We start from the raw sequence: 71,213 nt of genomic DNA on the forward strand, positions 1-71,213 counted from the left end.
GAAGTTGCCAGCTCCCACCTCATTCCATCTCCATTCGTCTGGTTACGTGAAGCCTGTGTGAGCAGCGTGAGGACTGGAATCAGTACCGGCCCTGCCCTAAATCAGGAGTGCGGATCTGGACACGGCAGCCGCACCTGCTCTCAATCTCCCCCCAGGCTCCCTTTCTCCGCTGCCAGGAAGCAGGCCGATGGTCCTACGCCCGTTTGTGGCTTTACCTTGAAGGTCTGCTCTGTTTAAAGAGCCTCTAGGCGGGCCTGGCTTCCACTGTCATCTCAAGCCTGGCACGGCTCCCTGCTCAGCACTTAAAAGTGTTGTGTTTTTAGGGCCTCAAACCACCATCAGAACCTTACGTGAAATATTCTACCACATGTGATGTTTGCAAAGCACACAGAGACCGGTAGCCCTCTGCTTGTGCTCTGAGAGGGGAAGATGGCCTCTGGCCTCCATTGGTCACCTGCACACAGAGAGCCGCTAGACAAGGCATTTCATCAGCACGCGCCGGGACTCCCCACGAGGAGCGGCCCACGTGGAGAGACCCGGCTCTCAGACCTGAGACGCTTGACACTTGTCCTCGGGTAGGGACAGATATTACCAGCCGAGTCTCACAGGTGTCCTTGGAAAACTCTATATTCTGGTGTTTGAATACATGTGACGTAATGAATCAAAGGGCAGGTAAGGAAGTCCCTTCCTTTAATTAATTGCGTGACATGCATGCATTAATTAAGCATTTAGCCTCTCTCTGAAGAAGGCTGAATGCAAAGGCACACACTCTTGAAGGAGCCTAACTCCCTTCCAAAGCTACTTGGATTAGATCGCCCCGCAGTCCTTTATACCGAGGGAAACTGACGGTTTGCGGCGATAAATCACCCTTGCGGCGGGTCCCCCGGGGACGCTTCCTGGAGAAAGAATTCTGTTGGGAAGGACCGCTTGCTGGGGGCCCTTCGCTTTGAGAGCCCGGCTGGAATGAGGAGCTGCGGATCACACGTCACGAGCGCATCCCCGCTCCTGCTGGTCCGGACGCCATTGGAGAGGCTCCGAGGGGTGAGCTAGCCCCCCGCCCCCCGCACGCCTCCTCCCAGGACCCAAGGTTGTTCCGGAACATCTTCCCAGCCTGCCTCCACGGCGTCTCCCTTCCTCTTGGGCGGGCTGGGCCCTGCGCAGTGCACTCGTGTCCACACGGGGGCGCTCCTCGTGGGAGCTGCTGTCCAGCATGGGCGTGGGGGACCCTGTCCCCAGGTCCCCAGCGGTGACACCCAGGGTCTCTGGAGGACCCTGGCCGGGTGCACCCTGCCTGAGAAGCCAAGATCCACACTAAACCCACGGAACAGAGAAGAAAACACTGACGCGGGAAACTCGAGGCGTCACCCAGTTCACCCGTGACCCCCAAGCCCACACTGCGACCGCCAAGAGCCGCCGAGAAACCCCGCCACCGAGCTCGCTCCACGCCACGGCTCCGGTGCTGCGTCGGTGTGATGACATCACAGTGCGGTGACATCACGGCGCGATGACGTCAGCAGGGCTAGGCCCATTCCCCGGCCCGGCCGTCCATCCCTCCCCCGCTGTCCGTCCATCCCTCCCCTGGCCATGGCTTTCCGGGTGTGGGGAACGGTCGGCCGGCAGCTCCTCCCGGGGTAACGCAGACCCAAGTCTGCAGCAGCCCCTGCCCTCGGGTTTCATCCTTCGTGTTTCTGCGGAGGAAAATGGCTTTGTTTGCTCAACATGTGAGTAAATGCTTGCATCACTGAAAAGTCATTTCGCCTGGAATGGTGTGCTGGGGATGCATGCAAAGACTGCAATCTTTCTGACTGGCAGAGATAACAATGAAAGTCTTATCATGAATTGTTTTTATCCTCGCATTCCCAAACAACTGGAACTCCGAGCCGACAACAGCCTCTAACCCGAATAGACTCCTTCCTCGCCTACTGCTCCAATGAAGGCGAGTATGTCATTAAAGACGGAGGTTTCATCAAAGTAAATTAGCTTCACAAAGCGGCCTTAAGGAGTGGTCAGAGGTTCTCTGCTTCTGTTAATGAGACCCCTGTTTTTCTGTTTACATTCGGCATCCATGTCAGCATCACTGAGAAGCTCCCATCCGACCGCCTGCTCGCCCTGCCCCGGGACCCGTATCGGCCCAAGGTCAGAGCGTCCTGCGGACTCCAGCAGCATCCGCCCCGCAGTGAGCGCTCCGTGAGCACCGCGCGATAAAATGACTGGAACAACAAGGAGTGCTACTTACTCTGCCAAAGAGAGATTCCTCTTTCAACGTACCATTTGCTAAGGCACCATCTACTTACCTATTTCCTTTATTTACTTCATCTTTCTTCGGGAAAAAAAAAATCCAAGCAAACTTAATCTGCTTTATCCTTAGAAACTTGTTGGTATTGCTAAGAAAAGAGAACTCATAATAGCACCCAGAAGAACCTACTTAATCTATGGGATACAAAGTAAGACACAAGCACAATTCATACCAAGACCTGGATATTCTCCATGTACTAGGGTGATTTTCCCAGTCCAAATCTTTGTCTTAAAAGTAGGAGTTTGGGAATGTCTTCTTTTAGTGTCTTGCAGATCATTTCTCTCTCTCTGGTAGTTTAACTTCATTTATCGTATCACTTGTTGTCACCAGTCACACACCAGACAGCCACGAAAGGGTGTCAGCCCAGACAATGAGGGTGTCAGTCACCAATCCTTCCCACGCTTTCCTTTACCGTGCTCAGCGGGGACCTTCTACAGATCCTAGAGACAGTCTAGACGGGCCCAGACGAACAGTCGACTTCCCCCGATGGCAAAAAGGCCACCGCCTCCTAGGCGGGTGGAGGTTTATTTTATTCTGTGTCTGACTTGCTCGGTCTCTTGGTGTGACCTCGTGGGAACCTGTGTGCGCAGAGGTTTCCCCCACAGTGCTCACTGCGCACTTACACAGAGAACTATTGGAGCGCTGTGATCACGAACCCCAACTATGTTGTACCCGGCTTGGAAGTGCCAGTAGGGGTAGCCAGGGAAAGCATGGCTCCGCCAAGAAGCAAACGGCTGAGCTCTCCATTCTTCCTTGTCACCCATGGGTGTGGGGCCTGGGAACGCGCCCTCTGTGGGGGGCTTGCCGGGGCCTGGGCAGCGCTGTCTGTGGGGGGCTGGCTGCTCCCTACACTTCAGGGGTCCCGAAGCTCAGGGGCCTCGCAATCTGCAAACCTTCGTGGCCGTAGTTCTCTACTCCCAGCCTCAGAGTTGCACAGTGGAGTCTCTGGCCCACAGTCTCAGCAGAACCCGGGTCTTTCCTCTCTTCTGCTTGTCTCTGAGCATCCACCGCACGGTGCTTATCGCCCACGGTGGGTTGTTTTCACGAGTGCTGCCCTGGTTTCTTTTCATTCTTGGCGGGCAGGACTTATTTGCTGCCATCCCCTCCACACGGTGCCTGGCACTGGAAGCCATTTGGATCAGCCTCGGGATTCGCCTGTCACCTACTCCTCCACGCCCACGTGAGATCTTCTATGTTGTCCCAAAGAGGCGATCTTTCCCAAGTCCCAGCCCCCACCGTGATTGGAGGACCCGACTGCTGCGTCCTTCAGGCTCCCCCGCATCATCAGAACGTGCTGGCCGCCTCCCTTCACACCTCATCTCACCAAGGACATTCGCTGACCTCCCAGGCCACGGCCGAGCCCAGGGTGGCCTTGCCAGCCCTTCTGACCAACCACTGCCAGCTCACCTGCTCTGCACCCTCGGCAAACGCCTACTGGGCTGCACCTCAATTCCTGCTGACGACAGGGGCCTGGTGCCTAACCCTCATCCTCTCGAGGAGCAGATGAAGCAGCCCAGGGAATCCCATCATCAACCTGTCCACGCATCTCCTTTATTCCAGTCTTAAAGAGCCCAGAGACATTTTGCAAGAGGTCGCCTAATTTGGGGGAAGATGGATTAATAGAAATCTTTGAGGTAGCTTGAAGCATATAATGTAAATCATTAATTTAAAGTTAATATTTCACTTTGATTACAGAGCTTTCCTATAAAACATGCAGCGATTTGGAGGAATTATGGCATTTTCCTACCTTGAAGTTTTGAAATAATTGTATCTTATTAACTCATTATTGCAAGGGAAGAGTTTAGGCTAGAATGTTATACTATTGGTGTTTTAATCATGAGAAAGGCCAGTATCCATGGCAACATGAAATTCCTCTTTTCATCTTGTAAGTGACCGAAGATAATTATGTCTCTCTTTATAGTACTACATGCAGTTTTTCACAGAGGTGAAGAGCATGGGCTGACTTTGAAGTGAAGGGCAAGTAATTAAGGCTGAAGGAGACACGACAATCGCCGAATTCCCACAGGAGACAGGAGACACACACGGGGACGTGCCGCTGTAGCTGCTCCGCAGGGGAGGGCCATGAACCGGAATGCAAGAATGACTTCCGAGCTGACATGTCCAGCCACAGGTGCACCCTCGATTCTGGAAAGGCTGCCCGAAAACCTTGGGACAGTGGAATGGGAACCGGTGGGTGTACATCCGACCCTAAGATGTTTACTTCTACGGAAGTAAGTTCTTTGGGCAGCAGGAGAAGGAGAGGAGAGGTGGAGGAGAAGGAAATGCATGAGCACAACAGAGATTGAGAAAGACCAACCGACGGTACAATACAATAGCCAATATACTAACGTTGGGTGGGAAATAAATGTTAAAATGAGAGATATTATAAAATAGATTTAAGGAAATGAGTAAATTTATAATTAAAATGAGTACTAACTTTATGATATGTCTTATGTCTCATTTTGTTAATAAACAAATGACTAGGAATGAGGAGTTCGTCAAATAAGCTGACTTCAAAATCCTTTTTTTTTGGAGGGGGGCATTCCTAGGGCTGAACCTCTGTCTCTGAGCTTCTTTGGTTCAAGGCTAGCATTCTACCATTTGAGCCACAGCACCACTTTTGGCGTTTTCCGAGTCTCACGGACTTTCCTGCCTGGACGGGCTTCCAACTGCGATCCTCAGATCTCCGCCTCCTGAGTAGCTGGGATTGCAGGTGTGACCCACCTTTTTTATTTACAAGTTATTTGTGTCTCCTTTTGTGTGTGAATCATTTTCCCTTATCCATGACCCTTGATGTTGTTGGATGTCTTAGATTGTGGGCGTCTGATTTTCTGGGAGCCAGCACTAGATTGGCTTTATTCCTGAAAGGATTTACCACACCTGCCAGCTTCCCCACCTGCTCGGACTCTGCTTCTCCTTTTCTTCATCTTCATAGCTCTCCCCTGGCCATCTTGTCCGCATTCCCTGAGCTCACGAATGTGAAACCGGCACTCTATGGAAACTTACAAAGAAATGGGAAAAAAAAAAAAAGAAACTAGGCAATTACTTTCTAACAAAAAAAGGAGGATCAAGAAATTGAGGGCTGGGGATATAGCCTAGTGGCAAAGAGTGCCTGCCTCGGATACACGAGGCCCTAGGTTCGATTCCCCAGCACCACATATACAGAAAACGGCCAGAAGCGGCGCTGTGGCTCAAGTGGCAGAGTGCTAGCCTTGAGCGGGAAGAAGCCAGGGATAGTGCTCAGGCCCTGAGTCCAAGGCCCAGGACTGGCCAAAAAAAAAAAAAAAAAAAAAAGAAGAAGAAATTGAGAACATGTTGAATATATTGATTCTTTTTTTTAATTTTTTTAAAATTTTTTGCCATCTTCAGGGCCTGAGCACTGTCCCTGGCTTCTTTTTGCTCAAGGCTAGCACTCTGCCACTTGAGCCACAGCGCCACCTCTGGCTATTTTCTATATATGTGGTGCTGGGGAATCGAACCCAGTGCTTCATTGTATACAAGGCAAGCACTCTTGCCACTAGGCCATGTTCCCAGCCCGAATATAGTGAATTCTTTATGGGATAAGAGAAAACTGGAAAAACTTCCCCAGGTGTGTTTCTCATTTGTCCAGTTCCTTTCTGAATGCAAACACACTTACAACCACACTTCTACTTTCAGGAGGTGGGGGTTTTCCCACTTCCTCTCAATCACCCAAAAATCACATAGAAAATGAGGGGAAATGCTAACTACGTGATATTAATGTCAGTGTCCTTAAGTTACTGTAGTTTAGCATTTCAAGACTTTACCGCTGAGGAATGCTAAGTGATTGGCAAATGGAATTTCTTGGTATTAGAATGAGACATGGATTAGCTACATGTGAATCAACAACTCTGTATCCAAATGCTCACAAAGAAATAATCTGTTGCCTTTGTAGCTTGTGTTTGAGTGGCTGAAAATGGGCAGAAAATAATGAACACAGTAATGGAATTATATAGTGAGCAAGAAAGTGACTCACTGTAATAAAAATAAGGCGGGGGGGGGGGGAGGGGAGGACTGACGTTTGCCTGGGGAAGTGCAAAGCCTGTAAGACAGAATCCTGATGGAGTTGGTGAAGGGTTGGGGCCTGGGGCGTTGAGCAGGTGGGGTGGGGGGTAGCGGGGGGGGGAGGGGGGAAGGAGGCTCATACACAGCTAGTGATGTCAGTGCTGCTCTAAGACTTTCTGTACGTAGGAAGCCATGGGAAGGATTTCGAATAGTGCGGCCCCTGCGTTGAAGAACAGCGCTGGGGGCACCCTGATGGGAGGCCCAGCGCCCCAATCGGACGGAGGCTGGGAGCCACCCACCTTCGACCCGCTGCCCCCGGGGCCTGGAAGCTCTCCTGGATGCTCACGAGTGCTTCGTCCGGGTTCCTTGGGAATCACTCACACAGGGACGCTTGCTGGCTGACGTCCATAACGGAATTCTGCTCCGCCACCCAGGTGGAGGAGTTGTAATACAAATAAATATGACGAATGCGGAAGCGGAAGAATACGTTGGTTGGATAAAACAGATGAACCTTCTCCTTCTAAGTAACATAAAAGAAACCACACACGAAATGACTGAAAATCTCTTCGGCGCCCTTTGTAGTCATAATTAAAATGTGTATTCACCAGACCCCAGCTATAAGAAGAACCATTTTCCAGCCAGGTCCCATTCTGGGCCCCCCAGCAGGGAGCCTGAGCTCTGGGAAGAAAGGGGGGTCACTCCTGCTGTTACAGGTGTGATAAACCTTAGCAAGACGCACTCAATGAAGAGTTCCAGTTTTCTCCCTTTCATGCTTACAAAGCAACCTATAAGAATAGAGTCTAAATCTGATTTTTAAAATACATACTAGGGAGTGATGAACATTTACGTTCACAGACGCAGACTCTATCATACCTGTGTCATCTACATTAAAAAGTGACTTTAAGCCAGGTGTGGTGGCTCATGTGTGTAATTCCAGCTACTCAGGGGGCTGAGATCGGAGGACCACGGTTCACCAAGTGAGTGAGAGCAGAAAATCCATGAGACTCTTATTGCCAATTAACCACCAAAAAGCCAGAAGTGGAGCTGCGACTCGAGTGGTCTCAAGTAAAAATGACAGCTGAGAACACCCAGGCCCTGAGTGGACACTTCAGTTCCAGGGGTGGAAAAAAGGATACATATTTCTTGTTTATTTGCGCACCAGCTTTGTAAATTATTTGGCAATTTAAAACTCCATTTGCATGTTACATCACCATTAAGATTGATAGAGGCTGAGGCTCTAAATGTATAGCAGTAAAACGTTGCATCCTTTAAGCAGATCCATTATAGTATTAGTAAATCTTCAAAACCTTTGAATATTATGAAAATATTGCTGGGTGGGGGCAGGGCGCCAAGCCTGGATCTTAAGCCTTAAACTCAGGCCTGGGTGCCGTCTCTTGCCCTTCTGTGCTCAAGGCTAGCACTCTACCACTTGAGCCACAGCGCCACTTCTCCGCTTGTAGCTTTGGGTTGGTTAATTGGAGATAAAAGCATCACAGACTTTTCTGTCCAGGCTGGCTTTGGACCGTGATCCTCAGATCTCAGCCTCCCGAGTAGCCAGGATTACAGGCAGAAGCCATCAGCACCCAGCGGTGGTGTTCACTAAATGATATAGAAAAGTCTTACTCTGCACCTTATATTTATAGCAGAATGCAGCCTTTCTTTTCAACTTTTAAGCTGCCAAAAAGAAAACACGTGTGTTGCTAATGTCGTTCTCCATAGTGTGTGCATTTTCCCAGAATGCCAGAGGCTTACCTTACTATGTCTGCATCTGATCGGATCTCTTAGGTCCTCTGATTTAAAGATGCTGCTTCTGAGAAGGCCCAAGTGTACAGGCACTAGGCATTTTAGGGGGAGGTGTCATGATTTTATTTTAAAACAAAAATTGGGAAGCAGTATCTATCACAAAACACAACTTCACAGTGACCTCGCAGACAAGAAACCAACGGTCTGCTGCTTGTTCTGAGCCCTGGCCTTACACCTGTGCATCCACACGCCAGCGCCTGTCACTGTTCAGGTCACTGAGTGAGAATGTCACCCAGATTGAGACCCGCGGGTAATAGGAACCCAGGCATATTTATCACAGCTGGTACCGGCATTTGACTCCTTGCATGCACAAGGCCTTGGTTCAAGCCCCAGCACCACTCAGTGAAGAAGTAGGTAAACATATAAATAAGATACAAGTAGGAGATTTCTACCCGAAGCCCAGCACGGTGGCGAGCGCTCTGAGAATGCGCCCTGGTGTCTTTCCGTCCAGAGCTCTGACCCTGTCTGTGCGCCCTCGGCCCGGCGTGGGGCGTGGGGCTCGGCCACGCCGGCATCTGCCAGGCCTCGGTCTCCCTAGCGGTCAGGATTGCAGGCGTGAGTCACCGCACCTGCCAGTTCCTTTTCAATTTGCTCCAGTGTACTCCGCAATATAAAGTTCACGGGATGTATTTTCAGTTATCTGCCTATTTGACCCTAACAGCCTGAAGGAGAAGCAGGAATTCAGGATGTGAAATGACACAGCTAATCGTTGACATTCATAACACAGATTCCCAGCACGCTCCTGGCTCTGGGTTCGGTGCTCCTCTCTCTTCAAAGGTCTGCATGTTCCTACCCTACTAGAGTCTTTGCCAGACAGAACTTCCTCCCAGCCTGCCTCAGCCCCCATCCCTCTAGCTAGCCTTATGGCGAATGTTCATCTTCTGATCCTATTCTTCCTCATTTCCTGCTCATGACCACTTCCTGCTCAGGACCAGCACTAGGAAGCTCAGTGGAGAAAACACGGCCCCAATGGGGCCACCAGTAATGACTGCAGGGAGCAAGTCCCTTCACTCGGCTCTTCTTCTCCTCGCTGAGAAACGGAGCCATTCAGAGTAGACCTATCTCAGAGGGGTGTTGGGGAAAACAATTCACAGAAGTAAAGCACCTAGAGTAGCCCTTTCCTATGATTCAGGATTGATCAATAGTCAGGGGAAAATTAGAAATGAAGCCCCAGAATGCTCTCTCTCTCTCTCCCTGGTCTCGGCAGCGGTCTTGCCCCCTCCCCAGTATAGCAGGTTTAAGGGAGAATCGTCTATAGGAGGCGCTCGCTTCCACCTGAAAATTCTGTGGAATCCCCAGTGTTTGTTACGAGGAGCCAGCTGCTGACTTCGCGTGCAAGCAGCCAGCCCTGCTGCCCAGTTAAGTCACTGGCAGGAACACACATTGGCAGTGAGCTTGCATTGAACGTAGGTTCAGGACAAACCTCATTCTCATAAGTGTGAGCTGAAGTCCTATCACAACTTGTCTGCAGTGACCTAAGTGCAGGGGTTGCCAAGTTGAATATCTGTGATGAGCTAAGTGTTCCCATCGTGTGTATTAAAACATGATGTGTGTTCATTCGTATCTTAACGCAGCAGTAGTGGCAAAATAGCATAAGGTCTTGTCATTTTGAGTTCTTTTCCGTGAAGAAAACACATTCCCATGTGATGATGACATGCAGATTTACCTTTATTATCAATTTTATAGAAACTGACTTTGCTCAGACACATCCTGACAAACTATTGTTTCTCCGAATTACAATTCAGAAGAATGAAAACATAGGCGCTCATTAGTTATATAAATGAAGCTTTGCCCATCATGCAAGTGTGGAATAAGACTGCTCCTGAGGAAAAGAGCCGGTGCATCAATGCATCTGTATTTTTAGAGACGAGATCTGTTGCGTTTTACAATGCTCCTAATATAGTCACTTAAAAATGGCAACCGAAAATGAGTTTACCATTCCAAACTGCACACCAAGTTCCAGCGGAGAGCAGCCACCCTAACTAAAATACAGACCTGAAAGAGAAAAGAAAACAGTGAGCAAAAGATCTTCTTCCTTGTCCGAAAGGACGAGCCTCTCATTCTCCCTCACGGGCTTCCAACCCCGAGCAGTCAGCCCGGCGTGGCTCGGAGCGGGTCTGGTGGAGAGAGACAAACCCACGCAGGTAACCCGTGCGCTTGGGACAGCGGCTCTGACAAGCCTCTTCATCTGAATGCCTGCCTTTCTTCCGGGGCCAGCGCCTCCCGTGCCCTGGGCAGCTGACAGGAGAGAAGCCCGGTGCCGGTGTTCTTTCAACCTCGTTGAAGAAAACCGGGGTGTGTGTGTGTGTGTGTGTGTGTGTGTGTGTGTGTGTGTGTGTGTGTGTGTGTGTGTGTGTAGAAAAGCTTTGAGTGTGTAGCTTGGGTGGGAGATGCTTATCGCAGGATCCTTGCCAGAGATTGAAAAAGTGGGCCATGGCAGCCCGTGCTGGGCGCCGCCCTCTCTGCTTGTGTTTGTTTCACAAAGGAAAGGAAAGCCAGCGTCCGTGCCCCGCGCTCTCTGTGGGTGCGCACGTGACACCAAGGGCAGCCGGCGGGCCACGCTGGGGCCCCGCGTGAGACCCCCGTGCCGGGACCTCGCTGTCCCCACCGGGGGCCCAGGGCTGCGGCCGCACACTCTCAAGAGGAGGCGCTGTGCCCCTTCGGGGGAACGGTCACACAGGCATGGAAAGCGCTTTCCCCGGGGACTCTGCGCGGCGTAACCCCCAGGCTTCGGCATGGTGGAATCTTCATTCCGGTTGGGAAGCCGAGGTGCAGTGACTTCACGGAGCACCGAAGCGAGTGCCACGGCAGGCAGCCGGTAGACACTTCCTGGCTCCATGCTGATGGAGTCCAGTGACTGTGGGGAAATGGGGGGCGGGGGGCAGGCGGGATGTGACTCCAGAGGTTAAGCCGATGAGTTGGAATTTATAAGGGACAACCAGTGGTGTCTGGAAGAAAGGATATTTGGGGGCTGGGTGTGGTAGCACATGCCTGTAATCCCAGGGGTCAGGGAATTGGCAGTCAGATTTGGGAGGAAGAAAGGAAGGGAGGGAGGGAGGGAGGGAGGGAGGGAGGAAGGAAGGAAGGAAGGAAGGAAGGAAGGAAGGAAGGAAGGAAGGAAGGAAGGAAGGAAGGAAGGAAGGAAGGAAAGAGAAAGAGAAAGAGAAAGAAGGAAAGGCAGAGAGAAGGAAAAAGAAGAAAGGAAGGAAGAATAGTGTAGGGAAGGGAGAAGGGAGGAAAGAAAGGAAGGAAAGAGGAAGGAAAGAAGGAAGGAAGGAAGAAAGGAAGGAAGGAAAGAAGAAAAGAAGGAAAGAAGGATGAGGATTGAAAAGCTTAGTTTGATAGGAATAAGATTATTTCATAGGACTTAAGCTAAAACATATTAATAAAATTCATACAGAAACATTGCAAAAAAGCATTCATCATTTTCAATATTAAGCCATCATATTAAATTATTTACGGGGCTTGTTAAACCCATTACAGACATATTTATGTAGTTCTTGCAAGGTTCCTGACTCCACGCCAATTTCCAGAGACACAAAAATAGAAGGCGTGGTTCCTTTCCTCCAATAGTTTACGCTTTCAGAGGAAACAAATAAAAACAAAAGGCAATGGGGAATTCACGGAGAAAACAAAGCCCTTTCTGCGCACCTCAGGACCGGTGCCCGAGGACCGACAGGCATCTGGGCCTCGGACCGGACCCGGTGGCGATGAGCACGCGCTCTTCTCGTGTTCATTGTGGTTGTGGCCGAGAGCACAGACGGAGCGGGTGCACCGCGTCATCGTCCGAGAGCTGCGGGGAATCCTCACCAGGGCTGAGCTGCGGTCGTCGGCATGCAGGACTCGCTTCCCAGACCCGAGGCCGCACTGCTGCTGGGCGAATCTGCGTTGCCGCTGTGTGTGGAAATTGCAGCCCATCCCTTAAAGTGAAGGCATTTGGACCCCATGGAGACAGTGGGTGACTGCCCCACGGAGCCGGCCGAGGACTGAAGTTCCTCCCCGACCTGACACTTCCCGGAGTGGGGAAGCCCCTCCCGCCAGCTCGAGCGCACCCTGCAGTTTGGGAGTCACTGCCCGGGGCAGGAGGTTGAGCCACTCTCTCGGGACTGCGAGGCCCACCGTGGCCCAGGCCTGGGACCCTGTAGCCCCCTCCCGTGACAGCCTCAACCACCCATTTATGGACGAAAGAGAGGATCTGGAGCCGAGGACTTCTGTGAGTAATGAGTAACACCAAAGCAAACGCCCTTGGTGCTCCTTGAGCGTGGTTCATGCGAAGGTCTTACCATCCGCTCCCCCAAAGCGAGGCCCCCTCAGGCTTCGCCCAGAGCCTTGCTCCAGCCCCAACCTCACTCGTGTGTGAACAGAGCCTTTCACACACACCCAGACATCAACCGCCCTGTGTGCCCCTCAAAGCATAACAGCCAAGGTGAGTGCGTCATCAGGTGTCAGGCGCCCAATTTATCAAAGATTTTCCTTGTGTTATTTTTCCTTTATTTCTTCAGATTACCTTCTACTTACCACCAATAATTAGAGCCACCATGACAGCTGATAAAGTACAGCAAGTCAGAACATCCTTGGGAATTGCTAGGAAATAAAATGGAGAAAGACCTTGTCATTGAAAGGTTGCTTGTATTTAAGAGTGTTTATTTTAGTTTTTGAGTCCTTTCTTGGCAAGGTAGACTTTACTTTTTGTTGTATAGATAGGATTAGAAATCCAGAGCTGGGCCTGGGAATGTGGCTTCGTGGTACAGTGCTTGCCTAGCATGCCTGAAGCCTTGGGTTCGATTCCTCAGCACCACATACACAGAAAAGGCCAGAAGTGGCGCTGTAGTTCAAGAGGCAGAGTGCTAGCCTTGAGCAAAAAAAAGAAGCCAGGGACAGTGCTCAGGCCCTGAGTTCAAGCTTCAGGACTGGGAAAGAAAGGAAGGAAAGGAAAGGGAAGGGAAGGAAAGGGAAGGGAAGGGAAGGGAAGGGAGGGAAGGGAAGGGAAGGGAAGGGAAGGGAAGGGAAGGGAAGGGAAGGGAAGGGAAGGGAAGGGAAGGGAAGGGAAAAGAAAAAAAGGAAAGAAGGCAGGCAGGCAGAAATGCAGAGCTTTAGCTTTTCAAATTGGCAGGGAAGACGGCGGCTTGCTCTCGTTGGCGTGCTGGTAGCCTGTCCATTGCTGGGAAGCTTCAGGCCGGTGCCAGGTGTGTTAAAGGCACTGAGGAACGCAAGCTCACACAGCGTCCCTGGAAAGCAGACGGGCCCCGCCCGCCCCGTGCTGGGGGTGGCACTGAGAGCCGGCCTGGAGCCGGGGCCTCTGTTCAGCCCTCCCTTCCCACGTAGAGGAGGAGGCCGGGGAAAACAGCCATTCGCTGAACAGAATCGTTCATTACCACCGTGAGAGCTGCTCAGCTGCCGCCGACGAGAGGAGAGTCTCATTGTGCGAGCGAGATAAAAATATTGAGAGAATACCTAATTTTCTAAGGTATCATCACACCATGGCCATTTTACAGCTAATCTCTCTCCTCTAACGAACACGAGGTGGGAGGAGCCAAGTCCCAAGGTGGCCGGTTCCTGGCGAAACACAACTGACAGCATTGCCGTCTTGCTGCCAAAGCCCCACGGGCATAGATGTTCACGTTGCTGCGATCAGCGTCGCACGAGAGAATGTGCGGTCGAACGTCAATGCTCTTCCATTGCAACTGTACTGAGCGACCGTCTGCCTACTCAGCCTGCTTCTGGATACGCTACTTTCAGAAACCTTTGTTCCTCAATAGTTCCCTAGTCACTCTAGACAATGAGCTACTAAACATGACTCTGGGGCCCCGTGGTTCTAGTCTGCTGTTCCTAGAGAAAACCGAGACCAACCTGCCACTTGGCAGTCGTGACAGTGGCGGCAATCCTAGCTACTCCCCAGAGGGGAGAACGATGGATGACATGATAGGAAATGTTCTCAAGGGCGACATCTACTTCAGGAAGAACACAGGAGACGGATTCAGCCGGGACTGGGTTCCAATGATTAATTTTTCTCCCCCGCTCGCTCTGTCAGTGGAACGCATGTTCTTATTGTGCCCGTGGCAAGAATTAAGTTCATAAGAAATTTCAAATAACCTGCAGGAATGCAAACAAGGAATCGTGGTCTAAATGCCGCAACCCACGATGCTGGGTGGTGTGTCAGAGACGGAACCCAGAAGCCATGTGGCAGGACCCTTTGACATTCTCTTCCTCGTGGGCCTGCAAGGGCCGCGTGGCGACATAAGTAACAATATTCACCTTATTATACCGATGCGCACTTTCGCTTTGAAGGCTTAAATCGATTTGTTAGAGCGACCGTTGCTTGCAATGAAGACTCTGAGAATGAAACCATTTGGGATACCAGACTTCTGACGCAGAGGAACCAAGAAAGGCATTCATATCTAAGGATGCGAGGGCAATTAGAGTTCAAAATCCTTTCCTTTCCCAGCGAGGCACTTAGCCATCGCTAGCGAACAGTCCGAAGCGGCTGAGTTCTTGAAGAAAAGAGGTTTAAGGTCCGGCGCCAGTGATCCCGCCGGTGACCGGGGCATCTCTGCACAGGATGTGTTTCCAGGCCAGCATGCGCAAAAACCCCCTCTCCCAGGCCTCATTTCCACCCCTGCGGAGCTGGGCGCGTGGCTCAGGCGGTAAAGGGCCCGCCTAGCCAGCTCAGGGCCCCGAGTTCAAAGACCAGGAGCAGCAAGAGAGCGAGAGAAGCCGAGGGGGTTTGTTGCGCTTACCGGGTGGGAGGGCAAAGGCCCCGAGGCGGATGGCGGGCGGGGCGGGGAGTTATTCCACAGAGCAGACCTGGGGTCGGGCTTCTCCGCCGTCCCTCGCTGAGTCCCCGCGGGCGGGCAGGCGGAGTCGGGGCGCGGCGTTGCTTTGGTGAGCGCGCGTGCGTTGTGAGGCGTTTTCTCGTGCTTCCGCTGTGCACTTGCTTTGATAGTCTCTCTCGTCGAGATCCCCACTGCCTGCTGGGTCCTCCTGCTTTGCCATGGATGTGGCGGTGGGCGTCTTCCAGAGCCCTGCTTCCCGCTCACCTCTGTCCCCGTGCCGTGCCACGGGGACGATGGCCGGCCTTCCGCCTCCTCGCCGGCACTCGGCCCTGTGAGTGAGGTTTGGCTTTATTCCTGGCCTCACCCTTCGGCGATCCACTAACAATCCCCACCCCCACCCCTGACCCGTCCTCCCTTCCTCCTGCCCACCCCACCCACCCACCCACACACACACACACACACATAAATAGCCACATACACACAGGCACAAACAACCCGGGACTGTCCTCAGCTTTCAATCTCTTTCTTCGGAACCAGGGTCTCTTGCTAGGTCGCCGAGGCTGGTCCTGAACTCCAGGTCTCCCTGTCTCTGCCTCCCAGCGCCGGGATTAGGGGCGTGCAGAGCCACACAGGGCCCAAACACTCTTAAAGGGGAGCGAAGGAAAAGTACGGGGGCCCGGGGCCCGGTTCCTTAGAGCGATGTCCACACACCTCCAAGGCGACCCAGCCCTCAGGAAGAGGCTCACTTAATCTTCAAAATCATTGCTTAAGGGGGCTGGGAATATGGCCTAGTGGTAGAGTGCTCGCCTCACATAGGTGAAGCCCTGGGTTCGATTCCCCAGCACCACATATACAGAAAACGGCCAGAAGGGGCGCTGTGGCTCAAGTGGCAGAATGCTAGCCTTGAGCAAAAGGAAGCCAGGGACGGTGCTCAGGCCCTGAGTTCAAGACCCAGGACTGGCAAAAAAAAAAGAAAAGAAAAATTGTTTAATAAGTACTACTGTCTACTACTACTATAACTATAGAGAAGCCACTAGATGTTATAAACATCTAATTTTTAATGTAAGATTTTTAAAACTCTTTAAGATGAGTGTTTGTAAACTGCTCAGTATTCAAGCTGCTCCATTCATTCTGAACTTTGCGTTGAACGTCCTTTGTTCTCACTAGCCTTAAAACCTGAACCAATTTAATGAAGCTGGCTTTCCAGTATTTACCCTAAAGGCAGCTACTAAGTTATTAAATGTCAGATGCGATTTCAGTTGGACAAAACCTATAGTATTTTTAAGCAGTATCTTTTAAAAATAAGACCTCAAGAGAAAATGAGGCTCTCATGAAAAGTAAAGTCAAATGTAATATAAAGTAAGTTCAGGCCTGTGATGACTGGGACCCGTGTCCTCTAAAGACCTACGAGTGAGCTGGACATGGTGGCTCACGCCTGCGATCTCAGCTACTCAGGGGGCTGGGATCTGAGGAGCACGGTTCAACACCAGCCTGGCAGGAAAGTCCGTGAGACTCTTACCCCAACTAACCACAGAAGGCCAGGTGCGGAGGTGTGGCTCAAGTGGTAGAGTGCTAGACTGGAGCATAAGACTCTCAGAAACAGCACCCAGGTCCTGAGTTCAAGCCCCAGGACCAGCGCCACAAGACAAATTATTTTTAAAAAGCACAAAGGGTTGAAACCATGGCTTGAATGGTAGGGCACGTGTATGCCGAGTGTAAAGCCCCGGGTTAAACCCCAGCACCACCACAAACGAAAGGAAGGAAGGAGGGAGGGAGGGAGGCCTCACAGAGCAGAAGTGACTTCCTGCCAGTCTTCCTGTGGCCTAGAACGTCAGCGATGCTGGTGTGCAGTGTGGACTGAGCCCGAGTCTGCCTTCCTGCAGCCGCTGTGGGTGACAGCTCGTCCTGAATGCCACTCCTCCATGACACAGCCTCCAAGCAGCCACGCCTGCCACACTGGGGGTGCTGGAACGTTCGTGGCGGGTGAGACCGCTCCATCCGTTGAACCCGACGACACTGGGAATTAGATACTTTTACGTGATGATCGCGTAATGAATGATCAACACCCGCTGGGCGTTCTGGGCTCACATTTGTAACTCTAGAGACGCAGGAGGCTGAGGTCTGGAAGATGGTGGTTCAAAGCCACCCGTGGGAAGGAGAGTCCGCGAGGCTCCATCTATAAATTAACCGGCAAGGCTGACATGAGGGGGCTCTGGAAACCCCACCAGCCAGGCACTCATGGATGGTCTGGGGCCATCTCTCTCTCACTGAACCACGGAGTTTCTGGGTCCCCACCGCCTGTGGCCTGGGGGTTACAGGACAGGCCGGAAGCCAGCAGTTCCGGAAGCAGGGCTCAGCCTCCTTATCTAACTCGGGGGCGGGGTGGGGGGGTGGTTACTGGTCCGGGGCTGGTCTCCTTTCCACGACAGGCAGCTCTTCCTTTCCCTCTTCTTACTCCACTTACTGCCCTGTGCTTTAGGCCCGACCAGGTCTTGTGGTAGCACTCAGCACGGGGGAGACTGGACTCCTGCCCTGGAGACTTTCCCCTCTTCCCAGTCTCCCCCGGGGAGGTGGACCAAAGCCCCAGGACTTCGAGGAGCCAACCCCACCCCCGAGCTAACCCACGTGTCATTTCAGATTGAAAATGTGAAAGTCAGTGCTCTTTCTCCAGCATGTGCACTGCTGAGTGTTAGGCTCAGAAGGACCTGGGGCTGGCCGTTAAGACCGTGGCTCTGCTCACGCCCAGTACCTTTTTAGGACAGATGTAGTGGGGGCAGGTCCTCAAAGGGAAACGCTTTGGACAGCGACCCCAAATCTGCGATCCATCTACAGAGAGGGGGGCAGTGACCTGGCCCTAACCCTCCTCTCAAAGGTGCCGCTTAGGAAGGAGACTCAGCTGCTCCCTCAACAACGTTTGCAGACAGGAAGTGAGGCTGGAGAGGAAACTTCCACAAAAGCCCTTGCCTTGCTCACAGCTATGTCTGCATGGAGGTAGAGGCCCGCATCTTTAGCGGGAAAGCCAGTCTTCTCAGTACGCAGCAGCAAGCTAGAGCATTAGACACACAATCGTGTGAATCAAGTTTGGAGGCCCCTTTTGGGGGGAAGCAGAATAATCTACCACCCCACCACATGTGTGACTGCGCAAGTTTCCACCGCAGATTCTCAACCCCCTGTGCGTGTCTAACGTCTGGTTTAAACAGTTCGAGACCCCGTTATTGTTTTAAAACGCATGTGTGTTATGATGAATCTCCAACCTGAGGAAAAAGCAAAACTCCATGGTGGAGGTGTGGCTTAAGTGGTAGATCGCCATCTGAGCAAATGGGAGACCTGGAGTTCAAACCCAAGTACAGTGTGTGTGTGGGGGGGGGGGGGGCGATCTACCACTCAAGCCACACCTCCACCATGGATTTTTGCTTTTTCCTCAGGTTGGAGATTCATCATAAGACACATTTGATGATACTAAGGACACTATGTATGTAAGGTTTGCGTTTAGTTTCAGAAGTATTCTTAAATGCTAGCATGACTTTATAAGCTCCAAACACACTCAGCCTTGCTCTTATCGCCTGTCGGACAATTTGCACCCAGGACTGTCTGCAAGTCTGTCCAGCAGACCTGAAGGACCTCATCATCTGCACAGACTGTGGAGCGCGGGATTCCACCCAGAGAGCCATGCCCTCCTTCACTCAACAAGACAGTGGGAATGCTTGCGGGAAGCAAATGCAAGTGAATATTACAAACCGTAACAGTCTGTACCGTTAGAGCTATCATCTAGGAATTTAATCCTAGACTAAACAAATTTGATTGTTAAGAAGTTAGGTTCACACCAAAAAAACCAGAAGTGAAACTACGGCTCAAGTGGTAGAGTGCTAACCTTGAGCAAAAAAGCTAAGGGATGTGTCCAGGCCCTGAGTTTAAACTCCAATACTGGGACACAAACACAGCCTACCCAGGTTCAAGGACCCTTTAAAACATAACTATTTTTAAGTAGTGATTTATAAATGTTAGGAGGAGAAAACTTTTTTTGTGTGCTTAGCTATCACACTTGAGCTATGCATGCGTGTGTACGTGCATGCTGGTACCGGGGCCTGATCTCAGGGCCTTGTACTCTCACTTGGCTTTCTCACTGGAGACTGACGCTCTACCACTGAACCCCATCTCCACTTCTGGCTCTTTTATTGCAGACAAGAGTTTCACAGAGTTTTCGCCCTGGGCTGACTTTGAACCATGACCTTTATATCTCAACTGGCCGAACCCATTTTGTCTTTTTTGCTGGTTAATTGGACTGTAATCTCCTGGGCTTTTCTGCTCAGACTGACTTTAAACCTCCAGCTTCCAAATCTCAGCCTCCTGAATAAATAGGAGCGCAGTGTCAGCCACTGGTGCCTGGTCCTATTCTTTAATCATTGTCTGCACACAGTTTTAGAAAAAAAAAAAGATTTATTTCATGGTAAATTTTATAGGCATCAGAGCTTATTTTTAGAGCCCATGTGCCTATTTTTTTTTCAAAGAAGCCAGCCTACCATAGCTTAAACATTATATACAAATATAGATTTAAAACTAAAAAACTATGGATTTTAAGTTTAACTACTTTTAAAGTAAGAATATATGGTTACGTAGTTAAGATAATAATGCAACAATATTACCGTAACTATCTTTATTCTCAATTTGATAAAAAGCATTTTACATATACTTTACAGTATAAACAAATTAAGTGCTATATATTTTGTTTAGAAAGTGACATAAGTATTTCAGACATTATATAATTCAATTTGCACAAAAAGTAAATTTTCAAATAAACTTTGGTTAGTAGAACTGAAGAAAAAAAAGTTAGGTTCAAACAAGTGACTGAGAGAAAATATATCAAAAGAAAAGAACACCAAGACACGGCAGCCCATGCTTTTTTAGTATGTTTTCTCCCCTCTGGGAAAAGACATAAGCAAAGGTCATCTGGCTCTTCACCTCTGGCTCCTCATGGATTCATATCAGACACAGATATCTAGCTAATCTTCTTAAACTCCTAGCTCTCAACCACTCCAGAAACGCATAGCCAACGCCTCACAATGTCTAACTCACGTGTGACTTTGATGGGAAGCCAGGCTTCAGAACTTTCGATGGAAGCCCCTTCACCAGTTGGGGAATCAGTGATGGATTACCGTATCCCGCGTGCAAGGGACGCCAGTGAGAACTGGAGGAGCCAGGCCTGAGCTCCTCGCCGTAAAGTACCTTGTTTAACGCTCCTTTAATGAAACCCAATCGTGAAAATAATGAAAACAAAGAGGAAGGTCAGGTTACCGAGGCTCGGCCGCTTAACCTTCTATCTTGAATAACTCACCACTGGTGATTAAATAACCTGTGCTGTTTTTCTGGGAACGCTCCTGTCCATCGTCGGGGCTGTCGGTGTTCTCCAGATGTGCTATGCCAATCCCGGGGGGGGGCGGGGCTCTGGGGCCAGCTGAGGCTGCGTGAGGAGTCGGGGTCTCGGACGCTCGTCTCAGTGCCGTCTGTGTTGATTTGTGCCGCTTGCGCGGCACCGCCTTTAACGCCGGTTATTAAAGTCTCTGAAATGCCCGCGTGCGCCGTGTCCTTAAGATTCGTATTTCACAGGTGTTTCAGCCGCTCATCTCAACCAGAGCCCCGAGTGACCAGCACGGTGCTCTAGTTAACCCGGCTCGTCCCACCAATCTGCAGGAACTGATACGTCAGCGAAGCCGCTCTGTTCCGGCTGTTGCAAAAAAAAAATCGTGGCAGGATCTTAGCCAACGTGTTGTTCAGTGATAGTCGGGTCACGTTAGTGACACTTCAAGTGGATATGAACAAAATGTACCTCGCCATTCAGAATCTAGATTCATTTCTTTTCCCTGGGTAAATGAACGAAAGAAAGTTTTTCTTCACAAGTAGCAAAGAGGAAACTCTAGAAAGAAATCACTTTGAAGTGTTAAAACTTCATGTCGGTAATTAAACTTTAAATGAATAAATTTGTCTATAAGTTAGCGTTTCACACTAATTTGTACACTGAACACTTTTTTTCAAAAATATAGGCAATAAAATCAGGAAGAAATGACAGCAGCTACATCCAGGGAGAGAAACAAAGGCCGCAGTCATGCCCCCTTTAAATGAGCCATGGACTCTGGCATTTTAAAACAGCTATGATGCTGGTCATCTAATGGGCATTTTAAAGTACTTTAGTTATCTTTAAGTCTTTAAAGAAACTTAGCAAATCAAAATCATTCGATTTTGCTTTGTGGCACTCTTTCAAGGCAAATCTTTTCTTGTGGGAGTGGAATAAACACAATCCTGTCCAGGCTATGGAAGAGTAAGCCAACATGAAAAAGGTTGATTTATTTTAATAGAGCGATAGTTATTTTACATACATACTTTTCCTTCCTGGAGATTCTAAACCCTTTGCTTTGATCACTGCATACCGTATATGTATACATTTATAACACTGAGCACTGTGGGTGATGATCATGTAACGATTAAAGAGGTAAGATGCCATGGAAGTATTGAAAAGGAAAGCAGTAACTTCTCCGGTTATGAGATACTTAAATCATATTTTCTATATTGCAGTGCTTCTGCAGGCTGTCAATGGACGCTAGCACATCTCTGCCTGCTGAGATGGTCCAGTGAGAAGATGGTTTGGTGAGGAGATGCTCTGGGGACAATCCCAAATGGACCTGCGGCCTTCGCACCTGCTCCCTGGCTCCCGGTCTCCACGCATGGCGGCCAGGGTGTGGCAGGACAGGGCAGTGCCCGGGGGTCAGCTTATCCACACGCTCCTTGCTCAGGTGTTTAATTTATATGGACGCAGGTGGAGCTGCCCTTACCCAGCCCTCCGCACTGCTTGGTCTTTTCCCCAAACTGCTGTTTATTCATTAACCATTCCCCTGGCCTTGGACCACAACGTATTGACATACAGACTCTCAAAACACAATGTGCTGAAGTTAAAGGTAGTCTAAGAACTTACACCTGATATTCTTCATAAAAGTGTACCTGACTGTGAGTGATGCTGAACTTCTAAGACCCAATGTTCATTTAGAAACAAGAACTAAAGAATGAAGCATAGTCAAAATGAAGAATTGGGATTTCGACACGTTTCCAAACACCGTAATTTTTAAATGCCATTTTTAAAATGCAATTTTATTGTCTTTTTCACTTATTTTTTTCTTAAAAAGAAGACTTCTTTCAAGGTCTGAATCCTGCACTTTGAAAAAGAATTCATTTCAAGCTCTTCCCTCCCACCATAACCTTCTTTCTTACACCGAGAGCCATGAACCCCAGAGCTATGGTGTAATCTTGACACGTTGTCTATACCCAAGCCATAATACACAGCCAAGGAACTGATGATTCTAACTGCATAGTCACAGTCAGTACTGCACACCACCTGGCTGTTCAACACGGCGTGCATGCCCAATAGCCGTATTTCAGTACCAGGCATGGTGGGGTACACTGTAACCCCAGCACTCAGGAGGCAGAGGCAGGAGGATACAGAGCAGCCTGAGACACTGTAGAAGAAAGTGCCTCAGAAAAGAAAGGAAAAAAAAGAAAGGAAGGAAGGAAGGAGGGAGGGAGGGAGGGAGGAGGGAGGAGGGAGGGAGGAGGGAGGGAGGAGGGAGAGAGGAAGGGAGGGAGGAGAAGAAGGGAGGGAGGGAGGGAGGGAGGGAGGGAGGGAGGGAGGAGAAGAAGGAGGGAGGGAGGGAGGGAAGGAGGGAGGAGGGGGGAGGGAGGGAGGGAAGGGGGAGGGAGGGAGGGAGGGAGGAGGGGGGAGGGAGGGAGGGAGGGAGAAGGAGGGAGGGAGGGAGGGAGGGAGGAGAAGAAGGAGGGAGGGAGGGAGGAAAGGAGGGAGGAGAGGGGGGAGGGAGGGAGGGAAGGAGGGAGGGAGGGAGGGAGGAGGGGGGAGGGAGGGAGGGGGGAGAGAAGGAGCACACAGTAGAGGAGCACAGGCATTGCAGTGGGGTTCGAGGCGAGGCCCGAGCGACTGTCTGGCACTGTGGTGTCAGAGCACAGTGCGCTTACGTCTTCATAACGAAGCTGACTCCAGGTCAGCGTTCCTCCGCACGCTTCGCTTCGTGGCGAGGCCGTCGGGGCGTCCTTTCTCCCCACCCTCCACCCTCAGGGAACATCCCCAATCGGGCCGGGACTCCATTGGGAGCCAGTTCCCCCTTGGATCTCTCCTTCCTCTGCCTCTTCCGAGCCCGGGACCCCCACAGCAGGAAACAGCGGGTGTGCACCGGGGTGCGGCTGTCCCCCCAGGCAGGATGCAGGAAGGCTCCGAGCTGGGCTCTAGAAAGGAGAGGGGGCGCTCATGTCCTGTGGGGGGGCCTGGGCGGGGCGCGTGTCCCCTGCAGCACTGTATCTCAGGAGCTCCAGAGAAGGAAACTCCCCCATGAAGTTCAGGGAGTGCTGCCCCCCCCCGGCTGTTCCCAGGGGGGAGAGCAGCAGGCCCTCCCTCCCTCCCTCTTCCAGCAGGACACCGGTGCTGCCTTCGCTCGGAGCTGGGAAGAGCAGAAATCGTTCCAGCCAGGCTGGGAGGGAAGCGGCCCTCGCCACCCCCCGGTGGGAACAGCTGCTCTGTAATGCGGGGGGGGGGGGGGGGGCAGGATGATGGCTGAGACAGCCCGGGTTCCCACGTGGCGCTGCGTTGGAGTCAGAATCATTTTTAGACTCCATGTGGCAACACGAACGGGAACCGAGGCTCCGGGAGGGTCGGATTCCTCCCTGGGAGTGCTAACCTTGATTTGCGGTGAGAAATGAGCACATGTATGTGAAGTGCACGTCTCAAACACGCTCCCACCCCGACAGGGCCACTAATCACCCCAGGACTGGGTACACCGGCCATCTGGCACCCCCAGAGTCACCCTCTGGCTGCCCCCTCTCCCCCGGCTCATTTCTAGTCCTTCCTCAGGGCTAACTTGCAGGCAATCAACCGTGTTCACCTAAGAGTTGCAGGAGACCAATTGAGCATATGCTTTGAAATTATCAGAGGGATCGTCCTAATACAAGGCGGAATCGACTGTTTCTACCATGTCCGTTTCTTCACCTTGTGAAGGTGCAAGGGCAACTCTATGATTTCTGTTGTAGCGTCTGAGCTTGTCACACAACTCTTCGGGAAGGCAGAGTAGATTAACGACATTTGTGTGTGTGGGGGGGGTATCTATCTTTATAGCCATTCATAAAGAGATGATCTATTTTCTCTAATTTAGAGGATTAGACAGCTTAACCATGGATTTAAGGAGCCAGTACACGGGCTTCTGAAATAGAAGAGAATTATCAGCACGTTATCTCCATTAACTGTCTCCCCAATAGTTCAGTTCTTAATCCAAAAGAACACAGCACGCTTCCTATTAGTGCCACAATTAATTATCCAGCAGCAAGATACTACTACAGGGAAGGGTTTGGTAACAAAGGATCTTTATTTCATCCTCAGAACCTCTGAGTAATAGGAAATTTCGGAATTGCCTTTTTGAAAGTGCTCGTGTGACTTCATGTGTCATTCGTGGCTCCAAACACACACCGGGAGCCGCCATGAGCCCCAGGGAACAGGGCGGAGTCTTGGAATAAGACATGAAAATAGGATGAAGCGTCATGGCATGGTGAATTCCTTCCTGTGGAGGTATCAGACACTGAGAGGCCTAGAAGCTTCTTCACAGAGGTGGGCCAGGCATTGGGGGGCTGGAGGGGGGGCTCTGGAGTTATCCCCTGCCCCGCGGTATCCATGATGTCAAAGGCTAGCTTTGCATTAGACCTGCGTTGCCCCGTCATTTATCCCAGTGGAAAGGCCTGGTAAAACACAGCCAGGCTCTGAAATGAATACTGACCTATTACCCAGAGATTCCCTCTCCCGACAGCCTCTGCGCACATCCTGGAAACACACCGTTGCTCTCCACGTGCCCGGCCTCCGGTTCGGAGAAGACACACACCTCACCTAAGAAAAGACAGGATTTAATTAGGAGTTTTATGGCAGATCTTCACCACGGTGTGCGACAGAAAGTTATGTAAGGAACGGAAACACAGTTGCTATAGGAACCACAATTTAGTATGTGTTATTGGACAAAAGCTTTAATTGTATTCAGGTAAACTGTATTTTGCAAATAAGTCCAAAAGAAAAATCTTCAGAAGGGTTCAGTGACCTTAAGAGAGCAAATTCTGTACAGAATTCAGCTTTGCTCCAAGATGTAGTCAAGAAAAGATCTGTTTCATAAATCTAAGAGGTCAACCGTGATCATAGTAACACAGTTCTCAACTGCATCCATTCAGTTATTTTGGATAAAAATATTGTATTCATTAATGAAGGGAGGTCCTATACAAAGACTGCATCCCAGGACTGGGAATATGGCCTAGCGGCAAGAGTGCTCGCCTCGTATATGTGAAGCCCTGGGTTCGATTCTTCAGCACCACATATACAGAAAATGGCCAGAAGTGGCACTGTGGCTCAAGTGGCAGAGTGCTAGCCTTGAGCAAAAAGAAGCCAGGGGCAGTGCTCAGGCCCTGAGTCCAAGGCCCAGGACTGGCAAAAAAAAAAAAAAAAAAAAGACTGCATCCTAATACTAAAACTCAGATCCCTATCACTTATGTTAAAGGCTGCTACCTAACTCTTTAGACTCCACTTGAAATTCACTGCAGATAACGAAGTCTATTTATCCTATCTGACAGAAGAAAAGGAAAATAAAAACACAGGAGAATACTGTCAACATCCAAAGCAAGTCAGCCTTGAGAACTAAAAGAAGATAATTTAGGCAGTCAGAAATGTTTCTTAATATATGAAAAATAGTATTTTTCACTTTAGGCAATATCTTTCCAAAATGGATCATTTTCATCATTTTAAAAAATCTGTATATTCAATAGCTAAACAGAAGTACTCTTTGCAAGGCTATTTTCATTTATTTCTGCTCTATTACAGACTGCATTCAAATGATTCAAGACTGTTGTTAATATCAAAATGTCAATCCACTCCCTCTTATGCCCTAATTTAGGCTAGAACAAACTGGTTTTATTGCTTGTGAGTATATAGGCTTTTAGTGAATGCAAGCACGGGGCTTTTTAATCTATGCATTAAGGTGCTACTCTTCTGAGCAACAAGTTTAAAGAACAAAAAAAGTAATCCTGTTACATAATGTAAACTAGAGTTTATAACAGAACTTAACATGATTACTACTTTTTGAAAATGATTATCCAATGGTAGTTTTTTTCCTTCCTTTCGCCCTTCCTTCCTTCCTTCCTTCCTTCCTTCCTCCCTCCCTCCCTCCCTCCCTCCCTCCCTCCCTCCCTCCCTTCCTTCCCTTCTTTCTTTTCTTTCTTGTGTAGGTTATGGGGCTTGAACTCTGGGCCTGGGTGCTGTAGCGCTCTACCACAGTGCTGCATCCGGTTTTCTGGTGGTTCACTGGAGATCAGAGTTTCAGACTTTCCTGCCCTGGCTGGCTTTGGACGGATCCTGAGATCTCAGCCTCCTGAGTAGCCAGGTTTACAGGTGTGAGCCAGTGCCTGGCTCCCAAAGGCAATTTTCAAAGGGTGGAGTTAATCCCACTGAAAACACTACACTGGCGATCATTCCCATGCTACAAAACATCCATTCAAATAGTGACCTTGCAAAAACAAATTTTTTTTTACAATGAATTTGTTTTCTTGGCTCCCGTGATTCATAATCAAACGTTTTCCCACTCACATCTTCGTCACCACCACTGGGGTAGGGGGAGGGCGGTGGCATGTAGTGGGTAGACAGCCAGTCTGCAGCTGGTCATTCTGAAGTGTCCGCGGGGATCCCATCACACAACCAATGGGCCTGCCCAGGCCGGGGGACCGTGGGACCCGCACAGTCAGGAGGTCCAGGCCACCAGTTCCGCGGTGACCCCAGGTCTGTGCGGAGCCGCGACCCCCCTCCTGCCCCTCGCCATCTGAGGCCTTCACAAGCTCCCAGAGACGAAGCTCCCGCCATCCCCGGTGCTTCCGCTCCCTCCACGGGAAGCCTGAGCTGGCTGGACGGGGAGCGGGGCCGCCAGACGTCATTTCCTACCCCAGCACAAGTAAGGAGAAAGCGTGTGACTCAGCCCCGCAATCGCTGCCACTCGGGGGGCGGAGAGCTGAGCACCCAGGTTGGAAGCTAGCCCGAGCAAACCCATCCCGGAAACTCTTATTTCCAATTAACCAGTAAAAAGCCAGGAGTAGAGGTGTGGTTCAAGTAGCACAGCAGAGGGCCAGACTTGAAGGAAAAGCTAAGCAAGAGCATGAGGCCATGAGTTCAATTCCCTGTACCAACACACACACACACACACACACACACACACACACACACACACAAAAGAAAGAAAATACAGGTTGAATGCATGGCTAAGATGATTAAACTCAACACCAAGAACTCTAACCTCAAGACTTTCTAGAGGTAATAAATAACAAGGAAAGTAAAATCAGAAATAAACGTGTAGTTCTATTATCTACTTAAAATGTGTGTAGAAGACATGTTAATACAAGCACTAAACCTATAGATACATGTGAAATATATATATAACTGAATTATGGCAGATCTAGTGAATTAAATCACAACAGACATTATAGATTTTTTTCTTGATACAATTCAATATAATGTTAAAGAGATTATTTCCACTATCATAGCAATACTAATACTTACAGTAGTATCAAAATATTATGAAACGTGACTTAAATTTAGGAGACCTTTTTATAAATGCTCAGAGATCCACTTAGTTAAGCTATAAAACTTCGAGTAATAGATGTGCATTTCATAAATGATTCCACGTTCGTTGTGTGTAGAAACAGACGCTGTTCTCACGTTCCCTCAGCCCGTCCTGTAGCTTCCTGCACTTGGAAAGCCTTGCATTTCCCTCTGCGGTCAGTCTGGTGGACTTCTTCCTGCAAACCAGAGGCGACCGCCACAGGGCCACCCTTCTGCCATTCGCAGAGTTCTGCGGCAGTCCTTATTTTTACCTTTCCAGCTCGCTACCTAGCATCTTTCTCTCTGAGCTGGTTACCTCCCTCCAATAATTACTGAAGAGACTCTGTGGCTGGGAATGGCGACCAGCTCAGGAACCTCACAAAGCACTGCCCCCCCCCCCACGCCCAGGGCGCTGCTTCTTGACATGAGGAACCGGAGTTGCCGCCACCGTCTCCTTCTTTGCAAATAGAACCTAAGCGGTCTTTTCCCATGTTTCCTCATTAAAAGGGGAAGGGTCACAGTAAAAACAATTCCATTAGACTTTTTTTTTCTCTCCATTTTCCCCTCTTTGACACGAACACGTAGGGGTTAAATGACTGACAATTTCTGAGCACTGTTTTAGCTCATTCCCAACGGGGAAGCTAGAAACGATTTGCAAATGAACAAAATCATAGGTCTACCACAGACAGCAGAACGCTTGTTCTGTAAACTTCACGAGACCCATGTTTATTTACAATAGTATGCACATACCTGTCTGCAAAAGACCCAATTTTCAGCACGTTTATCTGCTGCTCCCTGGCAGACGAACCTGCAACCTCAATTACGGCACAAGACACCGCCATGTGCTTCTCCATAGGCCACTGTTGTGGAAGTTTTGCTAAGCTAAAGGCGAGTGGTCACTGAAGGCTTAAACCGAGCAGTGTGTGCCAGCAAACGGCTGTTGAATAATGGCTGAAGCACTTTCAGTGATGTTTACAGAGCTATTCCACAGCAGACATTCTCTTCTTCACCAAGGAGCACCGCCAAGCCTCCGTGTGGGCACCTGTAGTCTCAGTGGCACCGACTATTTCTTTTTTTCTATTTAAAAGGAGAATTTTGCTGCCTGTGCAATGTTTCACAATTACCACGAACAAGCAAGCCATACATTTCCAACATCTGACAAATTCAGCCTCCATCTCAAGAGATAATTCATTAGCAAAAGAGTCAATTTTGTCAATTGAACAAGAAAGAATGATTTTTTTGTCCAATTTACAAAAAAACAATCAATGCTTATAACCCCCGGGGCAGAATACATTTTGCTTTTTCTGTCTGCACAACTTTTCTATTTCTGCTTCTTGAGACAATTTCACTAATTAAGGCTTTAGAACTCTCCATTGCTTAGTTTTTCATTCTCTTAACAAGTGAAGAAGTTCTATCTTAAAGGACACTACCAGTGTTAGGACTAACGATTGCTGGATTATTTTAGATGTGGCAGGGAACTCTTCCTTACGGGGAATTGTTTAAGTAGATGATTCTAAAGTAAATACGATTTGAAATCAGTTTGACAAAAGCAAGGAGTAGTAATCGAGAATACACGGTCATAGTCACAAAGCGACATGTGTGAGAGAAAACCTAAGTAAGCGTCAGTGTGATGACACAGGCGCACACGCCGTCACAAGTCTCAAACGACCGGCCATGAGGCTCTGAGTTCAGCCCCCTGTACACACACACACACACACACACACACACACACACACACACGTATCTGGAATGGAAAACATAAAGATCATGGTAATAAATCAGTTATGAAGAGGAGAGACAAAAGCATACCATTCTGCAAGCAGTGTTAAGCCTCTCTTAGAACAGCCTGACTGACTCAGTGACAAGTCACGCATCCCATCAGCAGAATTATTCAGCCACCACAGCGCGTCCTGAACTGCTGAACTCTCAAAGTGAGTCGGCAAAAGAGGGCATAACAAAACACAATTTTTTTTGTCAAAAAATATTTATTGTCATTATGACTTCAAAAGCAAGCAAATTATCCAAGTCCAGAAAGTACTCAAAATGAAGAAGAAGGACTGAATAAGGTCCCTTCTCACCCCCCAAAAGCACATTACTGGAACATCCGACTGCTGATTACTTTCTCAGCCCGTAAGCTCACACCCACTGTCGACTCCTAAGGGAAATTTAAAATGAGTGAGGAACCCAGTATTTGCCAGATCTCAAATCACTGTTTCTTTAGAAATCCCCTACCCCAAAATAAAAAAAAACCAAAAACAACCAAACAACACAAACCTGCCTTTAAAACCTAGGCCTGTCACTTAAGAGCTCTGCAAAGTTACCAATGGGGGGGCGGGCAGGGGGAGGAAACAAGGCGCAGCAGAGGCTCGCTGTGTGCTCTTCCCAGGATGAGAACCAACACACCGACACACCAGCCACCCCCCCCCCCCCCGCCCAGCCCCTGAAAGCTCGGGTTCACACGCGCTTCCTAGGACCCAGTCCGAACATTCAGGTTCTCTGATGTGCAGAAGCCTTGCTTAGCAGCAGGAAGAACTGAAATCCTTGCCTCTTAATTTTAAAGTAAAGGCAACCATTTTTAAACACTCCCTTTTGTCAAAGGTATTTATATCAAGACATATATATATGTGTATATATATATATATATATATATGTCTATGGTAACCAGTGGGAAGTGTCTTCTAAATGAACACTAAGAGGCAATCAAGTTGTCCACGAACAGCATGGAAATAATGAAGAACTCTCCCTGCAACCTGCACAGCATAGCTGGCCGGTCTCGGTGTGTGGTGTAGCAGAGCCTGCGGGCTCTGTGGCCGTGGAAGGAAGGGCTCTGGACATGTGCACGTGGCCCTCCCTGGCAGTGTGGACACCAGACACAACCACCCTCCGTAAACAGGCCAGAGCGGAACGTGAGACGCCACACTCCAAAGCCACTGGGGAGGGAGGGAGGGAGGCGGAGGACTGACCTCGGCTGGGGCCGGTGGTCTGAGGACCTCTGGACTGTATCCGACCAGGACGACGGCAGAGACTTCACGGATACTCAGTGGACATTTCCTTACAGGCGCTCGGTCTGCCCCGCAGTCTGTTAGACCCCGAATCTACTGATAGACCCAACTTCTTCATCCTGGACAAAACGTACGTCGCCAAGCGTTTCCCAATGAAGCAACCGTGGGGAGAGGTGGCTGCTATCCTCCCGCGAACGCGGTAACCTCCAGAGGAAACCCCGATTCTTCCTCCCCGAGCCTGGATGCATTCTAGGGGCGGTGGAGAGCTGGGCACAGGCAGACCTCAGCCCCCTCAGCGCGCCACTGGAGGAGGGCCTTCAGAACCCCGCCAGCACCTGCCAGGCACCCGGCTCCGGGATGTGACTCCGCGGGGCAACACGGAGACAGAAGTGCGCGGGACTTTCCCCGGGCTGCTACCAAAGAGCAAGACACTCCTTTGGAATGACATGAAACCAGGAAGGCCGTCAGGGACCAGAAGGAAAGGCTGGGGAAAGACAGCAGGGGTCGAGTTTAATTGTCAGCCTTTGATCTCCCAGAAGGCACCCTTCCCGCCCAATTTGTTTTGACAGGTGACGCCTTGCCTTACACGCATCTCTTCCCCTTGGGACTCCCTCCCTCCCTCCTTCCCGACGCCTCTCCAGCCTGCCCAAGCTTTGGTTCCCCTTGAAACAAATGTTCTTATCTCTTCACGCCATAATGCTAAGGAGGCCCTCCTAACCACACAAGGGGACCTATTTCTGACAACCTTTTTCATAAAAAATAAAAAGTTCCCCAAATTCCAATCTCCCTTAGAAAATAATGGGGTAAATACAGAGGAAAAGGGGGGGGGGGAATTACTATTTTCTTGGTCTAGGTACACATAAAATTACTTAAGTTGAGAAACCAGAAGTGTTTATTACACAGTACTGAGCGAATGCGTGTTACAATCTTCCTGTCAGCCTAGTCATGAAGAGTTGTGTGGCAAGCTGGCTGTGGGCCCCTAAAGCTACTTCATTCCTTCTTTTCCACGTTGGAGTATTTCCTGACAGAGCACACACGTTTCTTTAGCTACTTATATACTTGTAGCATTTTTTGGCAAAGTTTTCCAAGCAATAAGAGAATCACCGAATACATTAAAAAAAAATCCTTCTGAAAGTGCTCGACACATCTGTAGCCGTCAACACTTTAGACCCACTGAAGCAAATTGCAAGCACCGAGTTAACCAAGGCTTGCTCTGGGCGGTTTGTTCCCGCATTTGGAATTCTGTCCTCCAGATGTGTTCAAGGTTCCCTTAGTGAGGTCAGAGCGGTACCAGAGCCATCTGCACCTCCCTGGAGTAGGAGGTGACATTGGGGGGGGGGGAGGCGGGAGGCTAAGGCAAGGCATGTTGATCCAGCCTTAAAGAATCAGCGGACACTGAGGCCTGTAAGTGCCTTCGGGTTCATCGCGGGACTGAAACCCTTTGTGAGAACTTGAGACTTCTACCTTGCTTCCTAAACCTCGGGTTTACGTGGAGGACTCCCGGGGACCCAGACGGACACTGCCAGCATATTCTGCAGAAGGGTTTGTACCTCCAACCACCTCCTTAACAGGAAAAAAGGAAAGGGTTCACACTGCCTCCTACTGTCCGAAAGGAGAACTTACACGGTCAGCTACCAGCCTAGTCACTGGCCTAAGAGCCCAGCTACTGCCCCGTGTCAGAGGAGTAGAGCAGGAGAGCTGTTTTTCTCTCTCACACCTAAGGTCTATTTCCAAGCAAAAGCCTCGACGGGGCAGCACATACAAACACACTACAAACGGCACAACCAGCACAGCTTCCTCGTGGAGCCCTGAGCAGATGTGACACACCAGCAAGCAGGGGCAGGAAGACGGACAGGGTGGCTCTCTCCTGACAGATGTGCATGGGGGCAAGGCCACCGTCCCGTCTGCATGAAGTAGAAGCCCAACATGCATGAAGGAGCCACTTCCACCTCCAGTCAGGGGGATTTGCTCATCTTCACACGCTGGCAAACAACTCTTACACACGACCCTGTAAAAACCACAGCCAGGATACTAAGCCACCACGACCACTGAAAACCACAGCGTAAGAAACAGAGAGAAACACAAACCGGAGCTGGGGGGGGGGGTTGTTTCTTTAAAAATTGGCATTTTGTATGAAAAGTCTTGAACATTAGAGGAGGGTAATGAAAAGAATGAGCATTTGCGAGAGTTCTCCGGGGCGGGCGCTGCTGCACAGATGCCCAACACATCTGGAAAACCACATGAACGGGGAGCTAGATACCTGAAATTGGAACCGAATAAGGCAAAAACGAAAAATCGCCAGCGGCGGATATCACAATGTAAAGGCTGGGATGGATACGGGGTTTCAATGGACACCAGGCTCCTAGGAAAAGGGTTTGGGGGGAGCCCCAGCTCCCCCGCCCCCCCAAGGGAAGTCCCCGGGCTGGCTTGGCACCGGCTGAACAGCTGGGTTCTGAAGGCACTCTGCAGATACAGGGGTGCTGAGGGCCCTGAATCACACTGACAAGGTCTTCCTGTTGCGTTTGTAAAAGCTAGTCAGTACACCCATTTAAAAAAGAAAGGAAAGCTAAATTTAACACACGCGCATACACACACACACACACTAGTACATACAAAAATGTGCAGACCTGTAACATGTTTCACAGCTGATTAAAAAAAAATACTACCATTCTCCCCAACTCCCCTGTGATACAGTAGGTAAACAAAATAGATTTCTTTTCTTCCACAAATAATCAGCAGACACTTTCTGGCAACCACACGGCTCTGGCATCAGTGTGAACAGCCTCTCCCTCTCCCCCCCACCCCACCCCCCCACGTTTCTTGTGCAACACTTCAGGCCGGATACACTGTCACGAGACCCCACTTTGCATAGACATCCGGCGGATCGCGGCCCTTTCCACGCGTGGGGTGGGGGTACAGAGACACCCCCCCCCCTCCAACCCGAGTTCCTAGATGGAGATCAGGGGGACACAAGAGTTGCTCCTCGGCTCCTTCACGTGGCTTTCTTTCCACGGATGAGATGTAAATCGAGGGCAGTTCTTGAGAGCTGGAGGAGGAGAGCCGGCCTGGGGGGGTGGGTGGGGGAGCCCGGGGGTGGAGAGCCTGGCCGGCGCCCCCCCCCCCAGCTTCCTGCCCTCCACCTCCGGGGGGGGCCCACGCACGACCACACCGAGGGCTCCATTTCCGCCGGGGGTGGGGGTGGGGGGCCCTGAGTGAGGCCGCCGCCGGGGTGCGGGGTGCTGGGGCGGCCGCTCCGTGCGCCCCCCCCACCCCCCACCCCCCACCCCCCACCCCCCGGGGCGGCTCAGAGGATGGCGCAGGCCGAGCAGCAGCCCTCGTCGCCGTCGGGCTGCGCGGCGTAGTTCATCTGGCGCACGATCTCGGCGAAGAGCTCGTCCACCGAGGCCTTGTTCTTGGCCGAGGTCTCCATGAAGGGGCAGCTCCACTCCTCGGCCAGGGCCTTGCCCTCGCCGAACGCCACCTCGCGCTCGCCCTCCAGGTCCGCCTTGTTGCCCACCAGCACCATGGGCGCGCGCTCGCAGCGCTTGACGCGCGCGATCTGGTCGCGCATGGGCCGGATGTCCTGGAAGCTCTGCTGGTTGACCAGGCTGTAGACGAGGATGAAGCCCTGGCCGTTCTTGATGTACAGGTCCCGCATGGACGCGAACTGCTCGGTGCCCGCCGTGTCCAGGATCTCCAGCACGGACGGCGACGAGTCCACCTCGATCTCCTTGCGGTAGAAGTCCTCGATGGTGGGGTCGTACTTCTCGATGAAGGAGCCGGTCACGAACTGCACGGTGAGGGCGGACTTGCCCACGCCGCCCGACCCCAGCACCACCACCTTGTACTCGCGCATGGCGCCGACGGGGCTGCGCGCGCCGCCCGCCCGGCGGGGCCCGGCGGGGGGGCGGGGGGGGCGCGGGGGCGACCCCGGGGCCGCGGGGACGGCGGGGACCCCGGGCCCGGGCGCGCGGCGGCGGCGGCGGCGGCGGCGGCGGGGCGGGAGGACAAAGCCCGCGGCGGCGGTGGCGGTGGCGGCGGCGGCGGCGGCCCGAGCGCGGCGCCGGCTGGGGCTCCGGGCCGCCGCAGCCGGGGCGCCGGGGCGGCCGGGGCGGCCGGGGCGGCCGGGGCGGCCGGGGCGGCCGGGGCGGCGGGCTGCGCGGGCGGCTGCCGAGTGCGCGCCGGGCCGGGGCACGCGTGGCATGAGTCCCCGCGGCCGTGCGCGCGCGCGCCGCCGCGGGCCCCCCGCGCTCTCCCGCAGCCTCCGCCGGGCGACGGCTTCCGACCGCACCCCCCCCCCCCGCGAGCATGCGCGCTGCGCCCGCCCGCCCGTCCGCACGGCCGCCCCGGGTCTTCCGCCGGGCCCGGGAGGGGCGGGGCCTCGGCGGCGGGGCGGGGCCGGGGGCGGGGCGCGGGGAGGGGCGGGGCGGAGCCTGCGCCCCGGCCCGGCCCCGCGCGGGGAGACGCGTGGACACTCCTCCGGCCGCCCGGCGCTGCCGCGGGAGCCCCGGGTGCCGGGTGCCGGGTGCCGGGTGCTGGGTGGGCGCGGCTGGGTCACCCCCGCCTGCGATGGCGCCTCGCACCTGCGCTGTGGGCGAGCGCTCGGTGTCAGCGCCAGCCCCGCCGTGACTCACCCCCGGTTAACTTGGCCCCAGCAACCCCTGGGCCCCGCCCTGGGCACCGGGCAGGACCCTGCGGCCCGGCCCGGCCTGGGGTGCCCACGCCTGAGGGGGCGGGGGAGGGGGAACCCCCCCCCCCCCGGCCTGGTGCTCAGCCCCTTCCTGGCCCTGCCGAGCCTTGGGTGGACTTCACCCCCGCAGTGTTGGGGCAGGGGGTGCGCACTGCGCCCCGTTGCTCCCCGCGATGGCAGGCGAGGCCCGGAGCTGTTCAGCCAGGGGCGGGAGAGCCAGCACCCGGGGAAACCCCGTGTCTTCGCTGTCTGTCTGTCTGCAGAACCTGAGCTCAGATTGAATTTGGAGGGCATCCAGACCCTGTGCGCGCCTGCCCCCTTCTTCCCGGACCCCCTGCCCCAGCGCCCAGGTGTAGACACCACGCACCCCTCCTGCTAGCCAGCACTCTGAGGTGCCCGCCTCCCAGGCCCATCAGGAACTTGGGGCCCGCCCTTCTTCCCTCCCCAAGCTCCTCCTCGGGCCCTGTGAGTGCTTGGAGCGGGCTGGGTGAGGACCAGCGTTATTTCCCTGACCCCGTCCCACAAGTCCTCATTCACTTGGCTCCGGATTGGGGGGAAGGGGCATAGTTTGAGTTTGTTCTCCCTGTGTGTGACTTGAATTTCAGAGCAAAGCTAGTGGCCTAAGCCAGTCTGTAGTGAGTACGCATGCCACGCTTGCATGCACACAGAGGCAAGTACTTGTGTCACACACACAGATGAGTACATGTACCACACACACGGAGGCATGGTTCCTGGAAGGATGTGCTCTGTGCTTGAGCCCGGTGTCTAGCCTGACCGCAGCCCCGCATTGGGAGACCCCCCTCCTCCAGGACTCTGTCTCACCCCAGGCTCACAGGCCTGCAGAGCACAGAGAAGCTGAATCCAAACACCCACCCGCCTCCATCCTTTTCACTGGTGTCTGCTACCGGTAAACAGCACAGCTGGATGATGGCTGCATCGGCCCTCCCTGGCCCCCGGGAACCAGAAAGATGACACACAGGTGGATTTACATGGGGTGCTAGGAAGCAAAGGCATCAAAACTCCTCCTCGTAATTCAGTCCGGACTGGGGATTTCTGCACCCTTACTGGCGGCCTGAGTCTTCCTCTGTCCTGTGCTGCAATTCCTCACACACTAACGCCATGTGAACTGCTCGAAGATGAAGACCAGGTAATTCTGGCTCATCTTCAGGGCTCCTTTTATTTCTCTCAACACTTAGCCCACAGGAGATCCTGAATAAATCTTGGTTGGTAAATACATAGATGGCATCTTGTTCCTTTCTGAACTAGATATGTGGGAAGCAATTGTTATTAGATGCAACTTTTCTTCATTTCAAAAACATGTATGAAAATGTTCAAGGCTTCGTGAGTCGTGAAGACACCAGCGTCAGGACAATTCACATTTGGGTAGAAAAGCCAACTGTTAGCGCTGTCTTTGAGGAAGATGCCAAGAGGACCAAAGAACGAAAGCTTCATCAGAAGATGAAGATGACCTGGGACTACTGAAAAGGCGTGTCTGGGAAGCAATAGTCAGTAAAGGCTGTCAGGAAGGACAGCCTGACCTTTGAGGCAGGAGGCCATAGAGACAGCAGACCTGGGTTCCCCAAAGAAGTTGCTGAGCCCCATCCAAGATTCTGTGGCTGGCCTCTGAAAACACGCATCTTGAAGGCAGTCAGAGAAGGAAATGCGCACTCCTGCTTCTCAGTCATGACCAGTGCAGATGTGGATTCCATCAGTGCAGATGTGGATTCCATCACAGTCGTGGCGTTTGCTGGTGTCAACTAGCAGTGAGCCACTTAAACAAAGCCTGGGAATTTTGAAGAGACCAAGCAAGGGTAAAAGCTGCTAGGGCCAGGTATCAGCATGTTGAAGTGGAAGATATCAGGTGAAGCGCTGCTCACCTATAATCCAGCCACTTGGAAGGCTGAGGCTGGAGGATTACCAGTTCAAGGCCAGCCTGGGGGAGACAACCAAGTCCCTTTAGGCTGTGCCTTTTAGGGATCACACACACACACAGACACACACACACGCACACACACACACAGGTTAAGTAACTGAACATGTTCTAAGATAGCCAACCACTTGCTTTGGGATGTGCTAGCAGCAGTCCTTTTAAAATCATCTCCAGGAATTCCTGTAGGACCATTTTGTATCACTGTCCTGAGTTCCATTCAGCCCACACTTCAGGGATCCAGCTCACCGTGAGCAGCCCTCATGCAAGAACTAAGGCTTCCACAAGGAATGGGATTTTCCATCTCCCTCAGTTAAAAGCTTCACCCACATCCTAGCCTGGCAACTAAAGAGAAGCAAAGATTTGTCTAGACTTCACATTTCAGTGTCCACCTGAGCCGTCTGCACTCTCATCTCCTTTTCTTATTTTAATTGTTCTTTAAAGGAATAGGTACAAGGAAGCCTTAAGTATTCAAGTAAATAACTTCTTATGATCATTCCAGATGTCTACAAACTTTTTGATGGGCCAAATTACACACACAGACACACACACAGTGTGTGTGTGTGTAATTAAAATAGCTATTGTGTGAGGACTCTCATGTATCAGCCTAGTGTTGAGTGGTGATCTGGACATGCATGACACTTGATGGTTTCGTAGTGACATTCCCCTCCTCAAGAAGTTGCATGTGGCTGAGGGACCGCACAGAACAAGGCCGGCCCCTGTGGCACCGGACAAGGCCAGCACCACACAAGTCCGCAGGGAGGAGCCCTATCCTCAAAGCTTACATATGTTAACATTTTTACCTAACCTTAGGGAATAAAAGGGGAAAAAAGAGATACAGTCCATCCTCTCAGACAGGATAAATGCTGCCACCTTTCCCTCAGACGCAGTGAGGCTTGGCCAAGACCCTGGCCTGTAGAGAAATCTGGGTCTCCTAGGGCTTGACTTTTATAGAAGGAATGAGCTCTCTCTCAAGGGACACAGAGAGTCATCACCCTGGCTTCTTCACTGAAAGCTTCGCTTCAAGTCTGTTTAGGATTTGCCTCCTCAGAACCTTCTGTTCCGCAGAGCCAAACGTGGAAAGAAGAGGAGAAATGGCTTGGCATTGTGACAGAGAACCTCCCTTGACATTGCTGTTCTCTTCAGACCGGGGGGTGGGTGGGGGGGGGTGCTGGGGCTCAGCCACTCTTGCTGGAGCTCACATCAGAGTCCACGTTACCAGCGCGACTCTGTGCCTGCATCTTGCCCGGAGGGAGACCGCAGAGGGGCTCCCATGGTGCGTCCGGGTGCGGGGCTGGGCTGCCAGGGGCTCTGCACAGCCCAGCAGCGGCGTATTCTAGCGGTGGGGAGGCACGGAGGATGTGTGTGTTGGCGGGAAGGTCACATGTGGGCTGCTTTTTGTGATTTTTTTTCCCAGTTCTACCTGTGACTCCTTGAAGGTTCACACGGTCTATTTAAGAGCGCGCATCTGTGATTCAGCTATGGTCACATGGCCAGATAGCCACAAAAACAAAAAGTAAACATTTTCTGGGAAGGTGTTTATATCCTGAAAACAAATGATGCTATTGCCTTAATGTTTGTTTCATATCAGCAAAATATCCTAGGTGAATTGCTCACACTGTCTTCCATGAAGGACAGGCTCAGGAGATCTGAGCTCTTAAGGCCAGCCATCTTTCTCAGGCCTCTAGCTGGAAGAAGGGCAAATCAGCACCAGAAGGGGGCGGGGGGGGGGGCTGGCCACATTCCAGGGCTACAGGTGTTGGACTGCATGGGGCCAGAAGGCCTGGGTCTGCCTCTGAGTCAACCCTGTAATGAGAGGGTGTGGCCATCTTCACTTTTGCCCAAGTTTCTTGTAATCAAAATGAACTACAGATTCATCAGTCAATGCAGTCACCACCCTTGGCTGTGGTCTGTAGGAAAACGCTACACAGATAGTAAATGTATACCAACTGATAGGACGAGTTCTGTATAATCTGTAAATATTCATCATGCTATACTTCCACAAATAATATAAAATTTCCTCCCACTCGAAAGGAAGCAGCCATGGGTTGATCGACTGGTGGATGGGTGGATGATTGCCTGTCCTGGGGTTTGACATCAGAGCCTGGAGCTCTCGTGGGGCCCCCAGGTTGGTGATCTACCGCTGGAGCCCCAGCTCTGCTTCCAGCTTTTTGCTGCTTAGCTGGAGATGAGCGTCTCACAGAATTTCCTGCTCCAGCTGGCTCCGCATCCCGATTCTTAGATCTTAGCCTCCTGAGTAGCAAGGATTATAAGAGTGGTCACTGGTGCCTGGCTGCCACCATCTATTCGTCATTGGACTTGTTTATTTCATATGGATTTGTAAGCGTTGATTATAGGTTATGGTTGTTATATAATATATGAGGGGATCGTAGTACTACATTCGTCATTATGCATTGTGAATAATATTATCACTATGTAACTACCTTCTTAACTGAGATTGCTATAAATGATTTCTATTCTGAGCAGATTTCTGGTGGCTTGCACCTGTAATCCTAACTACTCATGAGGTGGAAATCTAAGGACAACAGTTCAAAGCCAGCCCAGGCAGGAAAACCTGTGACTCTTATCTCCCATTAGCCAGAAGTGGAGCTGTGACCCAAGTGGCAGAGTGTTCCCTTGAGCAGATAAAGATCAGGGACAGTGCCCAGGCCGAGTTCAAGCCCAAGGACCGGCGCCGAAAGAATACGAAAATGAAAAAGGAAGACAAACCTAACTCTTTGATTGACAGCCCTTCATCATAGACTTCTCTCACAGAAGCGCACGGCCAGTCTCCCCACAAGGCCTTTTACTCACAGCTCTGCTCAGGTTTCAAGAAGTCTATAGACACCACCTGGCCAGGAAACAGCACCAGACCCCGCCCTGGACGTTCTGCCTCACGACTCCGTCGCCTGCTGCTTGCTGTCTCGGAAGGGAGTTTCCAGTGGCCCAGGTAGCCCCTGTGGCCCCCTGGTCTGGAGCTGCGGAGGGCCTGTGGGTCCCGGCCTCGTGGTGACCAGGCGGGGGACGTGGCTGCCTATCTCAGTCACCGCCTGCTCTCCCGCTCAGGGCGCGGCTGTGTTTCCCACAGGACCTGGGCCTCGCGCTGCAGGAATCCTCTTCCTCCCTTGGTGCCAGGCCACCAGGAGGGCAGGGTCTCCCCCCTTTCGTCCATCTGCACCCAGCCGTCCTGCAGTGGCTCAGGAGAAACGCGCCCCCCCCCCCCAGCCGGACCTCCTGTGTCTGCGAAAGGACTTGTTTTCAACTCTGCAAATTATTAGCAAAGGAAAAAGAACGACAACCACCAAAACCATTTTTGCTGACATGGTCTGAGACCAACAAGCTCCCTAAGGTGCCCTTCCGGCTTGACTCGAATAGAAGAGCAAGCATAAGCAATATTTAAGATTGTAGATGAAACGTAAGGAAGAAAGGGGGATTCTCAACCGTTACTACATACCCGATAAAGCTACTTCCCCGTTAAACTTCCCAGGCCGCAACATCCCCTCTCCTGAATAGCCTTCCTCCTGCAGGCCCGCCGGAGAGGGGGTGGACCTTGGAGCCTTGGAGGTTGGGGGTTCGCAGACAGAACTGGGGTCCTGGGTGTGTGCTGCGTAATCACACAGACGCTCGAGAGAACTGCTGTCCCCAGAGGAGCCCCGGGTGGCCACAGGATCCTGGGTTCGAGGCAAGTGGGTCTGGTGAGACAGTTGAGACCCTGTCACCCTCCAGGAAGCCTTCGCCCCCTGTAAGCAGCAGGCCGCCCTGGGGGACCGTGGGCCTTCCCAGGTAGAAAACTTCCAGCCCGCTCTTACTCTGTCCAACCCACGTACGTTTCCATCAGCATAGAGAGCTACGCAGTACATTAAAGCCACTTTGCGTGATGTTTACATATTGGGAACCATTGTGTGTTTAATTCTAAAGTACAAGGCAGATTCCAGGAAGGGAGGGAGGGAAGGTGGGAGGGAGGAAAGGTGGGAGGGAGGAAGGGAGGGCTAAAACTAGAAAAACAAGCCCAGAAATGCACCACTGTAAGGGCTCACCTTACCACCAGACAGGGAAGGAAAGAAGTAGTGAAGGCTCAGACTGTGACTCAGGGCAGACACCCTCTGGGACTGCCACAGTGGGTTGGGGTCAGAGGGAGCAGGTGAACATGAGCTCTTGGCTGCATAGGGCTTGGGTAGATGGCTGTTGAATGTAGCTGGAGCTGTATCCAAAGATTGTAATAACTGATGATAAAACAGTCCCTAATGTACGTGTTGATGGGACACAATGGTGGTAAAGTTCCTCTGGAGCTGAGCTGTGTCTGTCCACATAGGAAAAAAATACGGCATTGACACCAGAGAGTCAGCGTCTTTCAACACTTTCCTGTTTGACCCCCGGGAGAGACCTAACACCCACCCTGGGACTGCCCAAGCCTTCTAAAAGTGCTGGAAGCTTTCAAAGTACTGGACAGACACTCGGGGTGCCACTTGAACAGGGAACATATTTGGGAACATCGTTCCCATTACTTTCTCTGATTTTCTTTTCTTGGCATAGTTTAGCTCTTCCTAACACTTGGGGTTCTCCGCATTCGCAAGGATATGTTCTTACGGCAGATTGACCGGCGTGCTCACCGGCTCTCCATCCCACAAGAAAGAAATCCCTCTCTTTTCCAGCACCTGGGTAACATTTGGAGTTCTGTCGCCGACGTAAAGCAGAGAGAGAAGTCCTCGTCCCTCCCAGGGCACCGTGGCGACACAGCTCATGTCTTCTTCCACGGCAAGCGTCGAGATCACAAGGGAAAGAGGGGCTCAGGGAACAGACACGAGTTTCCATCCTTCACTTTTATGGAGGCCCACCCATCCTTCTGCCCAGATGGCTGGTGTGCAAGCCTGCGGTAGCGGAAGGCCTTTCACATGAACAGCGCTGAAGAAGAGGCTTCTAAACGCATCCATAACGAAGCATGTTTTGTGCATCTTGATGCGTCATTTCTCTGCACAAGTGAATGGTGACATTTGGTTGGCAAACGCGGTTCTGATTCAATGGCGTGGCATGTGGTTAAACCTCTCCGTCAAAGAGCCCTGCCCTCCCACAGACAATTCATCTTAATCAGCATAGAGATCCCAGATGATTCTGGGCTTACTCGTGCCAGAGACAAGGACAAGGAGAGGTGTGAATCTCGTTAAACGTGGCTTCCGCCAGCCATGGCATCTCTTACTAAACCACTGCTCCACTTATGACCAGAGATCTGTCCGCCCCCCACCCCCCGCACCAACCCCTGCATTTTAAAGGGTTGTACATTAGATATTCTACTCCTTAACAAGACTTCGTTTACAACAGGAACCAGGAGCTGGTGGCTCGTGTCTGTAGTCTTAGCTACTCAAGAGACCAAAAGCTGAAGGATTATGGCTCAAAGCCATCTTAGAAAGAAAAGTCCTCACAACTTCATACAAAAAAAAAAACAACAACCAAAAAGCTAGACTGGGGGCATGGCTCCAGTAGTAGAGTGCCATTTGAGCAAGCACATTCAGCCAATGACATGTCCTGAAATCAAACCCCAGGAGAGAGAGAGAGAGAGAGAGAGAGAGCGCCAGAGAAGTACAACTTCGGGTACTGAGATTCCAGTTGCTTCTGGTATATTTCTTCCTGTAGCGCTCTCTCCAGCTCCCCAAAGCTCAGCCCTTCGCACCCAGGAAGATGCCACCTTATAGGGCTTGGTTGAGTTTGGGTGCTGGGGATTCGAACACGGGACCTATGAACATGCAGAGTCCGTGCTGTACCTCTGAGCTCTGGCCCCAGCCCTGTGTCTTCCCTGAACAGTCATCGAAGGACTCAGCCCCCAGCCGGGAAGCTGTGCTTCCTCCCCTCTGAGCCACGTGGTCCACGAGATAGGGCACACCCTAGGCCAAGGTAACCACCGACGTGTTTCACTCGTGTTGTTGAGACAGAGTCTCTATGTATCCCCGGCTGCCCTTGAAGTCCTCACCTTCTGCCCAAGCCTCCCGAGTGACGTGGTTGCGGACGTGCACTCCCGCGCCCGGCCACGGCCTTTCCTGAGGTCTAGTAGTCGAGTGCAGCAGGCCGAGTTGGAGCAGCCCGCGTGTGGTCCGCGAGGTTCCGCACAGCACGAGTCTGTCTGCGTGCTGGGCCCTGCCTCGTGGCGCCCACTGAACCTCACTGTGTTATTAATCTACCCGGTCACCCCATCCCACATCCGCGAGGACTCGAATGCTTAATAAACACCGGCTGCGAAATCAGTGAGCTGCTGTAGGCCCATGTTACAGCGTCGCCCTTCCTCCTTGATCCCCCATCCCAGGTGAGCTGGAAGGAAGGGAGTCCGTGTCTCCTTCAATCCAGGGCAACAGAACACAGACCAGATTCTAGACCAGCACACGGCACGCAGGCAAGGAACACGCACACTGCGCCTGGCTCTGTGACGCCTGGACGGCTTGCAAAGCTGGATCTGGAGCGTGACACAGACCCAATGGCCATGCTGGAGGGTGCGGGCTGACCCGGGGGCCTGGCAGAGCTGGAGGGTGCGGGCTGACCCGGGGGCCTGGCAGAGCTGGAGGGTGCGGGCTGACCCGGGGGCCTGGCAGAGCTGGAGGGTGCGGGCTGACCCGGGGGCCTGGCAGAGCTGGAGGGTGCGGGCTGACCCGGGGGCCTGGCAGAGCTGGAGGGTGCGGGCTGACCCGGGGGCCTGGCAGAGCTGGAGGGTGCGGGCTGACCCGGGGCCTGGCAGAGCTGGACGGCTGGAATTCTTAGCTGTAGCATTAGCTTAGTCACGGGTACATACGAGCATCATTAACTCACTTACTAGTACCTACTGCATAATTAACGTAGTCACTAGCGCCCGTGTGCATTAATTAACCCTGATTAAGAGTCTGGAAATATCTCTCTTAGATCTAGTCTCAAGAGACAGCAGCTTTCACTAGGATCAGGTGTAGCGTGCCAACAAGAAGGGGCTCAGTCTCCACCCACACGCCTGTGGCCCAACCTTTGAATTATACTCTGAACCCCAAAGTGAATTTCAAGTGTCCGTTTTAATGGAAATCACGTCATCGCAAATACATTCTCCAAGATCGGAGCATCTCGGTTCAAAGCAAGTCCACGCAAGAAGTCACTGTGAGACTTTTATCTCCAATTAAGCACCACAGAGCCAGAAGTGGAACTGTAGCTCAAGTGGCTGAATGCTAGCATTCAGGAAAAAAAAAAAATCCAGCCCCACACTGGCACAGAAAGGACTAGAGGCATGACTCCTCAATAGAGCAAAGTGTAGCAAATACAAGACCCTGAGTTCAAAACCCAAGCAAGTGTCACCAAAATACCTGACTAAATAATGAATTAAGTTATAGTCTGTATAAAGTGAGCTGTGTACAGTCTTCCAGAAGCACAATGCTTGATGTATGTTCCTAAGCACAGAAATGAAAGTATACAGACTAGAGTCCAGGAAACAACATAACCTGGCAGGTTGCGTTTTCTGCGTCCTGGGAATTGCTGTGATGGGTTTTCCACAGGCAGAAGGCAGGGGCAAGTTCTGTCGGTGGGGGGGGGGGGGCCGGGGAACCCTTGCTGTTTCTAACTGCACCTGCAACATCTTCACCTTCCTTCTAAGGGAACAGATCAATGGCACCAAGAACAGTTTGCTCAGCCAGCTTCCTGTTGTGCGGGGCAGTGGGCATCTAAGATGTTGCTGCCCCCTCTCGGATCTGCAGACCCTGGGTTCCCCCGGCCTTCCTGATGTAGGCACTAGGAGCAGAGACCCTGTGGTGAGGGATAAGACGGCAGCGGCCAGGGTGGGGGTGGGCAAGGGCATGACTTGCCATCCCATGAAAAACAAAATTAAACTGGCTAAAATGCAAGACTCTGAATTCACAACTTTTTTCCTTTTTTTTTTTTTTTGCCTTGCAAGGTGGCGTCGCTAGAGACACGGGCTATTCTGCCGCATACACGTTATGCAACATTTGGCAGGCTGGTGTTGCCCACTGGGAGGAAAATGAATGAAAGCGCCACCGAGGAGAAGAGTGACTTCATTTCCACCTGCCGGCAAGTCAGTGGTCGCAGGTGACAATTCCAAGGGCAGCTCTGAAGACGGCATCTTTTAAAGGACTTCGAGTTGATCTCATATTTCCTTTGCTAGACTCTCTCCTGGCCAATTCTGTGCAACTATTTCACCCATGGAATTCATAAAGAAAATACATTTATCATATCTGTGATGCCAAAAATAACATGAAACCCTCTGGAACAGTACAAACAACAACAACCAACATAAAACAAACTAATCAGCCACTAATAGGAGGTTGCAGGAAATGATTTGATGTGAAGGCTTAAGTTTTCCCCAAACCCGGGCAAAATCAGAACTCAACAGAAAAGAAATGAAAAGTGCCCAAGAAAATTTCATGTAATGCTCTGCAGGAGAGCCTACCGACTATAGAAAATCGATGTGAAATTACCTTCTCTCAGACTGGTGTGTTTGATTTGTTTTCCTACCGACTGGTACATGCTTTTTACTAGAAATGACGATACTTTAGGTCTCTTTTATCGGTGCCTCATGAAATAGCTCCAGTTTGGTTCAATAACTCTGAATTGTTCTTGTTTTAACTACCAGGAGAATACTGTCAGCATACACTCAGTAGGGAATGGCACATGGGTGGATACCCAGACGTATCTGTTGACTGGAAGATTCACTGAGGAATGATCTTGAGACATGCCCAAGAAATTACAAGGCAAAACAAGAACCCATTGATCTACACACAGCCCACCTCACACGTATGGGTTGGAAGGCTGTGGGTAGGACTATGAAGAATTGTCCCTGATTTCATACAGTCTGAGGAAGTCACAGTTTAAAAACCAAATAGCTGTCATTTTAACAATCTTCTTTACTATTTTCATTTCTGAAGGGGCGAATACAGGGGAAAATGATAGCCGAGTAAGGTGGTATGCACAGAATGCGCTCACGGTGTCCAGGAGGCCGAGGACCCCGGCCTGGAACGCAGAGTGAGATCCTGTCTCCAACAAAACAGAAAAACAACCATGAAAAGCACTTACATTTTCAATCTAAATGTGTTTCTCTAATGTCTGGAGGGCTGGGGGTATGGCTTAGCGGTAGATTGTTTGCCTAGCATGCAGGAAGCCCTGGGTTCGATTCCTCAGCACCACCTACACAGATGTGGCGCTGTGGCCCAAGTGGCAGAGCGCTAGCCTTGAGCAAAAAGGAGCCAGGGACAGTGCTCAGGCCCTGAGTTCAAGGCCCAGGAATGTTTCATTGCATAGGCGTTTGTGTAATCGCGCAGCCAGCCCTTAACTCGGTGCAGTAGGACCAGATCACGGACGGGGGCCTCCATTAGCTTCCCAAGGGCCGGCCTTACAGGCAGGTGCCAGCAAGCTTCCTCACTTTTTAACAAGTTCTCCTTTTGAGGTGCGTGGCGGTTACTTTTCTAAGCGGCAGGACGCAATGGCGCTTTTGTTGGTCGAGCTTTTCCGGAGCTACGGGACGTTGTGGTGGAGAGCAGTGTATGCAGAGGCTGGAAACCTGCACTGGCTGTCGAGGTGAGAGTCAAGGGTGCCGTCCAAGGGCCTTCTCTACCCCAGGGACGTTCGTGCAGCCGTCTACACGTGTGTAGACTCTTTTATTTATTTTTTTATTATTATTTTTTTTTTTGGCCAGTCCTGGGCCTTGGACTCAGGGCCCGAGCACCGTCCCTGGCTTCTTACCGCTCAAGGCTAGCAATGTGTAGACTCTTTTATGGAAAAGAAACGCGTAGGCATCGTCACAGTGAATTTGCCACGTTTCCACTGGACCTACGAAAATACTGATCTTTAAGACTTTAAGGATGGGCAAATAGTTTGGCCTTGTTTCTGCCTAACCTCCTTCTGGGCTACTAAAACACAGCTTTGTGAGAAGGACGGGATTTTAACTCTTTCTAAATGTTTTTAAAAGACATTTTCCACCTAAAAATCATACCTTCAACAAGACGATCATTTGACTAGAAAACACCATGAAAGGAAGGCCTCTCCCCCAATCTCGGCTTCCCTCCAGCTCCTTCCGCTCAGGACTCCATCTGCCCCACCCCCAACCAAATCCCCAGCTCCTGGCCTTCCTTTCTTTGAGTTTCCTAGTCATCAGTTTCCAGACAGAACTACTGACGGGAATAAACTCATCCACTAAACCTGGAAACCATCAACAGCAAAGGAAAAAAGCCAGCAAATGATTATTCCCATCCTGGTGTTAAAAGTCAACACAATCCACGAAGACAGCACAGGGTAGATGCCTACCTTGACATCACTGCATAGCGCCTGATACGGTGCCACTGCGCGTCTATCAACATGTCACCCGCATCTGTGGTGAGGTCCACCCGAGTCTACAGTCTCATCCCAGCAAGTCAAAGGAGATCACTTTCCTCACCAGTCTGATGAGATGATCTTCACTGGTCCTAAGTACCAGCTTCATGCTGAGGATGAGAGTCCAAATCGATAACCAACACGAAAGGACACCGTGCAACTGGACGATGGTGGTGGGTGGAAGAGGAGACGCTGTTGTAGACAACTGAGCTGGAAAAACAACAAGATAACAGGAGTTATCAGGAATTTCAGAAATCAGGACCAGCCTTTCATCTTACAGATGGGAAAACTCTGGCAAAACACGTACCACTCCCCTAATGTGAGATAATGCTTAGTAATACAGGGCTTGCTCCAGGGTGGCCGGGTGCAAGCTTTCCCTGCACCCTCTCATTAAATCTTCTCACGGGTCCATAGAGGGGAGGAGGTAGAAGCTTCTAGAGACACTACAGGGCCCAGAGTCCAGGTGAAGTTTCTGACTTCCAGCATCCTGGCCTTCAGACACTGTTCACGTGGAATAGGCCTAAAAATAAACTTCTTTCTCTGTCTCTGACTGCGTGGGAGAGGTGCTTCTTTAGCGGCGGATGGAAACAGAGGTGAGTTGCAAGTTTATATAGAATGAGCTGTACCATAGTGAGTGAGGCAGGGGAGACAAAGAGACCAGGAGACAGGGGGTTTTAACCTAGTAAGTATTGAAAAGGGCCAGATGTGAACATTAGAACTCAGATATAAACGGATAAAACCATAACAGGCAGCTCCCTCCATCCTCCTACTTCTAGATATTAGGTGATCACACAAGAAGACATACAGAGGCTCATCTCCATCTTCCTTTCGTGTGAGAGGTTAAGAAGCTGTCAGGCCCTTGAAGAGGTAGACAGGTGTCCGAGAACAGGTCCTGCAGCTCTCTTCCTGTCCCGTAGTTTGGGTTTGGGAGGCCTTTATCACCTCTCCATGATTTAGAATAGTGAATGCCCACTCCAATCACTCAGGCCCGTCGCACAACAAACAGGAGTGGCTGGACCTCCAGTTGATGACGTGCATTTCCTCAGCTCAGAGAATAAAGAAGCTACAAGAGGGCCGCCGTCTTTTGAGCCACGACCCTCTTGGCACTGCCAGCAGGAGGTTATTGGACTCTCCCACTTTGTTCCTCTCCTCCCTTTACCAGGACCACACGTAAGTGCCATGCTGGATGCAGGAGGGACTGGACCACCTTGCAGGTGTCCGTGGCCCTTACTGTAAGGAGGCCCTGTCTGACACAGCAGTGATGGCCACCGGCCTCTGCGAAGCCCAGCTGGACCAGGGCCAGTCACACAACGCAGCCCTTCCACTCTTCTTCTTAGACCTAAAATTGAAATCAGCACCCTGAAGACAATCTCAGATTGTCTGAAAATATTAGCTTTTCTGAATACCGGAGTGGGGGAGCTGAACTTTGAAATGCAGGTATTCCCCTGATATGGTGGTTTGAACTTCTTTGGGTTTAAACTAGAGGTCGGTTTGCAGAGTTGTAATTAATTGTATCACACACACGTACACGCAAGCACACATACACACACACACACACACACACACACACACACACACGCTTTTCTGAAATGTCTGACATGCAGATGGAAAGGTGGCATCCTGCATACAGCCGGGAGGTCCTTCCACCGTGGGAATCCTACCTGAGCAAGCTGGAGCGCAAACTCCCTCAGGCTGCGGCTGGTGACCAGCCCCGCTTCAAGCCGGCAGTTACACCCTCCTGGCATCCACATGGTCTTTCCGTGCCAACTTCAGGAACTAAAATCTCAGAGACTCATAAATAATAACTTTTATTTGTTGCTTCGTGGCTTCTGTAAGCTGAAAATTATCCCACAGTAAAGTCTGTGGGAAAACAGTTTTTTAAGAAACCAAACAAAAATCCTCCCCTTACTGGACACAGCATTCTAGGACCTGAGGAGAGCTATGGAATCAATTAAATCCGTTCCAGTCTGCAGGGAGAAATGAAAACAGATAATTTCCTCAAGTGCACATCCCATGTGCTTTTAGAACTGTTCCCTGCTAAATGGATGGTATTTTAAACATGTGCAAAGGGTTTATTCATCATCATAGTGAAGGCGAGTAAAAACGAAACTGCCTTACACTACACCAACTAGTTACACATTTATTTTGAAATAATAACTACCAAGGCCAGACCTGGCCACTTCTCAGGGGAAAAACCCCATGGAGACACTGCCACCCTGGAAGCTGCAAGTGGAGGGGTGTCGTGTCTAGGATGCCTTTGGGGAATGGGGGGTGCTTTGATACTGCTGATGCTGGAAATCGATTTCTACCACTGAGGAAAAGGGATCTGTCAGCCGCATTCTTAAAGGTCCATCCAAGTGGCTGCCGGGGAGGAGACGTTAGAATCACACGCCAGACTTCTGCACTTGGCCGAGGCCTCTGTGAGCAGTCAGCGTGTGAGAGGCGGTGCCTTAAGAATTCTGTGCTGAATTCAAAATTAAAATAGATGTGGTAGTGCAGGCCCCGCCTACACTGCGGTAAAAATCGTCTGCACAGAAGCCAAGAATGATTCTTCCTAGCCTCCTGTGAACGCAATTTCTTGGGCCAGGAATAATTCTTTTCTGGACAATTATTATGAGAAATTATTTCTTACTGTTAGCATGTGTTGATATTCTTGTTTTTAAGGAATTAGACTGAAGAACGTGAAGAGTAGCATCCAAAAATGTATATGGTATCTTAAGAGTTAACTGATGCATATGCTTGGACTTAAGTCTTCAGGATCAAATGAACTGTTGTGAACACGTGAAAAGGACCTTGGGAAGAGCACAGTGCCCTCCGGTGTCACAGCTCCTCATTTACCCAGAGTGATTACTGAAGTCTGTCACCTGAAGGGAGGGCTCTCGTGTCCTCAACCCCTTGGTCTCAAGGGTAGAAGGGGATCCCTGGCTTCCTGGCAGTGACCTGCGGGGATGAGAGCGTTTATGATTGGAAAGGCTGTAGACAAGACTGACTGGACGGAGCAGGGCAGCAAGGGGAAGCGTGGACAGCAATGAAAGTGGGAAATAGGCAGAAACCGTGGGCGGTGTGGCAGGCGGCACACCCCAGGACAGCCTTCCCCCCACCGGTGGCCGAAGGGGGTGAAGCGCCCAACACTCACTCACAAAATTCAACCCATCTCAAGAACCACTTGCCTGCAAATTACACAAGGTCCCTCAGGTGACTCTGGAGAGGCTGGAGCCCCACCGTGCTCAGCCAGCTGAGATGGGGGAGAGGGGGCTCGAGCACAAGGGATGAACTGCCTATGTTAATTGTATTGTTCTCATGAACTGCTCTAGCCTGTGCCTTCCCGCAGACGGGCAGTCCTGCAAGGCTTCCCGTTTAGTCTCCACGGATACCCTTGGTTCTCCATGTCTGGCCTGGACCTCAGACGGTGAGTGTATTTCTCATGGCAATCTTCTTGTCTCTTGAAGCCTTCTGTGAGAATGAAATTTGGGGGACATGCAATCATTTCTTTCCAGGGACATCCACAGAAGAAAATTGAAAGTAGAAGTAAAAATATTCACCTTAAGTTGAAAAGGATTTAATCGATCTCTGCATTTGGCACGTTTGTCTCGCAGAGGGTCAAAGTCGTCTCCAACCTCAGTATACAGCCGGCCTTGCAAGCCCTCAACAGAGCCAACTGTTCCCTGTTAGTTCTGCTGCCAGTACAGAAGCCCTGCGCTCAAGCAGAGTTATAGTTATGTGTGATTAACTCTCCTCCTCCAGCTAATTAAGTTAAAGGAAGGCCTGCAAACCCCTCATCTCTGCAGAGCATAGTGGACCGAGGCTCCCAAGTTGGAACATGTGTCCCAGCCTTCTCTCATCCTCCTTGTCAGCAGAAATAACCACAGGCCCAGCACAGAGATGCCCAGAGCCTAACCTGTTCGGTGCTGGCTCACTACAAATTCACTGCTGTATTTTTTTTTTTACCATACATGTCAGAGTTCACATCTCAAAGGTCTTAAACCAGGACAGTGTGTAAATAAAAATGACATCATGGAAACAAGTCAGAGTCAAACGAAGACAAAAGTTATCCCATGTATATGTGTGCACGTAGGAACAGATATACATACTCATTCCATCATACCTTTTCTCTTACGAGCCAGGCTTTCAAAGTTACTATCAGAACTATGTGTGATAAAGTCGGCACTATAGAAAAACATAGGAATGCTTCTGTTAACAGGAAATGGCTTCAAATACGTATCGAGAGAGCAACTTCATCTGTAGTATGGGTCTTGTTTGTGGAATGTAGTTGCAGTTGGTCATGGAATAATCTCTAATGCTCTAGAAGGGAAAGACTACGGTTGCAGGAAAGTGCTTCCTTTGTTTGTTGTCTTGGTGCTGGGGCTTGAACTCAGGGCCTCAGCTTTTTGCTTAAGGCTGGCACTCTGTCATTTGAATCACGCCTCTATTTCTAGTGTCTTTTTGCTTGTGGATTAGAGATAAGGCTCTTCAGAATTTGTCTGTTCGGGCTGGCTTTGAGGGGAAAACCTCAGCTCTCAGCCTCCTGAATAGCTAGGATGACAGGTGTGAGATACCAGTACTCAGAAGAAAATAATTTATAGACATGGGAAAATTCTAAGTAAAACATGTGTACCAAAACTACAATCCATGAGAATATAGAGATAATCGGTTTTATTTCCCCTTTTAAAAACCAGAGAGATGGTGAAATAAGCAAAACTAAAACATTCACTCTATAGCAATTCATAAACTAATGCAGAGTTTAAGAGGTGAGCCTAGATATTATCAAAGCTTTATCAGGAATAGATTAAACAGTTACGGCTAAACATACTGCCAGTGAATCATTAGTATATCCACATTTCTGTCTCTGTCCACACAGGAGTGTTTGTTCTGACAGACAGAGCTCTTCCACTCATCATTAGGACAAGAATAAGTTTGTATAATTCCCTTGATATACATTAGATGCAGGCTACGAGGAGGAGTGGCCCTTTGAAGACGGGGGGTCATTTCTGCACCTCCGCTCCTCAGATGTCCTTGCTCACCAGGCTGTCTGCAAGACAGCTCGCGGACTCAATGATGGCGGTCAGTGCGGACGGCTGTCTTGCGTGTGGCTATGGAAGTCCCCACGTTCCGTCCCGTGAGAGTATCGTGGGAGCCCAGGAAGCGGCCTATCCCACTCGTGACTGTCCCCAAGGTGGCCACGGCAGGGGTCCAGCCCATGAGCCCTCTTATCCAGGGGGTGCCCAGGACGGGAATGGGGGAGAGCGGGAGGCCAGGACGCCCCTGCGATCTCTGGGTGATGGAGGAGAAACCCGGAGCTCCAAGGAGGGAGAGAGAGAGAGAGGCTGGGCGCCCTTGCCTCCTCCCTGCTTAGCCCCCCGGGCGCCACCACGCAAATCTCTCCGACTCTGTCCATGAAGCTCCTGAGGAAGTGTCACTGCAGGGGTGACATCCAGCCACGTCTTCAGTCAGCCGCGATCCTCTCTCGGCATCCTCCTCCGCCCCGCTGGACCCTGGGCACAGTGGGAAATGACAACCTTTAGCCACCTGCTTGTCGCCTCTGATCCGCAGCCCCCAGGCAGGTGTTCAAGGCTCACCGGAGCCCAGTAAACCCTGGGGATTTATCATGAGTCACGTTCCCCTCTGCCCCAAGATGAAGGGCTCTGCTTGCCCTGCTGGGAACTGAGCTTAGAGGCCAAATGCGCTCTGAGTCTATGCTCCGTGGGCATATATACTCGTGACTTTTCAAAACAGCTCTAGAAATCGAGTGTGAAGCGGAGGTGTCATTATTTATATTCAGGTGCCAGCATTCATTGAATTGGATTACCTCTAAGATATACCAAACAACTCCACCATAAACAGAGAATGTGGCAGAACCACAACTACGATGCAAGTTTGGGCATCCCTACAAAGTCTGTATCAGTAGAACATGCGTGAGTGAGACTCAGTGTTGATGAACACGACGCGCATTCATTCATCACGCACGGACTCATCAGCAACCTGCCGGGCTCCCTGGGCTGAGCCCGGGAACAGGAAGACAAACTGGGCTTGGATCCTGCCCTTCCCAAGTTCAGAGGCACACTGACAAGCAAGCGTTTCATGAAGAACGTTCCAGCCGGGTGCTGGGGCTCACGCCTGCAATCCTAGCTACTCGGGAGGCTGAGATGGGAAGATTGCGATTCAAAGCCAGCTGGGGCAGGCTTTGAGCCTCCAACGAACCAGCAGAAAACTGGAAGTGGCGCTGTGGCTCAAAGTGGTAGAGCACTAGCCTTGAGAAATAGAGCTCAGGGACAGCGCCCAGGCCCAGAGTTCAAGCCCCGTGACTGCAGAAAAATAAATAAATAAATAAGAATTCGAGAGAGCTCAGGAAGGTGGCAGGTTCTGCGTTTCCTCTGTTCCCAGAGGGAGGTGGAAAATGAAATGAGGCGTCCTCAAAGGCTGCACTGTGGGCACATCCCACAGAAGCCAACAGAATCAGAGTTCTAGTCCTTATTGTTGCATCAGGAACAAGAGGAAATAAGAATCAGAGGAATAAGAGGAAAACACAGCCCGAGAGAAGCTGCAGCGTCTGTATTTCCGGGGTTCCTGTATTGTCTACACGGCTTCACCTCCTCGTTCTTTGATAACATGTCCACTCTGCCGCAGCCCCCCTGCTTTAGTGTGGACGCCCCGCCCCACTTTCTGCCCTGCACCACTTCCCGTCTCGCCCTTGCTCACAAAGCTGCCTTCGCCCGTCCTCATTCTGACTGTGCCAGTCCTGCTTCAACACATCCCAAAGATCTCCAGCTTCAAGCGACCAAGAACCCAAAGTCCTTCATCCTTGCCTGGGAGGCCCGGGGCCTTGGCTCTGCCCGCCCGCTGGCCTCAGCTCCAATTCCTGCATGCGCGCCCAGTCTGTGCTCTTTTGTCAGCCTGCAAGCAAAGCCTCTCCTCACAGCGAGTGAGCTTTATTTGCTCGTGTTTTATGGAGACCGGAGGTGGGGCTCAAATGGTACCTGCCTGGCAAGCTCAAGGCCCTGAGTTCAAATCCACACCAGAAAGAAAAACAAAATTTTTAAAAATTATTTTGACAATGGTTGTGCTTAATGAATCGGTGATCAGGCAGACTTGAGGGTTTTGAGGAGAAGATTAGTTCGTTTTTCTGATCTTTTACAAACATTTGCTTCTTCTGCCAGTAGGCTATTTCATGATATCTAAATGAAATGTACACTTGTTAAGATCATTTAAAAATTCTAGTACCAAGGTATGCTTGTACGTCCATGAGATTGGTAGGTAAACTGAAGTTTTAGGCCACAGGCATTCTTGAGCAAAATAATTCTCCCCCCTCGTTGCATTCTGCCCCACACAGAAGGATTTGCTGACCAGGGCTTCACCCCCCCCCACCCCCCCCCCCCCCCCCGCCCCACGCTTGGCCTGGCCTCGCTGCACACTGTGGTGAACGGTGCTCCCGCCCTGGTGGGCTCCAGCCAGGCAGGTGTCTGCCCCATGCCTTGCAGCCTCTCAGCCTTCATTAGAGCAGCTCTGTGAGGAGAAGCAAGTCTCAGGTGTTCTGTGACAGCGATGCACAAACTACACGCAGCACAGCGTGGCCGGAGCTGAAGCCCCCTTCCTCCCCAGCTGAAAAGAAACGCGGCGGGAAGCTTTCTCCTGAGCACCAGCGTCTGACTCCATCCATGCCAGGAAGAACAGAAAGCCGGGATGGATTTGCAAACTACAAGTGAGTCCAAGTGTTTCTAACGTGGTGGAGAATGACCTCTGTTAAGTGCGTGTGCGTGTGTGTGTGAGTTATCACCATCTTTATCCAGCCATCCACACACGTGTTCACACATGTGCATGTGCACACACACACACACACACACACACACACACACAGGTGACGGGTGCCCCTCCGTGACCTGAGCCACCGGGAGGAGCCGGGACTGCAGAGAGAAAGCCGGCCTTGATGGCTTCCAGGCGCTCGTGTCTCGTCACTCCCGCGCCAGCCTTCACAGCACGGTTCCAGATGCTTAATAGGTTTCATAAAACGCCACATGCGAATCCCGGGGCACCGTGCCTGGCAGCAGTGACTCGGCGGCCACAAGCGGACTCCCCCTGGCAGGGTGAAGGAGCACTGGGGTTCCTCAGCCCCCGCCGTCCTCTGTCCCTGCAGTGCCAGGGCGGAACACCCCTCTTTCTGCTTTTAAAGGCGAGACACAATGCTGTTTCTCCAGGCTGGGCGTCACGTCCTGTTCTCGCGTTCAGTAGATGTCTCTGTGTACCCGTGGATTCATAAGAGCAAGATAATGAAAGTGCTTTTAAATTTAAAAATAGTTTTCTAATGCTTAGCAACTAGCAGTTTAAAAAAAAAAAAAGCAAGGAGAGTACAGAGCCTTTTTCCCCTCTAAAGCTCCTCTGGTTTATGAAACAAGCTCCATCCGTGAGACCTTTGAGTCACGGGAGTTGAGGGAAACAGCAGGCAGGCAGCTCTCACCGCGCAGAAAACGAGCTCTTTAAGAACCTCTGCTGAGGGGCTGGGGATATAGCCTAGTGGCAAGAGTGCCTGCCTCGGATACACGAGGCCCTAGGTTCAATTCCCTAGCACCACATATACAGAAAACGGCCAGAAGCGGCGCTGTGGCTCAAGTGGCAGAGTGCTAGCCTTGAGCGGGAAGAAGCCAGGGACAGTGCTCAGGCCCTGAGTCCAAGGCCCAGGACTGGCCAAAAAAAGAACCTCTGCTGAGGGGCTGGGGATATGGCCTAGTGGCAAGAGTGCCTGCCTCGGATACACGAGGCCCTAGGTTCGATTCCCCAGCACCACATATACAGAAAACGGCCGGAAGTGGCGCTGTGGCTCAAGTGGCAGAGTGCTAGCCTTGAGCAAAAAGAAGCCAGGGACAGTGCTCAGGCCCTGAGTCCAAGGCCCAGGACTGGCACACACACACAAAAAAGAACCTCTATTAACTACAGTACCTGACAATGCATACAGATGTTTATCAGCAGGTTAGAAAGCAAATTTAACTTCCCAAACACAGATAGCTTTACAAATGCAACCAAACAGGTCTGGAAGCAGATTTCCTTCTGCTATTGCTCCGGCTGGTCTATGAGTGCAGTCCTAACCTGTCTCCTAGTAATAATAATGAAGCCCTCCCTGTGAAACGTATCCTCTGTTTTCTACTGCTCCAGCCGGAACGGAACAGCACACGGGCGTCTCGTGAGTTTCCACCTCAGATCTGCGCAGTGGAGGAGGAGCAGACGAGGGATCCCCGTCTCTCGTTTCCAGGGACCGGCGTGTGCCCCACTGAGCCAAACTTCGGGCAGGACGTGGCGGAGCCGCCTGTGGTCACCTGCTCATCTGCATCTGTCTGCATCCATAGCAAAGCCGGGCTTGAGGTCTGCGGTCATTCCCAGGCGTCCCCTCTCTGGAGGGGAGCCGGCCCTTTCTGATGGGAAGTCTCTGAATCTGAAGGAACTGGAGTTGTGCTCCGTCAGGGAAGCCACATTACAAGGGCCTCGTGACTTCCACCCTTACTCTTCTACGGCCACATTAAGATGAGGCACAGTAAAACAGAATAAGTGCGTTTTGTTCATCACGCAGTTCCATATTTGGAATTTTCACAATGGTCATTGTAGCATCATTTGCATGTTTTCCTGTTCCTTCGTTTCCTACTCTTCTTATCTTCCTAGAAAATAGGAGACGCTTCACTAAGCGTGTCTGAGATCTAAATATCATAAATTAAAATGTTTACTCACGGAAAGGAAGGCAGGACTGAAGGGTTAGATTTAGTTAAATGCTATAAACCACTGTGCCCAGAGCACAGGGCTTGTCAGAACAAAAGGAACGTTTGCCAAATACTCCCCCCAACCCCCTCTACTTGAAGCCACGTGGTTTAGGAAGGAGAGTTAATGCGTATGTTGCAACTATTTTCTGAACTATATTTTACTAGTAGAGATTACTGGCTGAGCTAAGGAAGCCTGGTCGCTCGCCCATCACAACACAGGTTGCTTTCATGATGACCACGTCATTTTCTTCAAGTGTGACGGAATGGAATTCATGACCTGCAGAAGAGGCGGGTTTCTGTCAGACCAGGAGGAATCGCGCAGCTGAATGTATTTATCACCGGTGAGATTTATCAGCCCTCATAATTATGGAAGGCCGGGACTATAACACAGACCCTCCGGACAAGTCAGAACTCGGGGCTGGAAGGTGATCTGGCAAGTGCTCGAAGCCCCGTTTAGCCTCCGTTTCTGCTTCTGGAAAGTGCAAGGGTTGCTGTATGCCGTCTAACCCCAGTCTGTTGCCAGCAAGGATGACTTAGTATTCGTTCACTAAGGATCCCGTCTTTCAAATATTTTGCCCACTAAACTCTAATCATTAATAAATCTCTTAGCAAATGCTTATGAATGAAACATACGAATCACCGACTTTAATTAGAGTAAAATATCTAGGACTAGCCTGTGGCTGCTAGATATACTGGTGGCCAAAACCAAGACCAACTGATGTTTTAGGTAACCTTGCAAAGATGACTGGTTTAATTTATTCTCCCCGCCCCCCCTGCCCACCTTTTCCATTTAAAAAATACAAGCAGTTCCTGTCACATGAGGACAGTTGGTGACGGGAAAGGCCGGTGTGAGTCCACGTAGAAGTGAGGTCACTGTCTTACGGGGATACATTGAAAATTCCGAATAGAAGTTTATTTTAGTTCACTTCTACGTCTTGTGTGGGTAGACCTCTACAAAGAGAAGCCACAGAAATTGAGGGGACACCAAGACGGGTGTTTGGTTTTATTGTGGCATTGTTCTCACAACCCGCCCCCCCCTTCCACCGAACCTTCTCTACAGATTCAGGGCACAGGACCAGGAGGAAGGTGGGCCCCCAAATGGCCAAAGCTGTGCCTTGTGATCTGGTACCCACATTCCTCTCTTGTCGGGTTCCATAAGATAAAGTGAAGTGAAAGTCCTTGGCTTGGCATGCGGAGGGAAGGCTCTCAAACAGTGCTCTGCAGCCGCAGCTGTCACCAGGCTACTAATCCACGTCGTGGCTTGTCTTCGAGCCTCGAGGTGCTACCGCTCGATCACATGGAAATGTGATTTGCTAGCAGCAGCGGCCCTGTTTCTTACTCAGGAAAACCCATGGGTTTTATGAGCATTTTCTTTAAAAGTACATGTTGCCATGTTAGTGCTAACCGAGGCTTTCTAGTCTGGAGAGCAGCACTGTGCTGAAATGCCAGACACGGGGGCCTCATTGGGAACAGTATGGTTCAGTCCAAGGGAATTTGGTAGCCGAAATCTTCAAAGACCTGGCAGCTCCTGGCTTCCATCCTCCACACAGAGCTCGGGGGGGGGGGGGGGCTGTGGTGTGGACAGGGAGGGGTCCTCGGCCCCACAAGGGAAATGGAGGGAGTGGAAGAGTAGACACCATTATGACTGGTCTTCAAACCTTCTAACTCTCACAACGTAGATTCAACTTGCACCACGTTATGAAAAGTCTCCCCTACAGTCTGATTCTGTGGCCAAGTTGGTTAGCAGTGAGGAAATGGAGCTATCAGACAGTGGGTCAGAAATCGTGAAATGCAGCCCTTCCGGGAGAGGGACCGGGCAGAACCCCCGCACCAGCAGAACAGCTGGGAATCTTGCAGAAGACGAGGCCTGCGGGCCCCGAGAACAGGAGACCCCAGCCCAGCCCGAGCCTGTGAAGAGGAGACCCTCAGACCCCGGCCCAGCCCTGAGAAGAGGAGACCTTCAGGCCCCAGCCCAGCCCTGAGAAGAGGAGACCTTCAGACCCCAGCCCAGCCCTGAGAAGAGGAGACCTTCAGGCCCCAGTCCAACCCAGTGAAGAGGAGACAGGCAGGCCCGGCCCGGCCCTGGGGGTCCAGTTATCTGTGCTTTTACAAATTGTCCGCATTAAAGCCCGTGAGCCCGGGAATAGAAAGGCTACGGGAAGATTAAAAGGGCCTCGTGGGAGCCCAAGGAAGGAAATGTAAGCGTTCACACTGTCTTCACCGGAGGAAAACAAATCTTCTCCAGAGGTAAGCGCTTTTTAAGCTTGCAGATCATTGCTGGACAAAAGGAACCAACTGTTTGTCTTGATGAGGCAAATATGACTTCGGGATTACCCAGCCCTGCCGTAAAAGAACCAAAATGGTTTCAAAATGAAGGGCCTTTGTGTCTTTATTATAGTTCTGCTTCTCGAAGCTGCCTTGAAGTAAGGGATCTTCTTCCCGACTTTCCAAGTAGCCGGCAAATTCCAAACAAGTGTCTAAGTGTTGGATGTGTTTACTTCTGAGGATGACCTAAGATAACCACTTGTAAATGTTTTTCAAATTAATTAATTGACACAACTTCGTGTTACTAGGAATAAGGAATCATCAAATAAAAGGATGATAAAATCAACTTGATTTCCCATCACATACTTAAAAGTAATTTCATAAAGCTGTAGAAAGAAGTGCTGTTTTAAATGCAGGCACCGTCTTTTGAAGTAAGTGATAAGTGCTTCGAGTAAAGCAATGTTATCATACTTCTGTGCTTAAAGTGACAGTTGCTATTAACTGCTTTCCAAATATATATCTATCTATATCTATCTATCTCACAATTCTTACCAGAATTTACCTCTATTCCCATGATATGAATACAGAAAAGTCAAATGGAGAAAGCAGACTTCACCTTCCGTCTGGCGGTGTATCAAATGCGCGGCGTCTAATTCAAGGGCTATTTTACTGTTTGACTGATAGACGTGTGTTGGGGTCAGCTGTGCCTTTAAGGGGCCACTGCTGACCTTGGCCTGCCCCTCCCCTTCCTCCTTCGGCAGGAAGAGAAGGCCCTGCTCCTGGGGCAGCACGTGTGTAATGGAGGACACCCCAGAAACCCAACCCTTGGGGGGGCTGGGCCTCCGCCCCCGAGAGAGGTCCCCTGACGTCACTTGAAGGACAACCCCCGTGTCCAATCTGTAGTCCCTCTCTTGTGCCCGCCCCTGGGGGTATATCAGGGGGGGTCCTCATTTGAATAAACAGAAGCCCTAGAGGTTTTCTCCGAGACCCACGCACCTGTGTCTTCCTTGGGCTGGCGGGCAAGGGGTTCTCGCAACCACACGCGAACCGAGGCACCGGGGACCCCACTTCCGCGTCAGAACCCTACCGGCCCGGGGGGGGGAGGGGACGGGAGAGATAGATAAGCCCGGGGCCCCTCCCCACGTGTTGGGGAGGGATAGAGCTAGGCCGGCAGAGTCCGGGAGACCCGGAGCCGTTCTGCTTGGGCGCGCTTGGAGAGACGGAGACCTGCCTGGGCCCCCGGGGGCCTTGGCTTGGGAACTCTTCAGGCCGTGGGGAAACTAAGCAAATAGCCTGGGGAGCTAACGCGTCCAGGAGCGGCTGACACAGGCAGCTAGCGGGGCCTGCGGCCTCCCAGGCCCTTCTTGAGTTCCGGCCAACTCAGCAAGCCCCCCTCACTGCTTGGGAGGACCGTGGAGCCGCGGCAGTCTCGTGGGGTGGAAGGGAGTGTGCGCACGCTCCTGCCTCGACCCACGGCCGGGCCGGAGGGCGGGCGAGGGCTCTCGGTGCCTGCCCCGGCCTGGCACACCCGTGTCCAGGTGCGGCTCCGCCCTTCCTTGCACTGACTTGCCCGCGGCTCTCGGTGCTGTCCGTGCGGGGGGCGTGCTGCTGTGGGCGTCGGATGACTGCCTCCAGGCAGTCGGGGTCCTGGGGGGTCTGGTGTGGCTACTGTCTTCGTTTGGCTTTCTTCCTCATGACTAACCCTGACTGGCCATCCGCCCTCCACGCTTAGTTCTTTCCATCGGGAACAGCTTGGGTTGGGGCCTTGCTCCTGACGCCCGCCCGTCCGCGGGCTGCTGGACTCACTGCTCGGGGAAGTGGGCTTGAGGGCGCAGCTGTGGGTTGCCTGCCTTCCGGGCCGCAGGGCCAGGAGTGGGCGACGTTCACAGGGTGCCCCGCACATGGGGAGCTGGCTGGAGCCTTCCCACAGGGAGGGCTGCCCCCCGTAAGCCTGCAGGCTCCCTGCCCTGGATCGCATGCGTGCGTGGGAAAGGGCTCACAGCGCATCGTCGGTCGCAGAAGTTTCCAGGCCTCTGCAGGTGCCCTGGGCAGCGGTAGGGGTCAGGTGGCACAGCCTGTGCCATTCGCCCTCTGAGGACTGGCACTAATGCCACGGAAATGCTCGCCAGCCCGCCCACCTCCATGTGAACCAGGCCCTACACACCAGGCTCTGTACACCAGGCCCTGTACCCCAGACCCTGTACCCCAGGCTCCGTACACCAGGCCCCGTACCCGAGACCCTCCACACCAGACCCCAGACCCTAAGCCCTATACCCCAGGCCCTGTATACCAGGCAGGTTGGGAGGGGTCTCTTTCTCCCAGAGGGTTGTGATGAGCACCCCCCCCCCCCGCCAAAGTGAGGCTATTTATTCCACAAGCAGAGCTGAGGAGGAAGAGTTGGGAAGACATGCTGACAAGAACCAACAGTTGTGTGGGTGATCCCATTTTCCACGGTGGGATTTATGCGCCTAAACAGAATCGTGACAACAAGCAACCCATTTGAAAACACCATGGTGTACCAAGATCGGAGGGGTAATTTCTGAGCTGGGAAGAACCTCAGGCGGACTGGAAGATATCATTCTGGTTATAAACTCCCACTCAATGATGGGCTGGGCCAGGCCCGAGTTTGAGTCCCCGGCCCCTCGATAATCAGGGTGGGCCCCCACACCAGGCTAGGAGCCCGGGTAAAGTGGCACCGTGCCCGGCCTGGTGCAGCGGATGCAGTCGTGGTGGTTCTGGTGGGGGCTTGATGTGACAAGAGAGGCGTCCTCAGGAGGGAGGGGAGCTCCGTGTTAGGGCTGGTACTCGTTATCCACCACGGCACATGGTTACTCAAGTCTCGTTAGGCCCCTGCTAGAGGCAACAAGGCTATATGAGGTGCATATGATTTCTGAGAAGCTGGGAAGCTTGCAACATGGGGCGAGGATGCAGAAACAGCCCCGATAGAGCTGCGAGGTGACGTGCCCGCATGCGGTGTTCTGCACGCGTTCACGGAACACAAGACTGTTTTTTCACTGTCTGTGCAGTTGCTGGAGGTGCTGGAGGTTCGGGAAAGGTTTCCAGGAGGAACGGAGGTGAAAGATCTCCCCGGAAAAGCAACCTTTCTCACAGGCCGGCGGCTGGAGAACATTCCAGGCACTGGCCCACGGCGTGCCGATCCCCAGAGGGTCGAGGGAGGGCTCCGTCCCGCAGTCACTGATAGGAGGCCGAAGGGGGGACTCAACGATGCTCCGTCTGCCTCAGCTTCTCCCCTGGCACCTGGTGTTTGAGGAGGATGGCGGGCAGCCGGGGGGAGTGTAGCATGGGCTTCTGCTCCGGTGTTCTGTTTGTGGGTGTCCTTTTCTGGGGTTGGGCCCAGCCCTTCCCCTCGGTGTCCCCCGCACCTCTTGGCTCTTGCTGGAGGAAGAGGATCAACTCACCTTCCTGGCTTCCGTCCATTTCAGAATTTTCTCTCATCATTTCTGAGCCAGCTTCTCTCTGGAGGGCGACTGCTGTTTTCATTTCACCGATAGCCACCCATGCCACGCTTGCCACGCGTGCCCTGAGAGTGTGGAGCAGAGTGTCTCTGTCTTACACAAGCGTGTAAGGTTCTGGCATGCCTACACCTCTACACATCTATTCAGTGTGCTAATCTCACTTCCCATGAGGAACATTCCAGTGTGGTACTTAACTTTCTGCCTAGGGTGGCAGTACTGTTATCCAAACTTGGTTAAACCTTTCTGGGCTTCAGCCAGGAATATATACAGACATGAGCACATTGTGCGTACGTATATTGTATACGCATGTAAAATAATCACTTCCTAGTCCTTAAGCCAGTTTTACCAGTTTAACTAATCACTACTGCCTACTGTTTTTAGAGTGAACATGTGCGCACGTGTTTATAATTTTGAATGTCGATTGCGACTTATTTCTCAAGCACCGTCGTTGTTTGAGCATCTCAAAGGGGTAAAGTGTGACTCTGTATGTACGGAAAGTTTGTCTTCTTCATCTTTGGGCAGAACTAAATCCCCGGGTAATTAGGTGGCAAACTAAACCTGAGAGGAAAGACTGTTGCTTTTTCCCATCCATCTAGCCAGGCCCTCATGGAGGCACAGTACAAATGTGTGTCAGGGGACAGGGGCCTCCATCACTGTGTGGCACCAGGAGATGAACTCCGTGTTATGGGTGCGAGTGTTACATCACTGTTGTAATTACTTTCCACATGCCATGTGAAACTGTAGCTTCTTTTGTTGATGATCCTCTTGTATCCCCTTCCTGTGGTTGTCCCCGCGCTATCACTGTATCTCATCTGAATACACTGGATACTGTGTATACTGGTATTAGAACTAGGGAAGTGAAAGGGAATACCAAAATCGAGAGACACAGGATAAAAAGACAAACGATTATAAAAGCAATACTTGCAAAACCATTTGGTGTAAACCAACTGAACAACTCATGGGGGGAGAGGGAAAGGGGGAGGGGGAGGGGGGGAATGAGGGAGAAGGTAACAAACAGTATAAGAAATGTATCCAGTGCCTAATGTATGAAACTGTAACCTCTCTGTACATCACTTTGACAATAAATAAGAAAAAAAGGAACAAATCTATATATAAACCTAATAAATTAGTTTGTCAAAACTGAAAAAAACTAAAATAAGAACAAACTTAAGTGGAAAAAAAAAAAAAGAGCCCAGTGACAGGTGCTAACCCAAACCCACGGGGTGTCTCGGTTTCCAGCAGTGAGTGACCCCACCATCTAGGGAGACACCCCTGAGGTAGGGGGGAAGATGACCGTGCCCCGCCCCCTGTCATGGATATCAAGACGGTGCCTGCTTCCTGCCGAGAGCCCGGGCTGCCACTCCCGTCTCGGGGGAGAAGGACAGAATGCCGGGAGCCTGACGGGTCGGGTGATGACGGGAAGTGTTTGCCATGAGATCTGGGCCTTCTTGCCCGGGCTGGCTTCCAACTCCTACCCGCAAGCCATCCTCTGCCTCTGCTTTCGGGGTAGCTGGGACTACTGGGGTGTCCCCACAGGCCCAGCCAGAAGCAGCCTTGACCCCCTCTCCAAAGGCACTCCCAGGAAATAAAACGGATTTTCTCTGAGTGTTCACCCATTGAAAGTACTTGATCCAAACAGATGCGGCACGTACTCTCTTCCTGGGAACAGCTTGGCCTCCTGTGGAAACCAACACGACCCGCACAGTGGAAGGACACACTCCTAGCACAGGGGCGTTTAAACACTCAGGCATCCAGAGGTCATAGTTCAAGCAGGGGGAAGCACTTGAGGGGCCCCGGCTCTACAGAACGCAGGGGGTGCTGCCACCCGCCCCGTCCCTGCTGGGCCCCCGGGGGCTGGTGGGTAAGAGGGTCCTAGTCAGGGCTGCTGTGGACACAACACAGGACCTCACCCCACCTCACAAATGGCTGAAATGAGAGGAGCGGGGTGTGGCTCACTCAGGGGGGCAAGACCCCCTCCCGCCAGAACGAAACGAATGGCAGGCAGTTCCGAGCGCCAGGCCAGCCCTGGGCCCCTTCTCTGCCATCCAATGCAGGAGCCAAGAGAAGCGCCGGCACCTGCGGGCGCCAGGGGGACCCCCAGCCCCGGGCCGGCAGTGTGGAGGGGCTGTGCCGGCTGCCCGTGGGATGCCTGGCTCCCAGCACAAGCCCTGCTTTGGGCTCAGAGCTGAGAGCTGACTCTGGTCCTGCAGTAAGCAGGGCCGCCACTAGTACTGAAGACAATCACCCCAGCACTGAACACAGCCACCCCAGCACTGAACACAGACCCCCCCCCAGCACTGAACACAATCACCTCAGCACTGAATATAGTCACCCCAGTACCGAACACAGACACCTCAGTAACAATCACAGACACCCCAGTACTGACCACAGACACCCCAGCACTGAACACAATCACCCCAGCACTGAACACAATCACCTCAGCACTGAATATAGTCACCCCAGTACCGAACACAGATACCCCAGTACCAACCACAGACACCCCAGTACTGAACACAGACACCCCAGTACTGAACACAGTCACCCCAGTACTGAACACAGTCACCCCGGTGCCCCTCCTGACTGGGTCTACAGGCCCATGTTCCCCCGAGCCTTCGTACAGAATTTGGAGGGAGATAAGCAGGGTTTTGACTCAGAGCCACACAATGGCTGTTGTTGAAGTCCCTTTCCCATACAGAGCGTGGGCAAGGAGGAGGTCTACGGGAGGGGGCGCCCAGCCCCAGGCAGTGTCAGAGCCAGTGGGGATTTTGGGGTGCAGGGCCAGCAGAGAGGCAGAGGGGTACTTGGGGGGCTTTGGGGGTACAGGGCCAGCCAGCACAGAGGGAGGATGCGGAGCAGAAAGTGCAGGGATGGTATCAGTAACTCATTCTCAAGAGGAAAGGAGTCACGTGCGCTCCAAGACTCGGAGCGGGAACCAGGCTCGGGCGGCTCACGCCTGTTAGTCCAGCTACTCAGGGGGCTGAGAGCTGAGGATCGGGGTTCAAAGCCAGCCCAGGCAGAAAAGTCTGTGAGACGCTTATCTCCAATTAAGAACTCAGAAAAAGGGGGACCGCGGTGCTGTGGATCCAAGTGGTAGGGTGGTCGCTTTAAGCAAAAGAACTCAGGGACAGCGCCTAGGCCCTGAGCTCAAGCCTTATTACTAGCCAAAAAAGAACAAGGGGAGAGAGAGAGAGAGAGAGAGAGAGAGAGAGAGAGAGAGAGAGAGAGAGAGAGAGAGAGAGAGAGAGAGAGAATCAGAGCAAAGCAGAGTGAGTCTCTGACAAATATGACAAATATGTGATTACATAAGACCAAGGAAGAGCGTGCAGACACCCCCCGAAAGTAGTTTTCCCTTTAAGACACTCAGGAGGGAATGTGAGGTCCCTAGGAACAACTCTCCACGGAGATGCGGGATGGAGACAAGTTGGTTGGAGGGCTTTGGGCGCCACCACGTGGTGACGTGGAGACAAGCTACAGCGCGCGTCCCGCGGGGCAACGCCGGTGCCAGGAGACAGGGGAGGAGAGTGGGGTTCAGCTCCGACGTGGTTTGGGAAATGAACGTCCAGCGTACAGACAAGGCGGTGGGAGGAGGCAGGGACGGCGGCTACTCCAGCACCGAGGGCGGTTTACACTGTACGTGCGTAGCATATAGTAAGGTATAGTGCAATGCACAGTACCACTGTAAGGCTCATGCACAGTGCAGTGTATCATAATACGATGCACGTATATCATGCAGCGTATGCAGTGTGACGTGAACGCATGTCCTACAATGGATGCAGTGTGCTGTATGCGTGTCGTGCGGTGTATATGTGTAGTGCAGTGTAATGCCAGTGCAGCATATGCAGCTTGGTATGCGTGTGTAGCACAGCGTGTGCAGTGTGACAGGACATGTACAGTGTACACATGCAGTGTGACGCACGTGTGTCGTGCAGTGTATGCCGTGTAGTGTATGTATGTTGCACAGTGTATGCAGTGTGCTTTACATGTATAGAGTAGTGTACACCGTGCGATGTACGTGTGCATGTAGTGTGATGCTAGTGTGTCATACAGTGTGCGCGGTGTGATGTGCGTGTGTCATGCAGTGCGTGCACTGTGATGTATGCGTGCAGTGCCCCGTATCCAGTGTGGTGTATGTAAACTGCACCGTGCATGTTGCGTGATGCACGCGTATTGTACAGTGTATGTGGTGTGAGGTACGTGTAAAGTGCAGTGTGTGCAGTGATGTATTAGATAGTGCAGTGTATGCAGTGTGGTGTATGTGCAGTGATGCAGTGTGGTGTTTGTGTATCGCGCAGTGAAAAGCCCATATATGGCATAATGGAAAATAGCTTAATGTATAAAATTCATTCGAACCTGCTTGAATCAAGACAAACAAATAGAGGTCAAAAGGATTCCGGACACTGTATGTAACAAAAACACACACAACCAGGTGTGATATACAAGCGTGTACCACACATGGCTGCACGTGATATAGGCAGTGTGTAATATATATGACTCTGGTTATATGCATACATTGTGTGTGTCCATACATCCGAGCTGCCTTTATTTCCAAAGGATAAAGCACATTTACAAATCATTTAAACTCAACATTGAGTTCAGATCAATATTAGAACTCTTTATCCTAAAGCATTTCCATGCTACAGATTTTTGTTTGCAAAAGTCATGCTAGGAGTTCCTTGCAGAGTCCAAAATGGAATCTCAGAAAGTCTAAGATAGTCAAGGTCTGTAAAGTTTGCACGATCGCTCTTTATCTATGTGTGTATTTATTTACACAGATTTTCTTTTTCTTTTTGTGCCAGTCGTGGGGCACGAACTCGGGGCCGGGCCTCTGTCCCGAGCCCTCTACCACTCGAGCTGCTCCTCCACCTCTGACTGTGTGTGTGCTGTGCAGCAATGGCTACGTGAAGCGGGGGTGTGCGGAACCCGTCTCCCGCAAGCCAGGGCCCCCACCGAGGGCCCAACCCGGAGCGGGGACTTCCCACGCTGCGCTGCGAGCTTCCGTGACCGAGTGTGTGGCCCTTTCCTAGTGCTCTGCTTTAACTTTTGGAAGGCCCATCAGCACAAGTAGAAATGGCGCTTCAAGCTGAATCGAAAGTGAAAATCGCTTGATATTTAAAATGGAAGGAGAAGACATAAGTCAGGGAAACGTTTTGAAAAGACAATGAGGGCACTAACGTCAGCACCTGGGTTAAATTGATGAAGAAATGCCCGGGAGCTGTAACTCTTGGCCCTGCGTTCTTTCTTAGCGACTGCACAGAGATACCCATGGCACACCCCTAAACAAGAAGAAATGCCAGCCATCGGGGGGTGAGATTCACACTGAGACCATCTCAACGGTTCTTTGACAGAGACTGGGGAACGGAGGGCTTTCCTCTCCTCCTTGGAGGTGGCAAGGGCAGCTGGAAACACCAGCCGTCAGTCACCCTGTGGCTTCGCTCTCCACGTGCACACGTGTGAGCTCACACACATGAATACGTCTGCGCACACATGACTTCACTTGCCTTGCCAAAGAAGCGAGCAGACTTCCAGTCTTGGTTTTATCAGGGCAATGACTATCATCATTCGCTTGCTGCAAGGTTGTGTTAGGAAAAAACCGGTGGGAAGGGAAAATGGTGCTGACACTCGGGAAACAGCTGGCAACTTCCTATGAAAGGACGCCTTCAGTGAGCACCGGGCCGGTATTTGGCGCAGAGAAGGAAGGACCATGCACAGTACTCACCGTGGCCTTGTTCCAGCGCCGTCAGAGCGGAGCCGGCCAGGGCTTCCGTGGTGTGCGGACAGCGCGCCAGGCCGCGTTCTCGCCGCAGGCGGGGCCCGGATGTGGGCCCAGGAATGAGCAGTCCACGCGCTCCACCCGCGTGAGTCTCACACAGGAACTCCGCGGCTTGGCGAATGCACGCCGCAGAGGTGAGGCACCGGGAGCCACGTGTTGGGGGGGGGGGGGGAGGTGAGAACCGAGGGCCAGTGGTGACAGCCCTGCAGACTCGGGTAACGCTGGGACCCCTGGGGAACGTCATGAGGTGAACTCTGCGGTGACGGCGCTGGCCCAGGCCATTACTCCCAGGACAGAGTCACAAGCTCACCTGTATGTAACCCATTACACACAAGCACACGCATGCACACGCACACGCACACAGTTGCACACTATTAACAACACTGGGAATTTATCCGAGATCCGTAGGGTGTGCCTGTGTTTTCACCTTGCCATGATGGCACCGTGTTCTTCCACAAGGGTTTATCAGACAGAAAAATAAGGAAAGGCACGTGAGATCTTTTAACCTTATTCCTTACAACCACAAATGAACCGACAGTTATCTCAAAGCAAAGAAGGTTAAAACTTGTGGGGAAGTTTGTTAGCGGATGAGAATGATAGACATAGAACTGTTAAAACTCATCAATCAATCCCATGGCCCCAAATTTTACTTATGAATAAGGAGGCAGCCTAGGAGGAAGATCAAAGAAGTGATTCTATTTGCAATAGCTGGTGACATCTATAAATACATTTACACAATGAGATTAAGGGACTTTGCAACGAAAGCTATGAAAGAAATGGAAGAGAACACAAGAAAGGAGAAACGGGGCCCTGGTCACAGGCTGGAAGAATGAACGTAGCTAACGTGGTTTGACCACCCATGGCAATCGACCGTCCAATGAGATCGCTGACGAAACAAACACGGAAACAAAATGAGGACATTCTTCTCAGGATTCGAGAAAACAAAAATCCTAAAATGTATACAGAATCATCAAAGACCCCAAGACTATCCTGAGCAAAAAGCACCACCCTGGAAGGCCTCATAATTCCTGGCTTTCGAGGCAGGTAGTGAACAAAGAGCCCGGTGCGAGAGATAGAGGAACACACACGAGGACAGCGGAGTAGAGGAAACACAGACGGGCGTTTGCACCCCCAGAGCCGGCGTGGGTGAGGCAGTAGCAGGACAGCAGATCCTCTGCAGACTGAAGAAGAGCTACCCGGCTGCCATCCAGCAACTCCTCCCCTGGACCAGCCACACGCCCCTCAACACGAGCAAGTCAACAACACAGAGCAGGCGTGCACAGGCGTAAGAACAGAATGCACGGGGCTGGGAGCGTGGCTCAGCGGTAGAGCGCTTGCCTGGCGTGCTTCAAGGCCTGGGTTCCATTCCTCAGCACCACATAGATAGAAAAAGGCGTCGCTCTGGCTCGAGGTAGAGTGCTGGCCTTGAGCAACAAGAAGCCAGGCAGGGACGGTGCTCAGGCCCTGAGTCCACACCCCAGGATGGACAAACACACACACACATGCGCATTTGGGCAGCACCTTGAGAGGAACTGGAGCACAGGGTGCTTATGAAATAAGGCAGGCACGGGAAGGTGCGCGTTGCAATTCTCCTTAGGTGGGTGGTGGCCCCCGCAGCAACCCGAGGAGAGGAAGAGGCTTTCTGGGTTACTTTTTGTGTTTTTTCTTGGTTGGTTGCCCTTTGCACCTGTTTCTGACTTCTGCACCCTCCTCTGACTTGGGGAGCGGGGAGAAGGAGGCATGGAAGTTGGGGAACAAAGGTGGACTAACGCAGCCGTGACCCTCACTGGACTCCTTCGGGAATGAACTTTACACCTCGTGGGGAGGGTCGGGAGGAAACACCGGGCAAAAATGAGGGAAGAGGTGGCAATAAATAAAGTGAAATGAAAATAATCATAGAAAGAGAGGCAGGGTTGATTCAGGCTAACATCCTCCGAAGAAAGCTCGTCTCCCAGCGGGGATCAGTCTGTCAATCCAGGAGCCTTCTCCAGGGATACTTTTTATGCAAAGCAAACATGTGCATGTTCTGAAATGTATCCCTCTCCCCGCATATGCTCATTTGACATGCTGATTCGAAACCAATGTACACAAGGGGTCGCGTTGATCAAGCTGCAATGTATTCACTACTTCTTTGTTAAATGGCAACTCTTTTCTACGGAAAGAGAATACAAAACGTCAAAAAGAAATCAACCCATATTAGAAGTACGGCAGGCAAGCCTTCTCTCTGGACGAGTCATAATTATTTTACATAGCTCTAGCTACAAATGGGCACGGGAGAATAAGGCTTCTGCAGAGGTCGCGGCTGCCGCTTCGGCCGTGTGCGGGCAGGTGACTCGCAATGCGGCCGTCTTTCTTCCGCTGCGTGGACTTCCGTGCCTCACGCAGCGTGCTTGCAGCGTGAAAGGAGAGCCCTCCACAGCCCAGCTCTCCCCCTGCGTTAATCCACGCTCTGAACCTTCTCGTGTCTGTCTGG

The 71,213-nt window shown here is 51.5% G+C and overlaps 1 protein-coding gene and 1 long non-coding RNA gene across 2 annotated transcripts; both read right to left on the reverse strand.

Moving 5' to 3' along the window:
* Positions 1–27,382: 27,382 nt before the first annotated feature.
* Positions 27,383–33,344, reverse strand: LOC125352048. The gene is made up of 3 exons (XR_007211088.1): positions 30,171–33,344; positions 29,297–29,300; positions 27,383–27,394 (listed from the first exon to the last, which is right to left on the reverse strand). It is a non-coding gene; the product is annotated as an uncharacterized LOC125352048 (long non-coding RNA).
* Positions 33,345–33,847: 503 nt separating this feature from the next.
* Rap2b (RAP2B, member of RAS oncogene family) lies at positions 33,848–34,472 on the reverse strand. The gene has a single exon (XM_048347234.1). It carries the CDS (start codon positions 34,412–34,414, stop codon positions 33,863–33,865), a length of 552 nt encoding a protein of 183 aa, XP_048203191.1. The 5' UTR covers positions 34,415–34,472; the 3' UTR covers positions 33,848–33,862.
* Positions 34,473–71,213: the final 36,741 nt, after the last annotated feature.

The sequence above is a fragment of the Perognathus longimembris genome, chromosome 5 (genome assembly GCF_023159225.1).
Source record: "Perognathus longimembris pacificus isolate PPM17 chromosome 5, ASM2315922v1, whole genome shotgun sequence".
NCBI classification, from domain to species: Eukaryota; Metazoa; Chordata; class Mammalia; order Rodentia; family Heteromyidae; genus Perognathus; species Perognathus longimembris.

Excerpts from the sequence above, each read along its gene's own strand:
- Rap2b (XM_048347234.1), bottom strand. The coding sequence starts at position 34,414 with ATGCGCGAGTACAAGGTGGTGGTGCTGGGGTCGGGCGGCGTGGGCAAG.